The 70,369-nt window shown below is 43.6% G+C and overlaps 3 protein-coding genes and 1 pseudogene across 7 annotated transcripts in view; 1 reads left to right on the top strand and 3 right to left on the bottom strand.

Annotated features, from left to right (window-relative positions):
* Window positions 1–1,718: 1,718 nt before the first annotated feature.
* On the bottom strand, window positions 1,719–2,159 carry LOC101562945 (annotated as a pseudogene).
* Window positions 2,160–17,435: 15,276 nt separating this feature from the next.
* Window positions 17,436–40,337, bottom strand: LOC101583337 (tetratricopeptide repeat protein 39B). Of its 2 annotated transcripts, none has more exons than XM_004627724.2 (2): window positions 39,975–40,337; window positions 17,436–19,611 (listed from the first exon to the last, which is right to left on the bottom strand). In XM_004627724.2, exon 2 carries the CDS (start codon window positions 19,430–19,432, stop codon window positions 17,621–17,623), a length of 1,812 nt encoding a protein of 603 aa, XP_004627781.1. In that variant the 5' UTR covers window positions 19,433–19,611; window positions 39,975–40,337; the 3' UTR covers window positions 17,436–17,620. The 2 variants fall into 2 exon arrangements, with proteins under 2 accessions (XP_004627781.1, XP_023567010.1); XM_023711242.1 differs by lacking the exon at window positions 39,975–40,337 and adding an exon at window positions 31,146–31,163.
* Window positions 40,338–40,427: 90 nt separating this feature from the next.
* Srsf7 (serine and arginine rich splicing factor 7) lies at window positions 40,428–47,804 on the top strand. 4 transcript variants are annotated; one of them, XM_004627627.2, is made up of 8 exons: window positions 40,428–40,575; window positions 41,735–41,915; window positions 42,151–42,327; window positions 43,205–43,279; window positions 43,352–43,462; window positions 44,995–45,048; window positions 45,554–45,589; window positions 46,149–46,441. In XM_004627627.2, the coding sequence occupies exons 1-8, from the start codon at window positions 40,548–40,550 to the stop codon at window positions 46,201–46,203; spliced, it is 717 nt and encodes a 238-aa protein (XP_004627684.1). In that variant the 5' UTR covers window positions 40,428–40,547; the 3' UTR covers window positions 46,204–46,441. The 4 variants fall into 4 exon arrangements, with proteins under 4 accessions (XP_004627684.1, XP_004627685.1, XP_004627687.1 ...); XM_004627628.3 differs by having other exon boundaries at window positions 40,445–40,575; window positions 43,352–43,453; window positions 46,149–47,804; XM_004627630.2 differs by lacking the exon at window positions 45,554–45,589 and having other exon boundaries at window positions 40,445–40,575; window positions 43,352–43,453; window positions 46,149–47,804.
* A 17,008-nt stretch (window positions 47,805–64,812) lies between these two features.
* Galm (galactose mutarotase) overlaps window positions 64,813–70,369 on the bottom strand; it is a 76,211-nt gene continuing 70,654 nt past the window's right edge. Inside the window, exons 5-7 of the mRNA XM_004627626.2 lie at window positions 68,703–68,844; window positions 66,295–66,469; window positions 64,813–65,689 (exon numbers count right to left, since the gene is read on the bottom strand). Coding sequence (XP_004627683.1) covers window positions 65,612–65,689; window positions 66,295–66,469; window positions 68,703–68,844 — 395 coding nt within the window. The 3' untranslated portion in view covers window positions 64,813–65,611. The remainder of the gene's footprint in view (window positions 65,690–66,294; window positions 66,470–68,702; window positions 68,845–70,369) is intronic.

Below are 70,369 nucleotides of genomic sequence, written 5' to 3'. Positions count from 1 at the left end.
CCCCCCAGCTTGCTAGGGTAGTGCTTATTCTACTGAGTCATCTCCCCAGCCCTTGTATTTTGTCTTTTAAGAAAGGGTCTCCCTATGCAGCTCAGGCTGGACTTGAGCTGGCTTTGTACTCGCAACGATCCTCCTGCCTCAGCCTCCTGAGTGCTGGGATCACAGGCTTGTGCCACAATGCCTGGTGTCATTCACCTTTTGGATTTCAGTGTCCTCATCTATAAATGAAACTAGACACACCTTGATATTTAATATGAACTTGGGTAGTGGTGCACACCTGTAATCCCAGCACTCAGGAGGCTGAGGCAGGAGGATTGCTGTGAGCTCAAGGCCAGTCTGGGCTACAGAGCAAGCCCCAGTCTCGATCCTACACTGGCCAAAACAGTTCTTTTTAGTAAGTCTTATATCCCTTATAATCAGGGTAAAAGTTTGTTTTGTTAAATGCTGATTCTCTACCTCGTCACATTGCCTGGCATACAGTAGGTGCTCAGTTTGAATTTGTTTTTACACTTCTAGAGATTAGACCCATGGCCTTCCACATTGACCTACATTCTGAGCCTTTTAATTTTTTTTAAAATTTTATGAACTAGCCCTAGTGGCACATGCCTGTAATCCCGGCACGCAGGAGGCTGAGGCAGGAGGACTGCTGTATGTTTAAGGCCAGCCTGGGCTACACAGTATGTTAAAGGATAGCGTGATCTACATAGTGAGTGTCTAAGTTATTTTCTTGGAGCTGAGACAACATACCCAACACCCACAAATTAAGGGAGGAAGGTTTACTTAGCTCAGTTTCTAGAGACTTCATTCTATAATCAGCTGGCTCCAAGGCAGGGTGGCATGACAGAGGAGGAACAGTTCATGGTAGCACAAGGTAGCAAAGTGGCCTTAGCCGGGCTACTTAGGGTGGGTGACACTTGTGCTTTCAATCCTAATCGTAGTGTTCTTTTTGCTTTTTAGAATAACAAAAAATACTTTATTAAAACATAAGATGTATAGAAGTTTCCAGACAAGCCATACAAAATGGTCACAAACTTTTTTTTTGAACCAGGGATTGAACTCAGGCCCTTGCGCTTGCCAGGAAAGCACTTATTCCACCGAGCCATTTCCCCAGCCCCGGTCACAAACTTTGTTTGAAGGGGAAATCTACACTTGACTACAAAATCACAATATTATCAATGAGGGCTGTGATGTTTGTTAATGCTCCCATTTTGGTTCAAACAATCAGCTTGTCCATCTATAGCATCTAAATAAAGTTAGACTTGGCTAGAGTGTATCTTAAAGAACTGGCTAGCTGCTTTATAACCAATGCAATTAGATCACCATAAAGAGGGGGCACAAAATTTTGAAACTACCTTACCACTCAAAAAATAAAATAAAATAAAGAACACCCATACCTGTGCAGCTAACCCTGACAACTACCTTCATTCACAGTGCTTTATACTTACACCATGATGGGGGAAATGAATAAAAACAGAGGGGCCGCTGCCTTTAGGCTTTGCACAACAATCCAGATGAAACTTCAACCTCTGCTCATGCTTTGCAACAGTGAATCGGGACTGGACGTAGATTTGCTAATGTGCATTCAGTCACCAAAGGACTGAAAATGTCTGGGCTTTTATTCTGTAATGTTCTAAGACTGTGTCCATTAAATGCAAACGAAAAAGGAAGAAGTCTTGGCAGAACAGGAGAAGGGACACAAACTCCATGATCGGACCGACTTAAATAGCATTCATGGCGTGTAGCCTAGCCATGCTCTAGCTGTTTCTATGGCCTGGGCTTCGTTGGGCTTCCACTGCTCCGCCACATCATCTGCTAATGGGTCATCTGGATTAGGAGCATTTGACAAAGCCTGGATCGACAGCAGAACTGTGCGGATCTGCAGTGCTGGTGACCACTTATCTTTCAAAATAGCTAAACATATTCTTCCCAACTTGTCTCTAGTAGGATGATAAATTTTGGCCATGAAATGTACTTTAGGTGCTGCCCTTGGGTATTCTGGCAGAAATAGTTCAAGTTTAAAAGTCCCTCCTTCAAAGGAGGAATCCCGGGGGGCCAGCAATGACCAAGTGAAAATAACGGGCGTTGCTCTCGTCTGGTTCGGCTTTAATCCCAGGAACCGGCTCGGCCAGCAAACGCTGGGTTTTCGGCAGCCCAATCATCTTGTCGCGAGTTCGGTCTCTGGTCGCGTCTCAATCCTATAGATTCTAACGCTGCACCACGAATCAACCCGCGCATCACACACTCTAGACCCAGCCACCTCTCAAAAATTCCCACTTATAACTGCATGAGGCTTTAGAGGGACGTCTAGACGCAACATCGAGACTCGGTCTAAAAGAAAAACACGAAGCGAGTTCTTACAATAGTACCTAGCACAAGTTCTAAAAGTCTTTCCAGCCAGCTAGGCAGTGATCCTGCTGCCTCAGAGTCCCGGGTGCTGAGATTACCGCGCCTGGCCAAGGCAGGGCCTCAATATGTGTCTCAGGCTGGTCACAGTCTCCTGGGCTTAAGCCATCTTCCTGCAGCAGCCTCCTGAGAGCTGACACTACGGCCAGGCACAGGGCACCGCATCCAGCTGAACTCCTTTTATGAGTAAATACGCCACAGAGCGCAGGAAAATTTTGAGTTGTGGAGTGATGTGATTAAAACAGCGTATCAGAACGCGGAGGGGCCGGAGGAGCTCCGGTGGCGGGAACTTGCTTAGCGTTCATTCAAGAGGCCCTGGGTTCCATCCTCAGCACCAGGAGGGGAGGGCAGTGCAGAGAAAGGTTTATTTAGCTCATAGCTGCTGGAGGTTTCAGTCCATACTCAGCTAGCTCCAAGGCAGAGTGGCACACGGCAGAGGGCAGCCCTTCGTGGTGGTAGCAGGCAGCAAAACAGTAAGAGCAAAAGGGAGGAGTAACAGCAACAACAGTCTGTCTCCCTTACGGCGCATTCAGGCTGTCTGCCCCACGCTGTGTATAGTGCTCACACCCGTAATCCCAGCAGCACTCACACCCATAATCCCAGCGGATTATGAGTTAATCACAAACTCTAAAAGTCAGCCCCACGACTGCATGAGACTTTGGGGGGACACCTATACACAAACCATAACACTGCCCACTGTAGATGTTTTATTATCTCCGAGAGCCAGGATTTGTTCCTGAGAAGACAGAGAAGGCTTGTTTCCCTAAGCTGAAACTTTGTGAAATCAAACGTACTAAACACATGAGAAAAGGAAAATTTTTAAAAATTACTGTTCAACTGGTATGGTGGCACATGCCTGTAATCCTAGCACTCAGGAGGCTGAGGCAGGAGGACCACTGCAAGCTAAAGGCCAGCTTGGGCTGCATAATGAGTTCTAAACCATCCTGAACTACATAGTGAGACCCTGTCTAAAAAAAAAAAAAAAAAAAAAAAAGAATTAAAAACTATGCTGTTGTTTCTCAAATAGGCCCAGACTAACATTATTATGGCTAGGGAAGTACCTCAGCATTAGAGAGCTTGCCTAGCATGTTCAAGAACCTGTACTGGATCCTCAGCACTGTAAAATATCTTTATAGACAAACTGATATGCTAAAAACATGCATCTTGTCATTTTATCACAGATTTAATTTTTTATTAAAAATTTGTTAGACTGACCTTTTTCTCCAGTGAGTTATTGTCCAGGTAGGAAGCAAAGTGTGTGACAAGGGAAACAAAAGATATTTCAGGGGAGGAAGCAACAGGATTTATGGTTTGATTGGATTAGGGAAAGGGCATATTAAGAATTTAAGGACTCCTGGCCTCTGTGTGTGTGTGTGTGTGTGTGTGTGTGTGTGTGTGTGTGTTTGAGACAGGCTCTTGCTATGCAGTTCAAGCTGGCCATGAGCCCACTTTGAGGCCCAGGCTGGTCTTGAACTCCCAACGATCCTCCTGCCTCAGCCTCCCTAGTACTAGGATTATGGGAGTATACCGCCACGCCCAGACTCCTGGCCTTTAACAGAAACTCTTTGTTCCTTTCTTCTTTTCCTCCTCATATTTTCAGGCTCTCAGGTCTTTTAAAATAGTTATATTCTTTAAATTAAATAGGAAAAGCACTGGGTGTGATGGTGTACACATGTAATCCCAGCACTCAGGAGGATTAGGCAGGAGGACCACAAATTTGAGGCCAGCATGGGCCACGCAATGAACTCAAGCCCAATGTGGACTATGCAGAGAGAGCCCGTGTTGGTTGGCCAGCATTTGGGCTGTTTTCAAGACTCAGCTATTATAAACTGTGCTTCTATAAACATGGCTGCGTGTGTATCATTGTGGTGGAATGCTTTTAATTCTTTGGGAGGATAACAAGAAAGGGAATATGTGTGTCAAATTGGACCTCTCATCCTAGTTTTTTGAGGAATCTTCACACAGATTTCCACAGCGGTTGCACCAGTCTACACTCCCGCCTACAGTGAGGGAGGGCTCCTTTTTCCCCACAGCCCCACCAGCATTTGTTAACCATTGATTGCCTGAGAATAGCTATTCTGTCTGGACTGAGATGCAGTGTCAGTGTTGTTTTAATTTGAGTCTCTCAAATGACCAGAGATGTTGAACATTTTTTCATACATTGATTTGCAGTTTCTACTTCTTGATCTGAGAAGCGTCTATTCATTTCAGATGCCTATTTTTGAATAAGATCTTTAAATTTGGGGGGTCTGACTTCTTATTAGTTCTTGGTCTTTTTTTATTTTATTGCATTTCTTTGGTAGGATTGGTTTTTTAGGAGAGGTTTTTGGGTGTTTTTTTTTTTTTTTTTTTTTTTTTTTGTCAAAAACAGAGAGAGGAAGGGCCTAGGGCTCCAGTTTCCTCATGGAGACACAGGCTACTGAGAAGAGATATGGCTAAGTCAAATGAACTTGCTTTTCTTTTCTTTCTTTCTTTTTTCTTTTTTTTTTTTTTTTTTTATGCTCAGGACCGAACACAGGACTTCCAGCTTGTTAGGCAATCATTGTACCACTGAGCCAAATTCCCAGCCCTTCTTAGTAGTTCTTTGTATATTCTTGATATTAGTCCTCTGAGGAACAGCTGGCAAACACTTTTTCCCACTTTGTGGGTTGTCTCTTTACTCTGATAGTGGTTTTTCTTGTTGTGCAAAAGCTTTCTTATAAGAAGAGATCTCAGTTGTAGATTGTGATAGTTCTTGTGAGATCAGGGTATTGTTCATAAAGTCTTTGTCTGCACCTATGTCTCCCAGAGTTCTACCAATTCTATCTCCCAGCAGATTTAGTGTTTCTGTTTTAGTATTTATATATTTGATCCACTTTTATTTTGGTTTAGTGCATGGTGGAACATGCAGATCTAGTTTTAATCTTTGGCTTATAGAAAAGTAGGTTTTCCAGCACCACTTACTAAGGACGCTGTCTTTCTTCCAGTGAAGGCATTTGGCTCCTTTGTCAAAGAAAAGGTGGTCAAGTGTGTTTGGAGTTGTTTCTGCATCTTCTAATCTGTTTCATTGATCATTGTTTTGGCAGTATCATGCTGTTTTTTTCACATTAGCTTTTTAACACAGTTTTAAAAAATTATTTTATTTGGTACAGGGTCTTGCTACATAGGTTGGACTCATAGTGATCCTCCTGTCTCAGTCTCCCCAGCACTGAGATTACAGGCATGTACCACCATGCCTGATTTCAGGGCCAGCACTGCATGCCAGGAGTTCTGATACTGGCATGGCATATGGTACTGGGGATCAAACCCAGGTTCTTGTGTTTTCTAGGCAGGCACTTAGACCACCATGCTATCTCCCCAGCCCACAGTAGCTTTTTAATATAATTTTAAGTCAGGGATTGTACCTTGCCTTTGTTGCCCCAAATTGCTTCTGCTATTCTAGGTCTTTTCTGTTTCCAAATGAATTTTAGGATTGTTTTCTCTGTTTCTGTAAGATAAGCTATTTTTTTTTTTTTTTGAACCCCCAGCCCCTGTGCCTGCTTGCAGGCACTTTAATCTGCTGAGCTATTTGGCTGGCCCTCCCCTCTTCTTATAAACTCTTCAATTTTGTCAGAGTACTGTAGTTTTCAATATAAAAGTGTTTTACTTCCTTTATTAGATTGAGTCCTACTTTTTTTTTTTTTTTTTGGATGCTATTGTGAAAGGTTTCCCTTTTGTGAAGTTTCCCTAAGTTTTCTCCATTAGTTTTTTACTTGTGTATGGGAATGCTGTTGATTTTTGTGTGTTAACATTGTATCCTGCTATGCTTCTGAATTTGTTTATTGAATATAGAAGTCTTTTGGTGGAGTTTTTGGGTCTTCTATGTAGAGCATCATGTCATCTGCAGATAATGATGATTTTAACTTCTTTCTTATCTTTATTTCTCTCTCTTATCTAATTGCTCTGGTTAAAGTTTCCAGGACTATATTGAATAAGAGTGGTGACAGTAGACACCCTTGTCTTGTTCCTGATTTTAGAGCAAAAGCTATCAATATTTGTCCATTTAATATGGTGTTGGCTGTTGATTTGTCATAGAGGGCTTTTAACCACTAAGAAGATAACAATGTACAATGTATTGATTATCAAAACTGTCCTATTAATCAGCTTTGAAACTGTCTCACTCATATTTATTTCTCAATTTTAAAAAAACATAAAGGGCTTTTATGAGATTGAGTTAAAGGCATTCCATTACAATTTTCCGTAGAGTTTTTTTTTTTTTTTTTTGGCGGTACTGGGAATTGAACTCATGACCTTGAACTTGCCAGGCAAGCCCTTATTCTACTGAGCTATTTCCCCAGCCCATCCGTAGAGTTTTTAACTCATAAGTTGGTACTGGGACCAGGAATATAGCTCAGTGGCACAAGTGCCTGCCTGGCAAGCACAAGGTTCTGAGTTTGATTCCTGGTACCTAAATAGATAAATAAATAAATAAGTAGGTACTGGACTTTGTCAAAGGCTTTTCCTGCATCTATTGAGGTGATTATGTGGTTTTTGTTGTTGCCTCTGTTAATATGGTGTATTACATTTATTGATTTGTATATGTTGAACCATCCCTGCATCCCTGAGATGAATCCTACTTGGTCATGGGGTACAATCTCCTTGATGATTTTTTTTTTTTTTTTTTCCGGAACCAGGGATTGAACTCAGGCCCTTGCGCTTGCCAGGGAAGCGCTTATTTCACTGAACCATCTCTCCAGCAAAGTTATTTGTTTTTGTTTTTTTTTCTGGAACCAGGGATTGAACTCAGGCCCTTTCGCTTGCCAGGGAAGTGCTTATTCCACTGAGCCATCTCCCCGGCCTCCTTGATGATTTGCTGCATGCTGTTTGCCAGTATCTCATTAAGGATTTTTGCATCTATGTTCATTAGGGAGATTGAGCAATAGCTCTGTTTTGGGGTTGGATCTTTCTGTGGTTTTGGTATCAGGACGATGCTTGTTTCCAGGAATGAATCCAGGAATGCCGCTTCCCTTCCTTAAGGAGTTTAAGTATGGGTCTATGTCTTTTCTAAAATTTTGTAGAATTCAGCTGTGAATCTGTTCAGGGATTGGGCTTTTCTTTGTTGATAGGTTTTTAATTACATCTTCATTAATTGATGTTGGTTTGTTTAGAATTTTTGTATCTTCTTGGTTCAGTTTTGGCAATTCATATGTATTTAGGAATCTATCCATTTTCCTTTTTTTTTTTTTTGTATTTTAGGGAAGGGTCTACAGGGCGTTCAGGGTCTCACTACTAGATCAGACTCACAGTGATCCACCTGTTTACAGCCTCCCAAGAGCTGGGATTACAGGCACGCGCCACCACACCCAGTCTCAGTTGCCATCTCAGTGCGCCCCGGGGGTGGGGCCAGCACTGCAGGCCTGGGATTGAACCCCTGGCCCTGCACCTGCTTGCAGGCACTTGAATCTACTGAGCTATTTGGCCGGCCCCTGTCCATTTTTATGTGTTTTCCGTTTTATTATAATACAGATTCTTAAAGTAGGTACTCATGATATTCTGTATTTCCTCAGGATCTGTTGTGATTTCACCCTTTTAATTCTTATTTGATAAGGTTGGCTAAAGGTTTTTTTTTTCCGGAACCGGGGATTGAACTCAGGCCCTTGCACTTGCCAGGGAAGCGCATATTCCACTAAGCCATCTCCCCGGCCCCCTTGGCTAAAGGTTTTAATCTTTCAAAGAACCAACTTTTCAATTCATTTGTTTTATGTATTATTTTCTTAATCTTCATTGCATTAATTTCTGCTCGATCTTTATAATTTCCTCCTTTGTATGAGCTTTGAGTTCCACTTGTTCTTCTTATTCTCAAAGCTTGAGATTCAACTATAGGCTGTTTATTTGAGCTCACTCTGTTTTCCGATGTGGATATTCACCACTATACGCTTCCCTTATAGGACTGCTTTCATTTCATCTTATACATTCTTATATATTATATTGGCATTATTATTTTTTTTAATGTATTTAGTACAGGATCTACAGGGTCTCACTATGTAGACTGGACTTGTAGTGATTCTCCTGTTTCCTGCCTCCCAGGCACTGGGATTACAGGCCCGCGCCACCACGCCAAGTCTCAATTGCTGTCTCAGCGCGCCCCAGGGGTGGAGCCAGCCCTGCACGCTGGATTGAACACCAGCTGCTGCACTCTGCATTGATACCAGCTGCTGTGCTCAATGTTAGAGTGTTAAGCTGTTAGAGAAAATAAATAAATCACCTATAAGGGGGAACCCATTAAAATCACAGCAGACTGTCAATGTGGTATGACTTTTCTCTAACAGCTCTAACATTCCTAACCAGGTGCTTTCGCCTGCTGAGCTATCTGGCCGGCCCTGTACTGGCATTATTATTATTTTTATTTATTTAGTTATTTTTTTGCAGAACCGGGGATTGAACTCAGGTCCTTGCACTTGCCAGGGAAGCACTTATTCTACTGAGCCATCTCCCCAGCCCCTGGCATTATTGTTTAATTATAGAAACTGTATGGTTTCTTCTTTAATTTAATTTAATTAATTATTTTTTTTGCAGAACCGGGGATTGAACTCAGGCCCTTGCGCTTACTAGGAAAGTGCTTATTCTACTGAGCCATCTCCCTGGCCCTCTTCTTCAATTTTATTTGTAACCCATTGATTGTTCAGGAGGATGTTATTTAATTTTCACATATTTAGGAAGTTATTGTGGTTTCTTTTGTCATTCATTCCCAATTTCGTTGCATTGTGGTCTAATAGTATGAATGGGATAATTTTAATTTGTATTTACTTAAGCATGTTCTATAGACTCGTGTGATCTAATTTGGAGAAACTCCTGTATGCAGTTGAGAAGAACATGTACTCTGATGTGTGAGGTGCGACACTCTGTAGACATCTACTAAGTCCATGTGTTCAAATTTTGGTCTAGTTCTAATATTTATTGTGGGTGTTTTTTGTCTAGTTGATTTTTGTGACAGAGGGGTGTTGAGGTCCCCTGTTACAATTGTATTAATGCTTATTTGATTGTTCATGTGTGTTTTATATAGTTGGATATACTAATATTTGATCTATAGTAGTTATGATTATTATCTTTCCTCTTGGATTGTTCACTTTAAAAGGACATAATGACCTCCTTTATCTCTTTTTATCAGTCTTGGCTTGAAATCCATTTTGTCTGAAATGGATAATTATTCCTGCTTTTGGAGGGGGGGTTCTGGTCACATGGAATATTTTCCATTTTTGACTTTCAGTCTATGAATTTCTTTTTCAATTAAATCTTGTTTTTTTTGTATGCAGCACATTGTAGGATCTTGCTTCTTGATCCATTCTGCCAGTCTGTTTTGATTGGAAAATTGAGACAATTAATATTGATGATTGTAACTAATATGTATTGATTTGTCCTTGTTATGTTATTTTCCTGTTGTTGGCTCCCATTTTCTCTCTCTGTTTAGTTGCTTTCCTTGTCTGACAAATTCATTCCTTTGAGGTTCATGGAGTTGCAATCCCTGTTATCTCCGAGTATCACTTAGAACATTTTAGAATGCTGGTTTGGTGTTCATGAATTTCCTCAGGCACTCTTTGTCATTGAAGTATCTTATTTCTCCATCAAATTTGAAAGATGGGTTTGCTGGGTACATCAATCTGGGTTGGAGTTTTTCTTTTAGGTCTTGAATTATTCCACTTCAAGTTCTCCTTGACTTGAGGTTTCTGTTGAGAAGTCTGCTGTGATTTTAACGGGTTCCCCCTTATAGGTGATTTGTTTATTTTCTCTAACAGCTTTTAATATTCTGTTCTTGAGTTGAATTTCTGGAATCTTGGCTATTATATATATATCCCTTGGTATAGATTTTTTTTCAGTACCAGGGATTGAACCCTGCACTTGCAGACAAGCACTTATTCTACTGAGCTATCTCCCTGACCCCCATGTATAGACTTTTATTTATTTATTTATTTGTTTGGGGGCCAGGAAGATGGCTCAGTAAAATAAGCACTTCCCTGGCAACTGCAAGGGCCTGAGTTTAATTCCTGGTTCCACCAAACATAAATAAATAAATAGCATTTGGCACAGGGTCTCACTACACAGCTTGGACTCATAGGGATCCTCCTGTTTTCAGCCTCCGCAGTGCTGGGATTACAGGTGTGCCCCACCATGCCTGGTCTCCGCTGCCGGCTCAGCATGCCCCCAGGATGGGGCTGTACATTTTTTTACATCATGGTTAACTGAAGTTCCATATACCTCACTTATGTGTATGGCAGATTCTTTTTCTGTGCTTGGGAAGTTTTCTGCCATGACTTCTATGAACAGGTTTTTTTTATATCATTTGTGCTATCTCCTGCTTTCCACTGACTCCAATCCATTTTATGTTATTCTTTGCATCTTCCGGCAGTTGCTGGATTGAGTTCTCATGGTCCCTTGTATTTTTTAAAATGTATTTAGTACAGGGCCTCACTACACAGCTCAGACTCATAGTGATCGTCCTGTTTTCAGCCTCCCCAGAGCTGGGATTATAGGCGTGTGCCACCATGAATGGTTTTGGTGGCCGGCTCAACACGCCTGGGGGCAGGGCTGGTGCGGCATGTAGTGCCGGGCATCGAACCCAGTCCCTGTGCGTGCACAAGCAGGTCCTTGATCCACTGAGCTATCTCACCATCCCTCCCATGCTATTTTCAAGATCTTTCTTTTCATGATCACTAACCACAGTTCCGTCATCTAGAGCCGAGCTTCTGCCTCACATTGCCTCATTCAGCTGTGTATACTTTCAGTGGAATTTTTTATTCTCTTGGATATCTGTCTGAATATGTGTCATGAATTCCACTTCTGTTCTATGTTGGGCATTCATGATTTCCATCATTTTCTTGACCTCTTTAAAAAAAAAATCTATATCCGCTCTCGAGTCACTACTAAGCATATCTTTCACTGTGGTCACCATCTTTGTGGTTATCTAAGAAATGATTTCTGATTTTTTTTCTAGAGCCTCATTCATGTGCTTTCTTCCTTCTGCTGTCACCCCCTAAGAAGCAGCTGGGTGGCTTTCAGCTTGTGCCACCTCATTGTCCCTGGGTTCTCTGTTGGTGAGGTGGATGTTTGGAGTTGTGTCTTGTCTTCTTTTTTGTTTGTTTGTTTATTTTATGAGTTGATGCTTATAAATTGTTTATGGTAAGTAGCTTAATATATATCACCTTAGGAGATGCATGCTTTTCAGAGGTATCTTCCAGGTATAGCTGGCTTTTGGGTTTTGAGTCTGTTGCAAGACCCTACCTCTTTGACTTACTGGGGATGGGAACTTGATACCTACTTCATCCAGCCCCTTTGGTACTGGCCTATATTATCTTTTAATGACCATTTGGAAATCTCAGTCTTTGTATAGCAGGAAGAAGAACTGCATAGAACAGTTATGTCACTTGGCTAGAGTGGAACAATCAACAGTAACAGTAACATCAAACACTGCTTAGAAAATGATTAAGTGTGAAAAAAAAAGAAAATGATTAAGTGTGATTATTAATTTGCCAACTTTAGCAGCATGAACTAGATTTGCATTTTTTAAAAATTAAAATGAGACAGAGAATTGCATGCAGTAAGCCCTCAATGTGGCGATTTTACCCTCAGGGGAGAAAAATTTAAAAGGTGATAGGGAGGAAAAATAGAAAAATAAAAGAAGAGAAAGGCTTAAGAAGCAAGGCTGGGGTCAGAGAGAGATCACGCAAGCTTAGGGTAACTGGTGGAGACAGAAGGAAAAAGAGAAGAAAGAAGTCACAAGAACAGAACAGAATGACAACAAAACTAGAAACCATGTTTACACTCATATAAAAACCAGAACAGATAGTCAAGAAAAACAAAACAACAGCAAGAGAGAAAAAAGAGGAAAATAAGAACAAAATGACCACTTCAAGGTGTGTCTCTGCTGTCACTGGTAGACAAAGCAGGCAGGCAGAGTCAGATCTGAGTTAATCCCAGCAAGTTAGCCATATAGTTACAGTGTGGTAGTGGATAATCCCAGCAAGCCTGCAGCCTTAGTTTCAGCTGGTTTCTGGCTGTGAGGCTGGAATCCAATTTATTCATTCTGCAACACTCCATGTGCCTCCTGAGGGTTTGAACTTGGGTCCCTGTTCGTTTGAACTTGGCTGCTTGTCCTCCTTCAGACTTGAACTCACAACCTGACCCACAGCCGTTCTGAGTTTGGAGCTCAGTTGGCCCATCTCCAAAATGGCGACTGGCGACTTGCCCTCTCCTGGGGATGTCTCAACCCAAATAACTCACCCGCCACTAGATACCACCATGGCACTGCTCCCTTACACTGGCGTGTCTTTCCAGGTAGGCTTCTGGGGTTTGCAGACGTCACTGTGCACCTGTAGGCTAGAGCTGACCCTCCAGCTCTCAGTGAGTCTGGGCTCAGGGAGCTCCTGCCACCTCCTCCTGCTCCAGTGACATCTCTCTTTTTGCTCTCCTCATGGACTTCAATTCTCACTTCAGATTCTTCCGATCTTCTCTTCTTCACATTGCTGTATTTCAATGTCTAGACACCAAGTTTCAGAGAGGCTCTTTCTGTGCCATCTTCCCAGAAGTCTGTGTAACTGGCTTCTGGATTTTGAATCTGTTGCAAGATCCTACCTCTTCAATTTATTGGGAATGCAAAGTTGTTACCTATTTGGTCCAACCCCTGGTTCTTTGGCACTGGCCTATATTATTTTTGTGACCCCTAAGCAATCTCAGTCTTGGTATACCAGGAAGAACAATTGATTGGAACAATTATACCACCTTGGGTAAAGTACTACAATGAACAATAACAATAGCATCAAACACAATCTATAAAATGACAAACTGTGGTTACTATTAATTTGCCACCTCTAATTGTATGAACTAGATTTGTGGTTATCTAATAAAATCTAAAGCAAACAAGAAAATTGCATACACTAAATATGGCTTCTGCATGGCAATTTTACCCTCAGGGGAGAAAATTTAAAAGGAGCTAATGGGAAAAATCCAGAAGTAGAAGAGGAAGAGATTATAAGCACAGTTGAAGGACAAAGAAAGATTATAAAAACTTTGGAAAACTAGTGAAGAAAGAAAGTAAAGAAAGAATACAGAAATAAAAACAGGACCATACCAAAACAACAACAAAAAGAACTAGAAACAATGTTTAGGTGGGCCTAGGTCTTGCACACAGTGACTGGACCATGGCCTGCCCTGTTGAAATCCGTGCTCCCGGGGAGCATGCTGGGTCTGGTTGTGCCGGTCCTTGTGTGCATGCCTGCAGCCCAGGCCTTTGGTCCAACTTCACCCAACTGTGGCTTTGGCTTTGGAAGAGTTGCAGAAGGATCTAGAAGAGGTTAAGGCAATTCTGGAAAAGGCCACCAGGAAGAAAGTACATGAAGCTCTGGCAGCTGAAAAATCCAAGACTGAAACAGAAATAAAGAATAAGATGCTGGCTGGCCAAATAGCTCAGCTGACTAAAATGCCTGCTTGGATAGGCGCAAGGACCAGGGTTTGATCCTCGGCGTGCTGTGCTGGGCCTGCCCCTGGGGTGCACTGATAGGGTAACTGAGACTGGGTAGTGGCGTGCGCCTGTGTGCACCTGTAATTCCAGCGCTTGGGAGGCTGAAAACAGGAGAATCACTATGAGTCTGATCTGTGTAGTGAGACCCTGAACACCCTGTAGACTCCTCTTTAAAATACAAAAATAAATAAATAAAGCTGAGGATATAGCTCCTAGTTTCAGTATCACTAAAGAAAAAAAAAAGTAGGCTAGATTTAGTATAACCTGCACTATGTTAATGAAAATAACTTCTAAACTAAAAAAAATTTTTTTGTTTTTTTGAGACCAAAGTATTTTGGTATTTTATTGATATTTATTTTTATATTAATATTTAATCTTTTGTTTCCATAAAAATTTTTCTAATTTATCTTCTTAATAAAGCCCAAAGAGAGATTATACTTTACATCCTCAGTATTATACTCACTCCTCCATATAGTAGGCATTCAATATATATTTCTTTACTCAATACATTTACTATTCTTTGGAAGAAGCAGGGATATTTTTATAAGATGTAAACTGTCATTAGGGTAGAGAGTGACCAGGAGAAACTGAAAACAGAAAAGGCAAATTAACAGGTCAAATTTTAGATTGGAAAAGCAGAAAACAAAAGGACTTTTGCTTTTTCCAAGAAGGTTCTCTGCCCTGAAGAACACGGAATTAATATTAGTAGTAATTGTAATAATGATAGTCGTATGTTCACTCTGTCTTAATACAGGAAAACCGAAAGATTGGGACTGTTATTTATCCCAATCTTACCGCTAAGGAAACTGAGGCAAAAAGGCCCATCGCCATTCAGCTAATCAGTAACAGCTAGAATAAAAATCAGGCCAAGAACCTGCCCTCTTAACCATGGTTCCATACTAAGTAAATAGCAGGGATGAATCAAACACATTTTTTCACTTAAAAATCTGTTTAACTTTGAAGAGAGTTTAGTAAAAGCATTACTACTAAATCTGAACTATTGGCTCCATATCATACTCCAAATAGTTATACAGACACCAAAAGCATTTAGTTAGGGCTGACAAGACAGCTCAGTGGACTAAAGCACCTGCTTAGGCAAGCTCAGGCAAGCTCAGAGACCATGGTTCATCCCCACACCACGTCCCTTGCCAGCCCCGCTCCCAGGGTCGGCTGAGCTGGCTAAAGCCCAGGTGTGGTGGCACATACCTGTAATCCCAGCACTGGAGAGGCTCAAAGCAGGAGGATCACCCTGAGTCCCAGCTGTGCAGTGAGACCCTGAAACACTCAAATACATGAAAACAAAACAAAACAAAAAAGCATTTAGTTAAGTTTCTTTTTCCTTTCTTTCTTTCTCTTTCTTTTTATTGCAGTAGTGGGGATTGAACTCAGGATCTTGTGCTTACCAGGCAGGCGCTTATGCTGCTGAGCTGTATCCCCAGCCCGTTTGTTTTCTTGAGACAGGGTCTTGCTATGCAGTTCAGGCTGGCCCTGAACTCATTGTATATATGCCCGGGCTGCCCTGAACTTGCAGCAATCCTCCTGCCTCAGCCTCCAGAGTGCTGCGGTTATGGGCATGCACCACCGCACCTACCACCAAAAGCATTTAGGTAATGGGGTGGCTAACATATTTTAGCAAGCCAAACTTTCCCAGCAACTTGTCTCAAAATGTGACTAAAAGACAGGAGGATGCTGAAGGTGCTGTAACACCAGCACATGGAGAAGACTAAGGCAGAAGGCTCACAAGTTCAAGGCCAGCTTGGGTTATACAGAGAGCTTAAAAACAGCCTGGAAGGGCCGGGAGATAGCTCAGTAGCACAAGTGCTTGACTGGCAAGTGCAAGGTCCTGATTTTGATCCCAAAACAAACGAACAAAAACAACCTAGACTCTGTATCAAGATCCCTATTTCAAACAAACAAACAAACAAACGAGGGGGGATATATTCAGCCAGAATGACTGGTCCAGGTAGTAGGAACTGATTTTTATCCTTCAGGTGGTTAAAATAATAAGCCCTATGCCTAAAGCTGCATTTATCCTCATTTTAGCCCAACAACAGCAGATACATGCAAATGTTGGAAAGCCAGTCTTAATAAAAATTATTCCTTAGGAGGATACTGAAAGGGACTTACCTGGTAACAAAATGCTTTCGCCAACAGCCTAGGTCCCATCTATCCTCTCTTGGCCTCCCAAAGTCATCTTTGGAGGATTTGCTGCTGCGGCTGCTTGGATGCGACCCAGGGCCTTGGCACTGAGCTACGTCCTCAGCTCTTTTTGTTTATTTATTTCATTTTGGGACAGAGTCTCACTAAGTTGCTCAGTTTCTAGGCTTCCTGCTTCACTCCTCCAGAGTGCTGGGATCGCAAGTGTATGCCACCAGGTCCAACTTTTAAAAGGTGTGTGTGTGTGTGTGTGTGTGTGTGTGTGTGTATGGGGCAGATGTCTTTCTTCTCTATTTCTCTATCCTGGGACAAGTCACAAACCCAAGTTTGAGTTGCCTCATGAAAAAATCCCAGCACTGGGGAGGGGGAGGCAGCAGGATTGTTGCAAGTTTGAGACCAGCAAGAGCTACAAAGTGAGCTTACGGCCACCCTGAGCTGCATAGTGAGACCCTGTCTCAAAAAAAGGTAAAAAATAGAATTCTTGATATACAAGGGGGGGTCATCTCTGATACAAGAAACCAATAAAAATGCAGCTGGGCATGGTAGTGCACACCTATAATCCCACCAGAGATCCTTGGGAGGACTGCTGTGAGTTTCAGGCCAGCCTGGGTTACACAGTGAAATAACTACCTGCCTGGCCTGAGTTCAATCTCCAGTACCACACACACACAAAACCAAACCAACCTTGGGGGCTGGGGAAGATAGCTCACTGGCATATACTCCTGCCTGAAATAATACTATGACCTTGAAATCATTTTCCTAAAATTAAAAAAAATATATTTATAGGGCACCATGATCCTTAGTGTAGCTATTTTTATTTTATTTGTGAGTTGTATATATTATCTAGTAAGGTATTAAAAATTATCTTAAGAGGGTTTTTGGTTTTATTTGTTCTTATAAATTTTTTTTAAAGGTAGTTTGTGGTTGTCACAGGGTCTCGCTACACAGTTCAGACTCATAGTGCTCTTCCTGTCTCCGCCTCCCCAGTGCTGGGATTACAAAGCGGGCACGGCATGCCCAGGGTTCTGGGGCTAGCATGGCATGCGGTACTGGGGATTGAATTCCTGTGCTTGCGCTTGCCCAGCATATGCTCAGGCTGCTGAGCTAGCTCTCCAGTTCTATTTATTTGTTCTTAAAACAGGGCCTAGATGTATAGTTCAGGCGAGCCTTGAATTCCAGGCTGGCTTCAAACTACCAGTGACCCTCCTGCCTCAGCCTCCAAAGTGCTGGGATTACAGGCTTGCACCACTATGCCCAAGGTTTTCTTTTCTCTTTTTTAGGTTTTGTAAAACATACTAAACTCACCCCTTCTTCACAAGAGAGAACATGTTATAACGTACATGATTTGCCTTTTCTTTTTAAAAAAACACATCACTCCATTTACCAGTCTAAGTCATGTGTTTTATAGGCAAGGAAAAGGAAAGAGGGGAAGAAAATGGCCAGTTCCTTTCTACTTCATGCTGATCAGATTCTTAGCAGCCACCTCGTGGATTCTTTTATCCACAAAGGAATGATGTTTCTACCTGCTCATCACCTTGCTGATTGAAGTCATTTCACTCGTACTAAACGCGAGTACACTTTGCATTTATATCACTTTTCTTTGGCTATCTGCTCCAGGGCTATGTAAGCCCGGAACTGCAGTCGGGCCTCCATGGGGTAGTCCTTGTAGTTCTTAATGTTCTCTAGGTTCTGCGCTGCCCTGGCACGATCTCCTCTCAGGTAGTACAGAATTCCCAGTTCATAGTAGGTGTACGGGACCAAGTAGTGGTCGTACTTTAACAGTTTCTCCTTCTGAATAACGCGGTTGAAGTAGTGCTCGGCCTTCAAATACTTGCCCAAGTGCTTCAGGCACAGGCCCTTCATCAAGTTTAACGAACTTAAGTCGTCTGTGCCGTACTCCTCATTTGGGTTTTCTTTCAGAAGGTCTTGCCCTTTCTCAATGATTGATAGCCATTTTGAAATAAGCTCTAGCCTTTTGCTCATGATTCGGAATCCACTCCAGGCGTAAATGAATTCCAGCAGGGGCTGCGCTGTAAACCAGCCTGCAGTGGTAGCGTAGCGCTGACCTTTCTCAGCAATGAACAGTTCTATTGGCACCGATGTGCCTAAAATTTTGATTCTTAGGCTATCCACGCTTAAGAAGAGAGAGTTAACATCTTCCTTTACTGATTTCACAAACTCAGAAGGCATCAAAGCCAGTATTACAGCTTCGCTGTACGCGTAGGTGGCCTTGGACCACCTGCTGTGCAGGTACAGGAGGTGGGCGCAGTGGTAGGCCTGCCTCCAGTTCTGCAGAAAGATGTGGCACCACATGAGCTCCCAGTAACAGAGGTGATGGATCTGCCTCCATTCATTCTGAATAAAGATGCAGTGCTGTAATTGCAGCAGCGCCCTTTCAAAATGTCCTCTCAACATACTGAGGCGCGCGTGAAAAAAATTAAGTATAACACATTTTGGGAACTTTCTGAGGTAGGTGAAGAGGAGATGCTCGGTAGCAGAATTGGAAACACTCTCAACACCAAAAGCTACGTAAATGTAATTATGATAAAAGAGTAGAGTCAAAGCACTTAAGATATTGTTTATATGGGGCTCAGATGTGCTTTCACGAAGCAGAGCCAAGCCCACCTCTCTGTCACCAGAATATCCAACAATATTGAGAAGCTTAAGTGTCCTTGGTGGGACAAGGGATAACATCAGGTTGAAAACTCCAAGGCCAAATTTGATCCCTCCCACCAGGTGTCTGTGGGCTTTGCTTCGAATGTTAGACATATATGGTAGCACCTGTTGGCAATCTTTGTATATCTGGTAGCTTAACCCAATATTTACCCCGCTTTTAAGAAAACCAACCAAACTGTCGTCCTGTATAAACGTTATGACGGCTTTCAAGAGCAAACACTCGGCATAGCAGACCTCAGCGTGCAGTTCCTCTTCTGTGACAGCACTCATCCCCTGTCTGCTCACTATGTGAGACAAAGACATTATCCTTGGCTTTTTCCGGAAGTTGTTACAGGTTTTCAAAGCTTCCTTTGCAGTGTCCATTCCAATCTGTATATCTTGTGGGTCGAAAGTCAGGACGGCCTTGACAACCATAAGCATGCTGTAGATGAGGGCATGGTATATACTGTTTCTAGACCACGGGTGGATGAGGTCTATTGCCTCTGCGAACCTATTATTTAGAAATAAATACAATCCAGTTGTACATTCTTCCAAGGAAGACTCCAGATTCATTGTGGCTGCCACAGGAATACTTTCATAGGCATCTTCAAACTTGTCATCCTGCACATTTTCCCTTTTAGGGGGCGATTTTCTTAACTTGCCCTCATTGCCAGTTTCCCTTTCATTGAGAGTAAATGACAATTTGTCTTCTTGCTCCTTTTCTCTTTTTCTTAGAGCAAGAGGCATATCTGCTCCCCTGCTTGGCAATGTGGCTATCTGAAGCAGAGTGCCGCGGCTGCAGGAAGGGTAGCTCTGCTGTCCCCAGCAGGGTCTCTTCTTTCACACACAGCTCAGTCTGAAGTGTTGCTTCAAAACGGAGGTAAACGAATGACTAGTGGAGGGATGCAGCATTCGGATATTTGCATCTGTTGGACAAGGGGGACAAGAGAATTTTATTTAACCAAAAGATGCATTCCAGAAAAGTTCTAAGAACTTGGAATATATATATATATATATATATATATATATATTTATGGAACCAAAAGATGCATTCCAGAAAAGTTCTAAGAACTTGGAATATATATATATATATATATATATATATATATATAGTATATAGTATATATGTATATATATTTTTAATGTTATTTAGTATAGGGTCTACAGGGTCTCACTACACAGACTGGACTCGTGGTGATCCTCTTTGTTTTCAGCCTCCCCAGTGCTGGGATTACAGGCGCGCACCACCACACCTGGTCTCAGTCACTGTCTCAGCAGGCCCCAGGGGGGTGGAGGGGGGACTGGTATGGCATGCCGGAGATCAAACCACTGGCCCCTGGGTCTGCCTGAGCAGGTGCTTCAGTCCACTGAGCTATCTGGCCAGCCTTAGAATTTGGAATATATATAAAGAAAACATGCTCTGCTAAAACATTCCAAAGCAAATCCTTTGTAAAGAAGAGTTCATCTGAAACTTTTCCTTCAATACATCAATTTCATAAGATGATTTCTTATATTTCTTTCTTTTTTTTTTTTTTATGGTACCGGGGATTGAACTCAGGACCCTACGCTTGCTTGCCAGGCAAGCACTTATTCTACTGAGCTATCTCCCCAGCCCTCTTTTATATTTTATTGTAGAATGGTACTGCAATAGCTATAAAATCTCTATAAGAAGGTCTGGGGGCCTGGCCCTAGCTCAGGCCTTTAAGTGGCTGCTTATACAAAGCTGTCAGCCTCAGGTTGCTGGAGTTCGAACCTCACAACTCTCCCGCTGGCCAAAAGTGCCCTGAAGGCGTTCGAGGAACAAAAAAAAAAAAAATCCTAAGAAGGTCTTTGGGGACAAAGATCTCAGGGGACAGGCTAATGTATTTACATAGTTCTGTAGTTGAAAGAAAGGAACAGGGGGCCGGGGAGATGGCTCAGTGGAATAAGCGCTTTCCTGGCAAGCGCAAGGGCCTGAGTTCAATCCCCAGTTCCACAAAAAAAAAAGAAAGAAAGAAAGAAAGAAAGGAATGGGTGAATTGTCTAAACTGACAAATCTCTCCCATACTATACTTAGTATGTTATTCTTAGTTTGCTATTTTTTAGGATCATCACTGTACTTCATATATATGTCTTACTGAAATTAAATATTATTGTCAGTTGCATAGGATTTTAGATATGGACAGAGGTATAAAGTAGGAAGATTTCCTAGAAGTTAAAAAAAAATAAATTCAGCTGAGTGTGGTGGTACACACCTATAATCCTAGCACTTGGGAGGCTGAGACAGGAGGATCACTTAGTTTCCGTTCAAGGCCAGCCTTGACTACATAGTGAGTTCAAGGCTAGACTGAACTTCATAGCAAGACCCTGTCTCAACAAAACAATAAATAGATAAATAAAATTTAGATTGTGCTTAAATTGTATATTTTGAGACTGGGTATGATAGTGCACCTGTAGTTCCAGCACTCAAGAGACTGAGGCAGGAGGATCACTTCAAGCTTAAGGCCAGTATGGGCTACACAGTAAGTTCAAAGCTGGCCTAAGCTACACAACAAGAGCCTGTTTCAAATACAAAACAAAACAAAACAAAACAAAACAATAAAAACCTGTATGTTTTGATAAGTAAAATAGAAAGCCACAGTATGGAAGATAATCAATGGAGAAAAAAAGAGAAAAGCAGAGGATGGGTATTTTTTTTACAGAAGAAAAAGAAAAAGGAGAATATGTTATATTTGAGGGGGAAATGATGCGGAGTGATATTGTTTGAGATACATGCTCATTTTTATGCCTTAGGGTTCAGTTCACTCTGGGTTTTAACAAATACCATCATTGCTTAGTCTGCTGAACTATCTCGCTGGCCTTTCATCATTGCTCTTGACAAGAAGAGTTCATAACAGTTAGCTGACTCAGTTCCAAGTTGGAAAAGTTGTGTGTTCTTTAGGAGGGAAATTAATCTTGAGGCATCAGTGGTAGCTACGGCGGGGGACATTGCATGGTTTTGCCTAGCGCGCCATACCCAGAACACAAGAAAAAATAAGCACTTTGGCCGAACCAAAACGCTTTCAAATTATATTTCATAGAATTGCTATTTGCTCTTCAAGACAGTTCACACTTTTGAAATCTTACCAAAGTCTATCAGTATAATTACTCTTGTGAGTAATGAGACATTCTGTGTATATTTTTGTTAGTGTTTCTTTTGCCACCTTATAATTATTCATACATCTGCCTTTACCTCTAACTTCGGAGCTCCAAGGCATGATTTGTGTTTTTTATTCAGCATTATAGCTCAATTCTAGCACCCTCTCAAGATCAAAGTTGGCATGAATAAATGTTTAGTAGGTGGCATCTAGGATTTTTCCTAATTTTTTTGTTTTGTTTGTAGTTTCTGTGTTTGTTTTTAGTACTGGGAATTGAACTGGGGCCTCTCAGCGCTGTCACTGAGCTACACACAGCCCCATCTGCTCTAAGAGTTTCTTTTTTTTTTTTTTAATTTTTTTTTTTATTTATCTGTGTGTGTGTGTGTGTGTGTGTGTGTGTGTGGCCAGCTCAGCCCACCAGGGGGCGGGGCTGGCTGGCATGTGGTGCTGGGGGATTGAACCGCGGTCCCTGTGCTTTGTTTAGCTTGTTCTAAGTAGGTGCTTTAGACCACTGAGCCATCTCACCAGCCCTTTAAGAGTTTCTTGAAAGCAAGTCTGAACTCATCTTTCTGCCACATAATTGCTAGACCCAAACAACGCGTTTAAAAAATATGTTTTTGGTCCCTGGTTCTGCAGGCCGCACTGGCCCCACCCCTGGCACATTTAGGAGGCCACACAGTCTGGGCTTGGTGGCATACACCTGTAATCTCAGTGCTGGGGAGGCTCAGATAGGAGGATCACTGTGAGTCCGAGCTGTGTAGTGAGACCCTGTACAAGATACATAAATAAAGAATAAAATAAAATATAAAATAAATAAAAAATATATTTTGGGGATTGGATTCTACTCCTTCCCTACTTCAAGGATTAATATTTATATAGTCAATAGTATAAACATTCAGAGATGTTGGAAGAGGCAGTATTTGTTCCCTATTCTTAAAACTCCCATATGGGAAATTTCTGCTTGATGAACTTCTGACAGGTGGGCTAACTTCCAGCCAAGAGTCAGCAGAAGAATCTGTTGCACCTTCTGGATTTTTTTTTTAGTTAGCCTATCCAAAATATATATACTTTTTTTACTATATTTGGTACAGGGTCTCACTATGCAGCTTGGATTCACAATGATCCTCCTGTTTTTAGCCTCCTCAGCACTGGGACTACAGGTGTGCGCCACAAGCCCTTTCGTGGTGGCCAGCTCAGAGCGCGTAGGGGCAGGGCTGGCATGGTGTGTGGTGCCAGGGATCAAACCCCAGTCCTTGCGCTTGCCTAAGCAGGTGCTCAGTCTGCTGGGCTATCTCGCCAGCCCTAGCCTTTCTGAATTTTAACATCAAAACCCAGAAGAGTTTGTTTTTTGACTATAGCTGCAGCTGGAACCTGCTGAATAAATCTTGTTAATTGAGTAAAACATTACTCAGTTTACTTGGCTGGAAAAATGTTGCCATGGCTACTATAAGCTTACTCAAACAGTTTTTTTTTTGTTGTTGTTGTTGTTTTTTTTTTTTGGTGGTGCAGGGTGTCAAACCCAGGGCTTTGTGCAGATGAGGCACGATCTCTACCCCTGAGCCATGTTCCAACCACAAAAAGTTCTTATGAAAGGATGCAGAAAGAACTCCAGGCCCATTTTGACATCTGATCTTTAATGAAGGGACCAAAAGCATATGCCTCAGAAAAGGGGGCCTTTTCAAAACAGTGCTGCAAAAATTGGCTACCCACATGCAAAAGAACACGAGTTGGAGAGGAAATAGCAGAAAGAATCAACGAATGGAACTACACAAATTAAAAAGCCTCTGCACAGCAAAAGAACCGCCAATATAGTAAAGAGATAGTCTACAGAATAGAAAATAAATTTTACCAGCTACTCCTTGGACAGAGGATTAGTATCTAGGATATATAAAGACCACGCAAAATAAAAGACCCAATCAAAAAATGGGCAATTGTAATGAACAGACCCTTCTTGGAAGAATAAGTGACTGAAAAATACATGAAGAAGCATTCAACATACTTGGCCATGTGAGAAGTGCAAATTAAAACAAAACTGAGATTCCCTAACCCTAGAAAGAAAGGTTTAACATCACCAACTCAAGAAACAACAAGGCTGAAAACAGGAGGATCACTATGAGTCCGATCTGGGTAGTGAGACCCTGTAGACTCTACTAAATAAATTTTTTAAAAATGCGGGCAAGGCTGTAGGGAGGAAAGACATTTCTACATTGTTGGTAGGACTGTAAGCTAGTATAGCCATATGAAAATCAGTAAAGAGATTCCTCAAAAAACCTAAAGTTAGAAATTCCATTCAACTAAGCCATTCCTCTTCTAGGTTATTTTTCATATTACAGTAATATGTCCATTCCTATGTTTACAGCAGCATAACTCATAATGGGTAAATCTGAGTTGGAACTGGCCTGTATGCCCATCAACAGATAAATGAATAAAAAAAAATGTGGTTTATCCATACACCATAGAATACTACTCAGACACGAAGCAGGATATCTTTGAGTCATTTGTAAGGAAACGGATACCAGTTGGGACCGTAATGCTTAATGAAATAAATCAGACACAGAAGCTTAAATATCACCTAATTTTTCCTATATGAGAAACCTAAAGTATAAAGAGCAAAATAAAAGATAAAGGGGCCGGGGAGATGGCTCAGTAAATGCTTCCCTGGCACCCTGGCAAGCGCAAGGATCTGAGTTCAATCACTGGTTCTGCAAAAAAAAAAAAAAAAAACAAAAGGACAAAAAAAAAAAAATAAAAGATAAAGAGGAAAGAGGGAGATAAACCTTTTGTGGAAGGGAAGAGGATCTAGAGTTGGAGGGAAGGAGGGAGGGAGGGAGAGGAAAGGGAAGTAAAAAGGGTTAAGGTGTGGACGTCCATGCACCCACTTCCCAAAAAATGTATTCATTATGTACTGTAAACAGGAACTAATAAAAGCAGCTTAAGGGGCTAGGGACATAATAAGCGCTTCCTGGCAAGTGCAAAGGTCTGAGTTCAATCCCTGGTTCCACCAAAAAAAAAAAAAAAAAAAAACCACAGCTTAAAGGTCGTACTTTGGTCCCCTTCCACCTGACCCTTGCATACATCCCATCCACTCTGAACTTGGGGGAGGAAAAAGATAGTTCGTTATTGGCCCCCAAGAACATGCCCTCGTCTTCCTCCTGTGCCCGATCTGGAGGCTGGTTCCATCTATCCCTTGGGCTGGGGTCCCTTTCTTCTCCCCTACTGTCCCACCGTGAGCAACATCTGTTGGCTCACTGCTCTGAGCGAGACTTCCTGTCCTATGAGCCGGGGTGTACTCCAGCAGGGCTTGTCACTAAGCACTGGCCTTAGCAAGAACAGCCAGGACTGCGACGCTAACGCCACCACTTTCTTGACCTTACTGTGTGCCTTGTTTCCTTGTCTGGAACAGAGAACAGAACCTCTGCCAGACAACAGCTTGGGACATCAGGGGAACAAACCCATATAGTGCAGCCAGCACAGCATCCGATATATGCACTACATAATTTTGTTGCTCTGTGCCCGTAGCCTGCACACACGTTCATGCCTGGCACTCAGAAGGGGTTTAGAGAGAACTGTTTCAGCTGAGGTTTGGCATGCGGGCTGCTTGTATGGAGTCCCCAAGCTTTCAGTAACACAGGCAAAACTCTAGTTGCTCTCCTTTGACTTCTAACATGCTCTGTGTCTGCAGTGCCTCCTGCCTCTGTCCGCGCTGCCAAAGTTTCTTCATTTGGAAATTGCAGTCTAGTGAGAAGGGAGGGGAAAGGGGCTCATACTGAGCCAGCGAAATCAGGAGTAGCAGCGAGGCTAAGAGGGAGAGGCTGAAGGTGTAGAAAGGAAAGACGGAACATGAAAGATGCGGCGACGGGGTGGCACAGTGGTACAGCACTTGCCCACCAAGCCTGAGGCCCTGAGTTCAGTCCCCAGCACTTCAGTAAATACTAAAGACAGGATAAAAAAGGAAGTCAGCTGTGGTGGTGCACGCCTACTATCCCAGCACTCGGGAGGCTGGGCAGGAGGATTGTTGCGAGTTCAACACCAGCCTGCGCTACAAAGGGAGTTGAAGCCCACCCTGATCTGCAGTGAGACCCTGTCTCAAAAAGACAGGGGTGGGGTATGCACAGGTGAAGAAAGAAATAAACTTGCACAAGGCAAGGAAAACCTCTCCCTCAACACAGAAGAGCCTTCCTTTCTGTTTTGTGTGCAATACTTATTTTGTTGAGCTCCTTCGACATGCTGAATAAAACAACAAACTGCTTCTATGGAACTGATGACCCGAAGGGAGGGATACTTGGGAGACACAAAGAATAAATTCGTGAACAAGGAAGATTTCAGCTGGTGCTCTATGCTTGAAGAATGCAATCAGTTCAGGGGACTAGGGACCCTAGACAGGGGTGTAGACTAGCCACCGAGCAGGAGAGCAGTGACAGAAGGCCAACGACAGGCTGACGGGGGCTGCCATTTCTGATCTCAAGTTCAAGGCTGGTTGTTTTCTGACTAGGTCTTATTTTTAGAGAAAAGGGAGTATGTATCTCAGGCTGGTCTTGAACTGATGGCGAGCCTCCTGCCTCAGCCTCTCAAGTACGTACTGGGATTACAGGTGTGTGCCACCACACCTGGTCTGAATGTATATTTTTGTAAATGTCTTCTGAAGGTGTCTTTTGTATCTGGCTTCATTCATGCGTAGAATGACTGGCTTAGACACTAAATTAAATGAACATTTATGAGAAGATTATGAAGCTGGATAGTCCTAGCACTCAAGAGGCTGAGGGAAGAGGGTTGCCACCAATTCAAGGCAAGTCTGGGTTATGCAGTGAGTCTAAGGACAGCCTGACCTATCTAGCAAGATCCTGTCTCAAAGAAAAGCTTAAAAATATTTCATTTTAAAAAATATATTTGGTTCAGGGTCTCACTACACAGCTTGGACTCACAGTGATCCTCCTATTTCAGCCTCCCCAGTGCTGGGATTACAGGAGTAATCTTCATTAGCTCAGTGCGGCTGGGAGCAGGTCCTGTGTGGCATGGGGTACCTGTGATGGAACTCTGGTCCCTGAGCTGGCTAAAGCAGGTGCTTAGTCCACCGAGCTATCTTGCTGGACCCAAGAGCTTAAAAATAAATTAATTAATCAAAACATCAATAAATTACGGAATTTAAAAAAAAAAAGCTATACGGGGTATGGTGGCACACACCTATAATCCCAGCATTCTGGCAGGCTGAGGCAGGAGGATCACTTTGAGTCAGATGCCAGGCTTTTTACAAGTGGTCAGTAGCAAGGGAAAGTATTTTAACAAAACCTTCCTGGAACATTCATTGTGAGAAGGTACTTTCTACACCAGCCTGTCTCTATCTTTTGCAAATACTTCAAAACACAAATGGCTGGAGACTATTTTTCCATAGAAAAGGTCATGCTGGCTACAGCATTCAGTAATACATCAAAACTATACACTAGGCAGAAGTATTTCATCTGAAGTTGGCCACAGTGGTATATACCTGTAATTCTAGAACTCCAGAGGTTGAGACAGAAGGATCACTAGTGGGGCCGGGGATGGCTCAGTGGAATAAGCACTTCCCTGGCAAGCGCAAGGGCCTGAGTTCAATCCCTGGTTCCGCCAAAACAAAAACAAAAACAAAAACAAAAAAAAAAAAAAAGAAGGATCACTAGGACCTTGAGGCCAGCCTGGTTTATGCAACAAAGCACTCTTTAAAAAAAAAAAAAAAAAAAGTCAGCCAGACGTGGCTGTGCGTCACTGGAACCCCACTGCTTGTGAGCTTGGGGTCACATAGTAAACGCAAGGCTGGGACCAGCAGATAGCTCAGTGGACTAAGTGCCTACTTTGGCAAGTGCAGGGACTAGGGTTCAATCCCCAGTGCGACGTGCCATGAATGGAGTCTGGGCGTGGTGGCACATGCCTGTAATCCCAGCACTGGGGAGGCTGAAAACAGGAGGATCACTACGAATCCAAGCTATGTAGTAAGACCCTGTACCAAATACATAAATGAAAAAATAAATAAACAAATTCAAGGCCGGCCTGGATTACATAGTAAGACCTTGTCTCAAAATCGAAAAAAGCAACCAGCAAAAACAGTAACAAAGATTCAAATCAAAACAAACAAAACACCAGCAACAAATAGATGTGAATTCATGAAAAGTTGAAGGTTATTTTTGAAAAATGAAATTTTATTAATTCTAAATTATACAACAGGGGCTGGCGAGATGGCTCAGTGGTCTAAAGCGCCTACTTAGAGCAAGCTTAGCAAAGTACAGGGACCGCGGTTCAATCCCCCACACCACATGGCAGCCAGCCCCGTCCCCTGGTGGGCTGAGCTGGCCACACATACACACACACACACAAATAAATAAACAAAAAATTAAATAAATTACACAACAGCCACATATGCAGGCTATACACATGCTGCTATAAAGAAAAAAAATCAAGTTGCCAGGCATGCTGTTGATTACGATTATAGGTATAATCACAGCACTTGGGAGGCTGAGGCAGGAGGATCACCTCGGGCTCAAGGGCAGCCCTGGCTACATAGCAGAGCCCTGTCTCAAAAACAACAACAACAACAAACCACATTTTTTATTCAGCCGGGTGCAGCACCACATGCCTGTGATCCCATCTACTCCAGATGCCTCAGCAGGAGGATCACGCGTCTGCAGGTGACAGCATAGCAAGGTCCCATTTCCCAGTCCTCGTCATCACAGCATCAGCATATTCACGATACAAACACTAAACACTACATTTTTGGGACATCTAAGATCTATATAACAGTAGAGGAGGAGGCCCTCACCAAAATAGTTAATTTATTTATTGCGTGTGTGGTACTGGGGATCACAGTGCAGAGCTTGAGCTTGCCAGGCAGGTGCTTATACTGCTGAGCTATATCCCTGGCCTTTTTTAAAAAATAAAGTTTTTATCACTTTTATTTAAGTACCAGGCATCAAACTTAGGACCTTGTGTTTGCCAGGCAGGCACTTATGCCACTGAGCTATCTTCCCAGCCCTAAAAAAAGTTAACTTTTGAAAGACTAGAAGGATAGCTGGGCTTTGAGATAAAACCAGGAGCCACCAAATTCTAGGAAACCTGTAAGATTTTCCCAGATCGTCTTCCCGCTGACGGTGGCGGCGGAGGGCGCAAACTCGCTGACAAACATGGAGGTGGATGTGCCCCAAGACCACCAAGCAGACGACAGATGGGCCAGGCCCACACAGGCCGACTTCCTCTTACACACAAAGGAACCAAAAGCCAGCAACCTAGAGCCACCATGCACTGACAAATACACTACCAGAAGTAGGCGTGGGAACTGCGCGGCACCAGGGCGGGGAACAGAAAAGCGGGGAGCGGCTGGAGAGGAACGGAGCAAAGCTCTGGACAAGAGCTAACAGCGAACGATGGAAATTAAAGAAGTGCGAGAATTACTATCAAATCTGAAAAGAAGAACCCAAATTTCTATTTATTTAGTGTGTATGTGTGTTTACATTCTCCTAGGCTTCAGATTGAGGGTGAGATCCATACATTTATTATGTTTTGATCCTAGTTTTTAAGCACACCAGCTTACGTGTACTTTGTTTTGGTGCCAGGAATTGAACTCGGGACCTTGCGCTTGCCAGGCAGGCACCGTGCCTCTAAGCTATATCCCTGGCCTCACATTTACTGTATTAAGTACAAGTTATAAGCTTTCGAAGAGAAGGTAAAGTGGAGTACACACATCTTCACTAGGGTTCTAGATTAGGCAGAGTGAAGACAGCGTAAAGTGACTTATCCTGCCCTCCACGTAAAGATAAATATTTAAATCTTCTTTTTATTGGAGACTTGTACAGCAAACAACACCCGGACCACATTAGCACCTCATTCTGAACACTTGACTACAGCGACGGCCTCCCTGGGCTGTGATGTGATAGAAAATGAAGGTTCCTTCTAGTGTGCCAGAATGTGGGCAATACGCACGATCCAAGAAAATGTGGTTCTCTACACTTTGGAAAATCGCCCAAGAATTCTAACCCGTAATTAAAATTATCTGTATGAGAAACACTGTATAACTTTGCTATGGTTTGTGTCTAGGTGTTCCCCCAAAGCCTCGGGCAGTCACACAGTGGCTTCTAGGGTTTGTGATTACTTCGCAATCCAGTGCTGGATTATGGGGCGAGTGCTGCACCGCCCTGGGCAGTCTAAGGAAAGGAGAGAGGCTTTGCTCTCTGCCGCTGCTCAGGCCTTTTTGCTCTTGCTGTTTTATTTTGTTCTTGTTTTTTGTCTCTTTGAAACACGGCCTCGCTATGCAGTTCAGGCTGGCCTTGAGCTCACTTTGGAGCCCAGGCTGGTCTCAAACTTACATTGCTCCTCCTGCCTCAGCATCCCGAGTGCTGGGATTACAGGTGTGCGCCACCATGCCCAGCTTTGCTCTTGCTGTTTTGCTGTCTTCTGTCACCATGAACTGTTGCCCTCTGCCTTGTGCCGCCATACCATGGAGCCAGCTGAGAATGGACTGAAACCTCCACAAACTGAGCTAAATAAACTTTTCCTTCCTCCATGTTGGGCGTCACGTATTTTGTTCCAGCAACAAAAGAACTGAGAGATCCTTGAGAAATTATCGACCTGAAAAACTCGGCTACCTTGTGACAGCGGGGAGTGCAGGGAACTATGTGCATAAAATGGCACAAACAACTCCCGATGGTAGGCAACCAGACAGAACAACTCCAGGACAAAGTGAGGTGTTGTCGGCGTTATTTTTAACATACCAACAACGACCCACTGGAAAATGTCAGTATACTGGCAGGTTCATAGGCAAATTTTGGAACATAAAACAGGTATTTCACTACAATTCTCAAAAGGATATCTGGGTATGGTAGCACACACTTGCAATTCCAGTACTGGGGAGGCGGAACCATCACTGCGTGTCCGAGGCTGGCCCGGGATGCACAATGAAGTCAAGGTCAGCCTGAACTACACAGAGATTCTGTCGAGAAAGAAAGAAAGAAAGAAAGAAAGAAAGAAAGAAAGGAAGGAAGGAAGGAAGGAAGGAAGGAAGGAAGGAAGGAAGGAAGGAAGGGCAAGCAAGCCAGCCTGCCCACCAGCCCAGGGAATTGATAAAAAGCCAAAACAAATCCCCTGCAGGGAGGCAGCGGGCTGGGAGTGTCTTCTCAGCCGTCCTACTGAGCGAGCGCTTGCTCAGCCTACCCAAGGTGCTAGCTCTCCCCACCTGAGTCTCTGAACTGGCAGAATCAGAGGCTCAGAAGTTGGACAGGAAGCCGTCCAATCTTGCGAAAACAATCCATTCACAAAAGTGAACTGCGCAACAACCATGTGAAGACCTGAAATAGCTTTTAGTAAAGTTCATTAACAAATCTTACCGAGAACCTAATGCAGACCAGCTACCCTCCCAAGCAGTGGGGATGCGAAGGGTACAAATCAAAGGCCCTGTGATCTCACCCTGTACTGGGAAAGGACTCTCATGCAATGAATAAATAGGCGAGGAGTGAGAAGAGGTATGAGGAAATACTAAGCTGTGTAAAAGGCATACACAGCTGTGAGGAAATGGCATGCTACAATGTTTAAAAATTATTACAAAAGTAATATATTTGTTTAAAAGGCATGAACCAGAAGCTTCATAATTAAATTAATAATTAAAATTAAAAATTAATAATAGAAGGCTATAGAGTTAAAAATGAAAGCTCCTTCCATGTAACCTCACTTTCAAGGGCCAATGAAAGTTAAGAGTTTGGGAGTATTAGTGCCGGCCAGGTAGCTCAGCAGATTAAAGTGCCTGCTTAGGCAGACGCAGGGGCTGGGGGCTTGGTCCCCCAGCGTGGAGAGCTAGCCCGCCCCCAGGCTGCACTGAGCCAGCAAATGAGAATGGGTGTGGTGGCACCCATCTGTAATCCCACCACTTGGGTGGCTGAAAACAGAGGAGGATTACAAGTCAGATCAGTGTAATGAGACCCTACAGACCCTCTACTAAATACATAGAAAAAAATAAGAGTTTGGGAGTATTATTTATGCTGGAGTCTCCCTTCACTGTTCTGACTATGTCACTTAATTCTTCCATTACTACTTCCCTTTTCAAAATAAGGACCTGGCACGGTGGCACACACCCATATCCCAGCACTCAGGAAGCTGAGGCAGAAGGATTGCTATCAACGCAAGCGTAGCCTGGACTACGAAGTGAATTCGGAGCCAGCCTAGAGTATGTAACAAGCCCTTGTCTCAGACAAACATGTATGGACTTTCTCAAAACAAGATTACATTTAATTGTTCATATATATATATATATATATATATATATATATATTTATGGAACCAGGGATTGAACTCAGGCCCTTGCACTTGCCAGGGAAGCGCTTATTCCACTGAGCCATCTCCCTGGCCCCTGGAGGCAGTATTTTTTTTTCTTTTATTTTTATTTATTTATTTATTTTTGTGGAGAAATAAATATGAATGAGACAGTTTTACAGCTGAGTAATAGGATAGTTTTGATAATCAATACACTGTACATTGTTATCTTCTTAGTGGTTATTCATAGTACAAGAGGCAGACAGGATGTTCTATCCAAACACTGTTAGTACACCTCTTTCTTCTCATTGAATTAAGCGAAAGTAACTGTAAATTTATCCTATTTTGTATATATATAAATACAAAATGATCTTTCCTTTGTATCCTTTTTTTTTTGTCCTGTCAGAGGTGAATATTCTATTAGCATCTAAATACTGTAGGTGTTTGAATTCAACTAAACAATCTAACACTGCCTAGCAGTCTATAATATTAGTGGGTTATCCTCAGAAGTTGTAGACTTGAGCCTTTTACAGCTCATCGTATTAATATGGATTTACTTTATATACCTCATTTTTATACTTTTCTGCAGGATGGTTAAGACCAAGATAGAGCAAGACCTACATAACAAGAAATGTAACTTTTGTATCTGATAAGGTCAGCCAAATACTCTCAGGATTTATCCTGTAGCGCTGTACCGCCCTTTGTACATCCTTTTGTCAGTGTCTGACATGAGGGTGAGTCACGGCCATTGCTTGACCAATTTGCTCTCTGTGAATGTTCTTATTTTTTTTTTATTTTTTTTAAATTTTTTTTTTATTTATTAGAGAGAGAGAGAGAGAGAGAGAGAGAGAGAGAGAGAGAGAGAGGTGTGTGTGGCCAGCTCAGCCCACCAGGGGGCGGGGCTGGCTGGCATGTGGTGCTGGGGGATTGAACCGCGGTCCCTGATGCTTTGCTAAGCTTGTTCTAACTAGGTGCTTTAGACCACTGAGCCATCTCACCAGCCCCTGAATGTTCTTATTATAAGCAATGCAAATCATAATAGAAAATTTATCAGTATATAAGCAAAACACATGTAAACTAGACTCTTATGGTAGGGGGCTGGGTATGATGGCACACACCTGTAATCCCAGCACTCAGGAGGCTGAGGTGGGAGGATTACTTTGAGTTTGAGAACAGCCTGAGCCACATAGTGAGCTCAAGGCCAGCCTAAACTCCACATTGAGACCCTGCATAAAAAAAAAAAAAAAAAAAAGAAAAAGAATCACACTTTGTAAGGAGAGAGCCCACCACTGCAAGTGGGGACAGAGAGCCTTGCTTTTCCTTACTAGTGAGGGTAGATACTTTATTTTCTGCGGTGATTTTTTTCAGATTTTGCCTATTTGTTTTTAATAGAATAACCCTGTGCTTTGTTCACTACTTAAGATTCTAGGTGCTTGGATTTGGGAAACTAAATAGATCAGATTGAAAAGAACAAAAATATTGGTGGGGCAGGGATCAAACTTTTAAAATAAAAATACGTGAGCCAGGGTTAGCAAGATAGCTCAGTGGTCTAAAGTGCCTGCTTAAGCAAGCTTAGGCAAGCACAGGGACTGAGGTTCAATCCCTGGTACCACCAACAAAACAAAACAAAACCAAACCCCAAGAGCCAGGTGTAATGGCCCATACCTTTAATCCCTACTACTCTGGAGCTTGAGGCAGGAGGATCACAAGTTGAAGCGATTTAGTGAGATTCTGCCTCAAAATAAAAAGGGCTGGGGCTGTGCCTTAGTTTGAAGGCCTTGGGTTCAATCCTGTGCAATGGACAGTGGGTGGAGAATCAAAGGGAAGACAATGGTTTTAACATTTCTCTTTCTGAGGGCTGGCCAAAGAGCTCAGCGGATTAATGCACCTGCAAGGAGGCGCAGGGGCCAGGGCTTTGATCCCCTGGCCTGTTGTGCTGGCCCCTCCCCTGGAGCACAGACAGGGCAATTGAGACTGGGTGTGGTGGTGCGCGCCTGTAATCCCAGCTCTTGGGAGGCTGTAAATAGGATAATCACTAGGAGTCCAATCTAGTAGTGAGACCCCGAACACCCTGTAGATCCTTCCCTAAAAAAAAAAAAAAAAAAAAATTTCTCTTTGTTTTCTCTGCTGTTGGGTCAAACCCACAGCCTGGGGTACACTGAGCATGCGCTGCCTCACTGAACTTCGTGTGTGTACAAAAGTCTTCCTAGGGATAGTCACAGCCTAGAGCTGGTTAATAAATCAGGCATCTAAGGGATCCACTTTGAAATCTTCATGTTGCCAGCACCTCAAGCAAGTCTATGCATGTTGCCAGGCATGGGGCACACACCTGTAATCCCAGTACTCCAGAAGCTGAGGCAGGAGGATCCCTGTGAGTTCCAGATGAGCATGGGATAAGTTTAAGGTCAGCCTGAACTGCATAATGAAACCCTGTCTCAAAAAGATTAAAAAAAAAAAAAGTCTGTGCAAGCCCGGCATGGTGGCGCATGCCTGTAATCCCAACACTTGCCTGTAATCCCAGCATGTGGGAGGCTAAAACAGGAGGATGGTTGTGACTTTGAGACTAGTCTGGGCTACAAAATAAGCTCAAGGCCAGCCTGAATTGCATAGCAAGATCATGTCTCAAAAAGACACAGAAAAAAAAAAAGTCTATGCATGAAATTCTCATCTATTATTATTATTATTATTATTATTATTATGTTTTGAGACAGACTGTCAGCATATAGTTCAGGCTGGCCTCAAATTTGCAATGATCCTCTTTTTTCAGCCTTTACTATTGGGATTATACCACGCCCAGCACACCTGGCTTAGTTTGATACTTTTTTTTTATTTTTTTTTTTAATTTTTTCCATAATTTTATTGAGAAACAAATAACAATGAGACAGTTATAAATCAAATTGGTAGGACAGTTTCAAAAATTAACACATTGCATACATACTTCCTAGAGGTTAATTGCTGTATAAGACACGGACATGATATCCTATTTACAAAAAAACCATTAGAACAAATCCATCAATTCATTAAGAGAAAGTAATTTTTAATTTTTTTTAAGTTTATTTAGTGTGTGTGTGTGTGTGTGTGTGTGTGTGTGTGTGTCCAGCTCAGCCCACCAGGGGGCAGGGCTGGCTGGCATGTGGTGCTGGGGGATTGAACAGGGGTCCCTGCACTTTGCTAAGCTTGTTCTAAGTAGGTGCTTTAGACCACTGAGCCATCTCACCAGGCCAGTACTTTTTAACATAATCAAAACAGTCCTCAGAAAAATCTCACGATTCCCTAGATTGACTTACAGTCCCATGCCATGCATGTAAACATTTTTATCAGTGGGGCACTCCTACATCATCATTTTCCTCTTCCTAGTTTCACTCTCTATTTTCTTTCTTTTGTTGGTTTTTTTGAGACAGGTTTTCTCTAGGTAGTTCAGGCTGGCCTTGAGCTCATGATAATCCTCCTGCCTCAGCCTCCTGTTGCTGGGATTATAGGCATGCCCCACATGCCCCCAGCTTCACTCTAACAGGTGGTCAAAGATCACAGACTTCTTTTAAAAAAAAAAATTGTGGGGGCTGGTGAGATGGCTCAGTGGTCTAAAGCACCTACTTAGAACAAACTTAGCAAAGCCCAGGGCCCGCGGTTCAATCCCCCGGCACCACATGCCAGCCAGCCCGCCCACTGGTGGGCTGAGCTGGCCACACACACACACACACACACACACACATAAATAAATAAAAATAAAAAAATAAAACAAACCAGAAAACTAAGTCCTCAGCTTACCAATTAAAAAAAAAAAAATTGTGTATTTCGTACAGGGTCTCATTATGCAGACTGAACTGGTAGTGATCCTCCTGTTTTCAGCCTCCGCAGGGGTGCACCACCATGCCAGGACATAGTCACTGGCTCACTGTGCCCCAGGGGTGGGGCCAGCATGGCATGCGGGACTGAGGATCGAACCCTGGTCCCCTGAGCTTGTCAAAGCAGGTGCTTTGTCCCGTAAGCTATCTCACTGGCCCAAAGAGTTCTTTATTGTTTGTTGTTCTCTCGCTCCTTCTTCAGCCTTGATTGTAATCTAATACCTGGCTGATGGAAGTTAGCTTTTTATACAGTATGAAAGGTTTATGAACAGGCCTCTAACTGTGTGCTGAATGGGTCCCAGGATCACGCTAAAAAAGAAAGCAAGGGCCTGAGTTCAATCCCCGGCCCTGAAAAAAAAAAAAAAAAGAAAAAAGCAAGCTGTAGCTGAATATGGTTGCTTGGATGGACCTACAGTACATACATACATACATGTCACATAAATGTATACATATAAAAGTGCATATTACAAAATGGATCATAATTTCTCTGTAATGAAAAGATACTTATGCAAAAGAATTACTTTTCTTATTTTAAGATTTTCATCTCTAACCTAAAATGGTAACTGTAATTTAAAAAAGAACTAAAATGGTAGAGGCAATTACATGAAAAAGTAGAGCTTCTAGGGCCAGTGAGCTAGCTCAGTGGTCTAAAGCCACTGCTTAAGCAAGCTCAGGCAAGTGCAGGGATGGTGGTCCAATCCCCTGCAACACGTGCTCCCTCGCCAGCCCTGCCCCCAGGTGGGCTGAGCTGGTTGCAAAAAAAAAAAAAAAAAGTGAACTTCTATAATGCTTCTCCCAAAATACTGAAGCTAGGAAATGCAGATAAATCTTAAAAATTAAAATAAAAACTGTTAATCCCCCTCCTTTTATAAACTAATAGCACTGCCAAGATTTAACAACCACAACATGTTCAAAATTACTCCACATTTCATGTTAGGAAATTTCAGAGTGTTTGCAGAACTCGACAGCTGTCTCATTCAAACTGAATTTGGGAACGATCTCACCACCTTTTAGAGGTAGACTAGTTAAACCGACAAAGCCCATTTTAAAGAGAAGCAGCAGGAATAAAAGCACTCTGCAGAGTACTATTTCCCTGATTGGGATTGACATTTAGCGGACAATCGTGTGTGTCCTTGAGAAGGCCCATCCAGAGCAGTAACACATGGAACTAGAGTACGGTACTAGTATTTTCCATGAGTCAGCAAAGCCCAGCCAAGAATGAGGCCTGCCCTAAAAAGGATAATACAGAGTTAGGGGGCTGGAGAGATAGCTCTGTAGCATAAGCACCTGCCTGGCAAGCGCAAGGTACCGAGTTCAATCTCTGGTACACGCATGTTGTGCAGGCCCCACAACCGGCACAGTGGCACACACCTATAATCCCAGCACTGGGGAGGCTGAGGCAGGAGGATCACTGTGAGTCTAAACTGCGTAGCGAGAGCCTGTATCAAACAAAATTTTTAAAAAAGAAAAAATAAATACACAGCGTATCAAATGCTTGTCTCCAAGACAGGCCTGTACACCAGTCAAGCTAACTCCTTTCTGTTTATTTTATAGTACCACTGTGCATCCCGGATAGTCAAGTTCATACGGAGCTATGCCCTCTGTGACCGCCTCTTTGAAAACAGTTTCTCTACTATTATTTGCTTATAAATTCTCTTTACTACACTAGACTTTGTATTCAGAATCCAAAAAATTTGAGGCTTATTAGGAGCTATGTGTTTTGTTTTGTTTTTTAAAAAAAAAGATTTTTAAAAATTGTTTTGAGACAAGGTTGCCCTCTGTAATTCAATCTGCTCTTACATTTTTTTTTTGTCTTTTTAAAAAGATTTTATTTATTTATGTGTGTGTGTGTGTGTGTGTGTGTGGCCAGCTCAGCCCACCAGGGGGCGGGGCTGGCTGGCATGTGGTGCTGGGGGATTGAACCTGGTCCCTGTGCTTTGCTAAGCTTGTTCTAAGTAGGTGCTTTAGACCACTGAGCCATCTCACCAGCCCCTTTTTTGTCTTTTTGAGACAGGGTCTCTGCTATATAGTTCAGGCTGGCCTTGAGCTCTTTGTAGCCCAGGCTAGTCTTGAACTCACAATGATCCTCCAGCCTCAGCCTTCCAAATGTTGGGATTATAGGTGGGAGCCACCACGCCCAGCTTAAACTCCTACACTCACTATGTATCCCAGGCTGGCCTCAAACTCACAGCAATCCTCCTGCCTCAGCCTCCCAAGTGTTGGGCTTATGGGTATATGCCACCACCGCACCTTGCCAAAAAATGGTAACTTTCAGTAAGTTATCTATGCTGGTCTACCAGCAATTTTCATAAATCCCTAACATCTTAATATAGGAGAATGATGCCTGTGTATGGCGGTCCCCACCTGTAACCCCAGCACTCTAGAAGAGACAGGAAGATCAATGGCAGTTTGAGGCCGGCCTGGACTACACAGAAAGACCCTGTTGCGAAAAACAAAACAAAATCTGTTAAGGGCTGGGGAGTTGGCTCAGTAGAATAAGCACTTGCCTGGCAAGCACAAGGGCCTGAGTTCAATCCCCAGTTCCACCAAAAAAAACCCCCAAAATACCAAAAACCCGTTAAGGGTTAAGAGGAATACAACATACTCTATAGAAATTCCACTTTTCTGGCTAGATATTTTGAGGCAGATATATATTTATAGCATTAATAACCTGAAGAAAATCCATATTTATTCACCAATTACACTCCCTCCCCCGTATTCTGCATCCCACATCTATCCCACACACCAATCCAGGCTACAGTAAGTAAAAAGCTAATACAAATAACCAATGTTAATTTCCTATTCTTGTTTTGAAATTCGGTACTATTTTTATTGCTTTATGTTGCTTTGTTTTTGTCTTTGTTGTTATTTGTTTTTTTTTTTTTCTTTAACATAAAATTTTTTAAACATGAAACAAATACCTATGGACTTCGTTTTTTGTGTAAATTTTTCACCTCTTGTATATTCCCGGTATTTACGATATGATGTCTGCTTTGTTGTAGGTGAAAAAAGTACTTTAAGCTGTATTGGTAGAGTCGGTGTCTGGTCAATATTGCATACAATCAAAACTAGATTGTAGGGGCCAGGGAGATAGCTCAGTAGAATAAGTGCTTGCCTGGCAAGCTCTGGGTCCTGAGTTCAATCCCCACTACCACCAAAAACAAACAAACAAACAAAAAACCAAAAACTGGATTGTAAGCAATACTTAAAAAAAGTATTTTGAGACAGGGTCTCCCTGTGTCATTCAGGCTGGCCTCGGACTCACAATTCTCCTGCCTCAGCCTCCCAAGTGCTGGGATGGCAGCGTGCACCACCAGGCCTGGCCACTGTAGCTGTAATGTAGAGAAGATTCTATCTGTTGAGTGGCTGAGCAGCAAGGGTGCTATCTGCAGTAAGGGTAGACATTCTATGGTGCGCTGAAGATCCCGGCCCTCAGATCTGAACCGCAGCCGGTGTGATGTTACTGTAATACAAAAAAGCAGAAAGCACTAGATGGGAAAAACAAAAATACTTGAGCTTCTTTTGGGTAATTTTTTTTCCCCAGAAACCGGGGACTGAACTCAGGCCCTAGCTCTTGCCAGGCAAGCTTTTATCCTGCTGAGCCATCTCCCCAGCTCTATACTTGTGCTTCCGATGCAAACAATTTCAGAACTGCCACTGGCCAGACTGCTTTTTTTTTTTTTGTATTTTAGGGAAGGATCTACAGGGTGTTCAGGTTTTGTTGTTGCTGTTGTTGTTTGTTTGTTTGTTTTGGGGGAGCTGGCTCCGAATGCCTTCAGGGCAGGTTGGAGTCTTGGGGATAGAACCCAAAAACATTCAGTTTTATGACGAGTTGAACATAGCCAGGAAAAAAACAACCCACACCTCTCTCCCTTTGTCCCTCAGATTCCAAGAACTCAGGATAACCCTGTTGGTAATAAACCGGCGACCGGTTCAGAAGGGGCTGGAGTGTGGGGTATCACTCAGAGTCCCGGGGTGCCACCCCTTTTTGAGGCCTAGAATGGAAAGACCACTTCTGAGAACGGCGGGCTCGCGGGGTTGCGTCCTGGTCACGCTCCCGATTACCTCTGCACAGCCCCACACAGCGGAGTAGCCGATCAAGCCAGGTCCCGCAACAGAAAAGCGGCGGCCGCTGCAACATCCGCGGTTCAAGTCCACAGCCTCTCATAAGCGGGTCTAATGCACCTGTACCAGTATTACCAGAGCTGCGGGTGCCAAGATTAGGGAAAACTTGGGGCAGGGGCGAAGAGGTCAGGGGAACGGAAGGAACACCAGGAGGACCCACAAAAAGGGTGAGGGAGAGGGTGGGGGGACAGGACGTGGCGGGGAAAGCCACGGGTCGGAGCGCGAGCCGCGGAGTTCCCATGGTAACGTATCCCTCCGCCCGCGACCGGGGTCCGGAACTGTGAGATTCCCTCCGCGCCGCTTCTCGTTTGTTTCCGCCCAGCTCCTTTGTGCCGCGCAAAACGTTGCGATGACGCATGCGCAAAGATGCCCGCGCTGCCTATATAAGCGCGACCCCGGGCTCTTCCTCGTAGTGCCGCTGGGACCGTTGGCAGGAGCGGGTGTCAGTAGCTGCTGAGCCTCGGGAGCTCTGAGCCCTCCGGTTCGAAGAGCAGAGCGCGCGGACTGGTCAGCATGTCGCGTTACGGGCGGTACGGAGGAGGTGAGTGTGCCGGGCCCACGGAGGGACGCTGCCGTGTGGGCGGTGGTTACTGTGAGGCCGTAGGGCTGGCGCGGCGCTTGGGAGACGGTTATTCCGCGTGCGTAATGGCGGCTTCGGCGCACGCCTGACGAAGTGGGGCAGCGGGGGCGGGGTGTGGGAGGCCGCCGGGGGTTGGCGGGCGGGCGTGCGCGAGGCTCGGGGTTCGTGGCCTTTCCGTCGCCCGCTGGTCCCGCGGCGGTCCGGGAGCGGGCTCTCCCGTTGTCCTCACGGCTCTGCCCGCCGGCCCCATCCCCCTCCGCGCGGCGGCCGCGGCGGCGGCTGCCATTTTGCGCGCACTGGCGAGCGCGGTGGCGCATTTCCTCGGCGCTTTCCCGCCACTGGCGCGGGCGCCGCTGGTCGCGGCCGTGAAACCGGGCTAGGGTTGGCGACGGAACGAGACTGGCAGCTGTGGGCTGAGCGTCTCGACAGTTGGTTCGGATTGCAGAATGAGGATTGCGCTGGCGGCTGACTTTTCTCTCGTTTGCTCCTCCGCGCGCCGTGTGCGCGCTGGGGCGGGGAGCTGGCGGCCGCGCCCGGGGCCGGGGCCGGTCGCCGGGGAGGACGAGGCCCGGCGCGGCCCAGGTTCGCCGGGGGCCCGCGCGCGCCTCGGGGGCGGGGCCGAGCCGGGGTCCGCCCGGCCCCGGGAGCAGCCCGCCGCGCGCCTGTACGGGGTCGCCGGGGATTCCACCCGCGGCGGGCCGGGAGCTCGGTCCTGAAGAAGGCTCGCCCGCGGGCTTCACTGCTTTAAGACTAAATCTCCTTGCGAGTGGGTAGCATTAAATATGGCGGCGCGTGGTGACACGTGCCTGTCGCCCCAGGAGGTGCTTAGACTGGAGCCCAAGAGTTCGGAAGCAGCCTGGACGACCTAGCCAGACCCTGTCTGAAAAGGAGTGACTACACACACACACACACACACACACACACACACACACACACCACAGTCTTATTTTGGAAGGCACCCCTCATTTTTTTGTCTTTTCCCTGGTATTGGAAACAACCTAGGAACTCACTTGGCTAGTCTCTACCCCTTAGCTATTCCCTGCGGAAGGATGGCCCGTGTGAAGTTAGGGTTCAAATTGAAGCCAGACTTTAATTTCATCTCTTCTGTTTGCGTTAACAGAAACGAAGGTGTATGTTGGTAACCTGGGAACGGGTGCCGGCAAAGGAGAGTTAGAAAGGGCTTTCAGCTATTATGGTCCTTTAAGAACTGTATGGATTGCAAGAAATCCCCCAGGATTTGCTTTTGTGGAATTTGAAGATCCTAGAGATGCCGAAGATGCAGTACGAGGACTGGATGGAAAGTAAGTGAGATGTTTTATGAGACTTAGGTTTGCCCTATAGTACTAAGCTTGGGTTCTACATTTTGGAAACTTGAAATACGTGATCGCAGTGTTACTAAGACCTGAGACCCAAAGGTTTAAGAGGGTAGAGAGGGTGGAATTGGAAGGGCTGAGTAGAACCAGTGCTACTTAGAAGTAAAGACTTCTTAATGTAGAAGTCGTGATTTTAACTCCATAATTTTTATTATTTTTATAGAGTGATTTGTGGTTCCCGAGTGAGGGTTGAATTATCAACGGGTATGCCTCGGAGATCACGCTTTGATAGACCACCTGCCCGTCGTCCCTTTGATCCCAATGATAGATGCTATGAGTGTGGCGAAAAGGGACATTATGCTTATGATTGTCATCGCTATAGCAGAAGAAGAAGAAGCAGGTATTTAGTTAATAAAGGAATGGTTGGTATTCTAGTTAATCAGTAATTCTTTTATTAGCAAGGCAGAAACTAGTGTTTTCTATAAACTTGACTGTTAATTGTACAGGTGTATTTTACAATTTTTGTTTAATTAAAAAAATGTTAATATATTAATAATCAACCTGGTCAAAACCTTTCAGGTTTCTTCGTTTGAGTCAGTCGCCTTGATTCAGAATGTCACGAGCCTTATGATATCATGCTGAGGCGCCTTGCAAATCCGACAATTAAGATCCTCCTAGACCTTGAGGTGATCAGCATAAGAGGCCAGATCCCCTCGAGTCATCTACACCTAGCTTCACCTTATTCTTTAAAGGGCAGAAAATTTGAGACGGTGATCGCCGTAACAGTAAAATTGGCTTACAATTGGGGCCCCCTCCGCTTTAGAAAGAGGAACACCAGATTGACCACATTCCCAACTAGAAAAATCTTCTTGCGTCAATCAAGCCTCATCTGGCTCTTTTGGCTGTCAGTTTGATCGTCGTTAGATTGAAGAAAACATCTAGATGCAGCGATCGGCTATAGATACTTCTAGATCGTCTAGATCTACTAGACCTACTAGACCATGGGCCAAAGAGGGTCGACTGCAAACTTGCAAGGTTTATTTTAAATACACATTACAGTGTTTTATATTATGTAATTCTAAGTTGTAATTCAGCTTTTAACAAATCTTTTTTTAGGTAGTTAAAAAAAAAAAACTCAACAACTAATAGGCCCAGAATTTATTTCCAAATGAGACACTAAATTTAAATAGTTCTGAGATTTGATTTCAGCAGAGGCACATAAACTTTTAAAATGGGCTATGATCTAACATTTTATATTTTTCTAAATTGAAAATTAGGTCACGGTCTAGATCACATTCTCGATCCAGAGGAAGGCGCTATTCTCGCTCCCGCAGCAGGAGCAGAGGGCGGAGGTAAGAGATCTTGATTATTGTAAAATTTTAATAAGTGAGAAAACTTTGGGGATGAACTTATTCAATTTTTAGGTCAAGATCGGCATCTCCTCGACGATCAAGGTCTGTGTCTCTTCGTCGATCAAGATCGGCCTCGCTCAGAAGATCTAGATCTGGTTCGATAAAAGGATCGAGGTATTTCCAGTATGTAACACTCTCTTTCTCGTTTTTAGTTAGATTGTCAACTTTTTAATGACAGACAGCACTGTGGGATGCTTACAAACATTCAAACAAATTGCTTCAGAGAATATTTGAGAAGGTTGACTTATATATTATTTGAAATGATACTAACTTGGTTGTACAGTTGAAGATAAGCACAACCAAGGATTTAAGGTTTGTAAAGAGCAGTTATGATGATGGTCATGCCTATAATCCCAACATGAGTCAAAGGAAGGACTGCAAATTGGAGGTCAACCTGGACTGTAGCAAGACCCTGTCTCAGGGAGAAAAGAAAAGGCCGTAGTGATGGAGATGGGTTAAAAGCAACAATTATTTTAGAGAACACAGTAGGCATGCTGAGATAAGCTTCTGTCCCATAGGTCAGTGATGCTGCCTTTGAAAGTTATTGGTCTAATTGCTGACAAGGCCCACTAGAACTGAGAAGAGACTTAAAAACAAGTTGAACATTCAATATTTTTTTTTGAATGGAATGAATTTTGTTTTGAGATAGGATGACCTTTCTAAATAAACTACCTGTGCTTTTCCCATCTCAGGTTACTGAGGAGGTGGGATTATAAGCATATGTCATCTCTTGGTGTTAAATATGATTGCCTATGCAGATCATTTTTTTAAAAAAATATTTGAAAAATTGTGGTGGTGTATACCTATAGTTTCAGCACTTAGGAGGCTAAAGTAGGGTTGCAATGAGTTCAAGGCCACTCCGTAAACTATATAGCAAAATACTGACTGAAAAATACCCCCCCAAAATATATGTGTGTGTGTGTGATCCTTGAAATTGAGCACAAGACTTGGTGTGTTCCACCACTGAGCTATATCCTTTGGCTGTACATTCGGCTTCAACATAAATTTAAGGAGAACTCCACCATTATTTCCTTGTAGAAGCCTTTAAAAAGATGATAGAATGAGTACAACTACAAAATAAGAACAATCAGTGCAGACAATGGAGGAAGCAGTGGTACAGAATGGCACTTGGGAATTAATTAGCACAGAGCCTTAAAATGAAGGTCCTGTATTCTGAATCTTAGATTCTACATGAGGAGGTATGGACCAGTCTTAAGGCTAGTTTGATATCTGCTCCCACACACAGCTAATCAGGGGGATTTTTTTCCCCCTAAGACCATAGGTCTTATTGCCTGGGCTGAGAGCAAACTTGGGATCGTCCTGCCTCAGCCTCCATCAAAAGTGTTAGGATTACAGGAAGGTGCCATTGGTTGCTTTAAAATGAACTACTGCCCTTGATGTTGAGTGTTTTGAGCATATTGTTCTGTGTATAAGGACTATGACTGTTGAGCTTGGTAGAAACAAGTAGTTGAAATGATTCCTTATATTTGAAGTTAGTGCTTGTTTGAAAGTAATACTTTTCTTGCCTTAGGGTATAAGTTGAGTCAGCCTTTTAGTTTAGCTTCTCTATTCTTAACCTGTCTTATATAAGATGGTCAGTATTAAAGCCTATAGACTTAATTGATAAAATTTATTTTATTTTATTTTAAACCAAGATCCCGGTCCAGGTCAAGATCAAGATCTAGGTCTCTTTCACGACCAAGAAGCAGGTAGGATAAAAATTTTGTTAGCTCCGCTTAATAGTTATATGGCACCAATATCCAAAGAGTTCAAAGTATTTTGAATTGTTGAAATTTTGAGAGGAAATACAGTACCTTGTTAGGCCAAACGAGATCTTAATTTATATATGACTTGCTGCTTACTTCCTGGAGGAGGGAATGTGAAATATGGATGTTTTAGCCCTTTGGAGGCCGTTAACATTAAGAGGCCCTAGTTAGAGTTGATTGGTTCACGGATAAGAAGCATCCCAAGGTAGATGTGCTTAAATCAGAATTAAAAGATGAGTTGTGATGGTGTAGCAGGTCACTTGTTTCATAAGAAAGTTTTGAAAGATTGGCTCTTTAAAGTGATAACTATGGTAGCCTCTACAGTTACAAAACTGCAGTCTGACAGTGTAAGCTTAGAACAGTTAGGTATCTGTTTCATGGTGTCACAACTTCAAGGAAAGGCATTGGATAGTACTTCTTCTTACTAGAATTTTTCATGTTTTGACAGCCGGTCAAAGTCCAGATCTCCATCTCCAAAAAGAAGGTAAGCTTACATATTTTGTTGCCACATCTTAACCTGCCAAGTGTGGCCTCTGCAGAATGCTTGCTTACTACTTGGTCGTCTTTGAGCTCTTTGGAGAATTGGTGCTGTATATGATCTAAGTACTGTTTCTGAAATGGTTGTTTGTTCTTTTTAAACACCACCTTATGCTTTTCTTTTGAAATATTTTATCAAAATGTTAAAGATATCAGGATGTGTCTAATATCAAAGTATCAGTTAAATGTCTACATGGAGAAAAATGAATCTTGGAGATAGTTGATTTTTATACTTTAACAGTTGATTTTTATACTTTAATGTCCAAAAACAAAAGGAAAAAAAACCCCAAAATTTAATAGCTTAAATTGTTTGATTTAATTTTTCTTGGAATTTCGTCAGGGTACTATATACCTCAGAATTGTTGGCGAAAAATGAATGTGTTAATGGCATGTGATCTTGAGGTCTTCACTGCAGGAACTTAGTAGCTTAGTTCCCGATGTGTACATGAGAAGAGCGCATTTCGGTGGACACTAACTGGTTCCCACCCCAATGTTTTTCTTTTTAGTCGCTCCCCATCAGGAAGTCCACGCAGAAGTGCAAGTCCTGAGAGAATGGACTGAAGTTCTCAAGTTCATCCTTTAGGGAAAAGTTATTTTGTTTACATTATTATAAGGGATTTGTGATGTCTGTAAAGTGTAACTTAGAAAGGATATTTCAACCATCTAATCAAAATGGATCTGGATTATTACTGTGTAAATTCATGGCAGTAAAATAATATAAATTTTTGTTGAATGTATTAACATCTTATGGTCTAAAATGTGGGGTTTTATTTGGCACATTTAAATAAAAAGTTTCTAATAGACTTTTGATTTGTGGTCAATATTAACACTTCTTGAGTTGGTAAACGTGAGGAGACAGACTTAAGTTGTCACTAGCCACATTCATGCAGACCCACATTCAGAGTTTAATGACATTGGTTAAATCTTGAACATAAACTGTTCCTTACACACACACTAGGCTGGGATCTTAAGGGATGTCAGAAATTCCATTTTACCCTTGTAGCATTGAGTAAGATGATTTTGAGTCCCGTATAATAGCATGGTTATGACAGATCCCTAAATTTATTTGAAGTCAGTGTTACTGGATACTGTCACCTAATCAGTCTAGGGGGACCACTGATTTGCCTATAAATAAGTACGACAAGAACAAAGCAAAACTTAACTAAATGTGATATAAAGTGAGAAACTGATTTGTGGAGGCTTTAGTAGCTAATGTTTTCAGGCTTTTGGGTGGGGTGGTTTCTACTGTTCTTTTGTTTCTTTGTTCTCAGATATTTTAATACCAAAACAAATGCATGTGTGAGGAATTGTCTGAATTTGGAACAAAATACTGTAAACCAGCTTTGCAAAATTTTCTAGCCCAGATATACTCAATCCCTTTAAGTGGATTGCCTTTTTCTGTTGAAAGGCCTGTTCTATCCAGGCTAAAATGTTTTGTTTTGTCTTTTTTGAGTCAGACCCTGTCTGTGTAGTTCAGGCTGGCCTTGAAGTCACTAGGTAGCCCCTGCTTACCTTGAACTCTCAGGCAGTCCTCCCTCAGCTTCCTGGGCGGGATTATAGGTGTGCACCACCACACCCAGCTCCAAACTTAAGTTTTACAGTTCCCAACAACCATTCTGTTTTGCCAAGCTGGTACAAAGAAAAGTAATTGAAGATGTTAACCAGAAATGTTAATGAGACTTAGCAGTTTTGTAAATCTCACATATTTAGCAATATTTCATGTAGCTAATTTTTTTTAGTAGTATCTCTTAGATCGTAGAGTGTTAATAGCCAGTAGGTTCTTAGTCAATTTAAATATTAAGTATAATAGGGCAGTAAAACAGTCGTGAGGATTTCTGGAAATGCTTTCATCAGTATTACTCAGCTCAGAATGCTGGTGACCCAAGAATCTGCCCTTGTCTATTTTGTAGGCTTTTAACAGTCATTAGATAGTATTGGAATTTGGGAATCCTGGTCTGCCTCATTTATTTGATGGTCTTGAGTGACCACTAGTATGTTGGGAATTACTTGGATTCTTTACCTTTGGAATTTTGACAACTGGTTAAATTAACAAAGTTGGTATAAAGCTATGTGTGATTGGCAGGCTTATCTGTTGCGCTTGGTTAGCTTTGTTATGTATTCTATAAAGTTAAATTTATTCAACAATAAATCTGCAGAGATTGAACAAATAATCCTGATACTCAGTTTTTGGAAGTGTGAGCTCTAAGCCAAAAGTAGGAATAACTGAAGTTTTTAGGAGGGGTAATTAGTGACATACTAGATATTAGTAAAAGGGAATGGGTACAAAGGGGTGTGGTAGGGTCACAGGTGTAAACAGTTGTCCTCTTGGAGAGGCCGTACTAGCAAGTCTAGGCAAACAGGTTTTGTACTTCAGCATGGACATTCTGTTTAATATGTCAGAATTAGGCAGTTACATGCTGTGCACCATCTTTTGCCCTGTTTAACATTAGCTAGTTAAATTTTAGGCCTAGAAATCATTTTTTATTTGGTAGAATAGTATGTAGATAGTTCATTTCACAGTGGTAGTTCTCTTGGGTTTTGAACCTATTGTATCAGATTAAATCTTGCTTTCTTGAGGACAGAATACTAATGAGATCTTGAAATTTACCAACTTGAAGTTTGGTTACATGCACACAATAGGGTAAGGTTTTGGTTTTCATGTTTAACCCTATTTTAAGAGTGTTAAGAAATACGACTTTCCAAGATGCTTACAAGCAAGTAAAAATTGCAAGGTATGAAACTGGTAAGTTGGCAAAAAGCTGTCAAAATGTAGTAGCAAAGTTAACAGCTGAGCTGGCCCTGGTGTAGGCCTTCCCAGTGCTAAGAGGAGGATTGCTGCAAGTTTGAGGCCAGCCTGGGCTACATAGTAATTCCTGTCTTTTTTTTCCTCTATATTTATTTATTTTGGCGGAAGCAGGGATTGAGTTCAGGCCCTTGCACTTGCCAGGGAAGCGCTTTATTCCACTGAGCCATCTCCCTGGCCCAATAATTCTAGTCTTTTAAAAAAAAAAAAAAAAAAACTCGAAAGTACAAGCAGAGAAAGTCTAGCCCTGCTTGATTTTGGACCTTTTAGAGGGTGGTTAGAAATAGACTGGGGAGGTAGCTCAGCAGCTTATTAAGCTACCTTACTGGCAAGGGCGAGGTCCTGAATTCAATTTCTGGTACCAAAGGGAAAGAAGAGGTGCGCTAAAGGCATAAGATAAGTAATTAGGTTTATGGTATTTTACTGTTAAAGCTGTTACATCAAGAACAAGTGAAAATACAGGTAGTTTGAAGGCGTGGGAAAAGTACCTTGTCTGCAGGGGAATAGTGAGGTATGTGCTGGCATAAATTTTTCACACAGATTACCTTTTTGAGTAAACTGTCAAATTGTCACTTATTCCTTACAACAGTTGTGCTTTTTCTCTTCCTGTCTGAAGAAGGAAGAGCAGATTAGTAATTTGGACAGGTTTGTTTCCCTGGTGGGAAGTGAGACAAGTGAATCCTACCTGTGGTTTCAAACATTCCCTCTTATTTGGGGGGGGGGGGGGCAGAGTCTCATTGAGTATGTAGTTCAGGCTAGCCTTGACTTTTTATTATTTGACCCAGGATGGCCTTGAACTCACAGCGAGCCTCCTACCTCAAACTCTCCAGAGTTCTGGTATTTATGATGTGCCACCACATCCGGCCTAAAAATACCTATTCTCATGGAGCTTAAGTTTTAGAGGGATGAATAGATACTGGGTAGGTGTGGTTAAGTGATAAAGGGGACAAAATGAGAGAGAAATTGATCCTTTTGTGGAGGGTAAGCCTAGGATCTTGACATTTGAGCATCATAGCCTTCCAGGGAAAGGGTTCTGTGTAGAAGCATAGTAGGTGCAAAGGCCCGTGAAGTGCTTTGGGTTGTTGGCGGATGAGGGTGTCAACAGAAGGAACAGGTTGACTGGAGACTTTTTATAATTAATTTTTTAAAGAATGCTTGTGTAGCAGGTTTAGGTTAGTAGCAAAATTGTGAGGATTGTACATTTCCCACATGTTCTCTCAACACATACATGGCCTAGGTTTTCCCCAGTATCAACATCCATTGCCAGATGGTACATTGGTTAATTAATAAATGAATTTACACTGACATTGTGACCTAATGTCCATAGGTTACATTAGGGCTCATTCTTGGTGGTATACCTCATATGGGTTTGGACAAAAGTATTAGCCTCTTCTGTTACCACATGGTAATCCAGGAATCCCAAAAAAACACTTATTTTTTTAATTGTTCATTGCTTTTCATTTTCTGGTGTCATATACTAGTTGAAGTCATATACTATGAGATTTCAGGTTGGCCAGTTTCACTTTGTAATTGCCATTTTTAAAAGTTCTTTTCCTTTTTTCTGTTTTTGTTTTTTTTTTTAATACAGGGTCTTACCATGTGATTCAAGTTGGCTGTTCCACAGTTACTATTTTAACCTACTGAAGGACATCTTTGTTGCTTCCAAATTTAGGTCATTATGAATAAAGCTTCCATGTGAAGAGTGTAAACAAATCTAACTCCTTTGGATAAATACCGAGTAATGTGATTGCTGGGTTACATGCTAAGAATATGTTTAGCTTTATAAGGAACTGTTAAATTGTCTTCTGCATAGGCTCCGTGGTCTTATGTTTCCAGCAGGGAATGAGAGTTTCCATTGCTCTGCATCTTCAGGAGCTCTTGATATTTGCAGTGTTTCAGAGTTTGGTTTGGCTGTGATAGTCACTTAGTGATATCCTAGCATCTTGCATTTCCCTCATCAGCCTCTGATGTAGAGCATGTTTTTGCTTTTCTGATTTTTGAAACAGGGTCTCAGTCTAGAGTCTAGACTGGCCTTGAAATCACTATGTAGACCAGGTTAATCTTGAACTTGCAGCAATTCTGCCTCAGCCTCCAGAGTGCTGGAATTACAGAGTATATCCCCACACCCAGTTGTAGAGCATCTTTTCATGTGTTTTATTTTCTATTTTCTTAGAGCAAAGGATCTGTTAGTTATTGGCCCAGCTTTGGTCTTTCTTTGTATGGTTTTTGAGCATAGTAACAGGAATTTAAACAGCTCATATGGGTGGCGGTGAGGGTTGTTTCAGGTTACTGGTACTGTGTTACAGAGTACTTCATTGCACAGATCAACATGTAGGGAGCACTGAAGCTGAAAATTGGTCACACGTGGGGGTGAGGCAGGGCCTCCCAAGAACAAAGAGCTCCTGAGGCAAGCCAAAGGATGTCATGTGACTTCAAACTACCCAATGTGTAAATGAATGCCCCAAGGTGGTTGAGCAGTTCCTTTCCTCCCATCTGGAGAGAGGGTTTCACCAAACCCCAGCTTTCTATCTGTATTTCTCAATGCTATAAGCCCCTCCCCCAACTTCAAGAGCTGCACTAGAGGAGGCAATGCGTATCTAGGGTAACCCCCAGAAATTGTTTTGCTGGGTGAAAGAGTTTTTACATTTACATGGTTGGTATTAGTTTGCCCTGGTGTCATTGTTAGCTGGCTTTGGCTGCTGGAGTGTCTTTCTAGGGGTTTCTAGGTTCTTTCTGTTCTGAACAAAGATTTAGTGAAGACAAGTGCAAAAGGCAGCTAAGTTTTACATTCTATTAAAGGTATAGAGAGAAACAAAACATGCTTTGCAGAGCAAGTGCAGGCCAACTAAAAGTAGTAAATATGGCCTACAAATGGGCATAGTGGTGTACTCCTGTAATCCCAGCACTCAGGAAAGTTGCTATAAGGTGTCTTTGTTTTTTTAAGTATATTTAGTACAAGGTCTCACTACAGAGATTGGGCTCGTAGTGATCCTCCTGTTTTCAGCCTCCCAAGCCTTGGGATTAAAGGTGTGTCATCATGCCCAGTCTCAATCAGGTCCCAGGGGTGGGCCTGGCACGGCACGGCACGGCATGGTACGGTATGCCAGGAATCAAACCCAGTAAGGTTGATGTGAGTTCTGAGGCTAGCTTGGGTTACATGATGAAAGCCTGTTTCAAAAACAACAAAGCAAAGATACAAATACAAAGTGCAGGGTGGGTCACTGAAAAAGCAGTGCTGTCTCCCTAATAGTGGCCATCTTTTGTATCCTCTGCTCCAGGCTGACCTCAGGTCTAGGCTGTCCTATCACAAGCCTTCTTGAGTTCTTGGAAGAGGAACGTAAAACTCTTTGATTGGTTCCAGGTGCAAGGCTTTGGACTCTTTCTGTGCCTGAGGCCTGGACTCTGTGATTGACAAGTCATGGTCTCTTTCCCAGCCAGTTTGCCACACTCTTAAGCTGACTAGCAGGGTATATGTGCAAATGTCTTTCCCTATGCTGTTGTCTATGTGGTGGGCTCTGTAACCTGATGTTTATGACTCTTATGTAAAAATAGTGCCTCAGAGCTGGGCATGTGCCACATACCTGTAATCTCAGCCCTGGGATGCTGAGGCAAGAGGATTCTTTGAATTGTAGGCCACTCTGCTGTACATACTGAGTTCAAGGCCAGTCTAGAATACATAGTCTCAAAAAAAGTCTCAGCTTTACTGTTTTCTCTGTGTGTGTGTGTATTTTTGGTTTTAGTTGTAAAATACATGTTTTCCCTTTCTAGAGAATTTTCATGTGTTCAGGTGTAGTTTTACTTTGCTTGCTTGCAGCATACTCGAAGTTCTACAGTGGGACTTTATAATTTGATTGCCTGTTTAGTATATATATTATATATATCCATATGTGTGTGTATATATATTAGGAAGCAGGTGTTCTCTTAGTTAACTAGAATTTAAGACTAAATTATTTGAGTGAAAAATGTTAAATGAATTAATACATTTTTTTCCTGAGGTACTGAGGATTGAACATGGGGTCACTCCCACCCCCTCCGTGTAGGGTCACTTTTACCACTGAGCTATACCCCCAGCCCTTTTTACTTAATGCTTTTATTCTGAGACAGTTTCTAGGCTGGCCTCACACTGATTTGTCAGCCTCCCAGCTAGCTGGTGTTACATATGTACATCATACAGTCTTGAGTGGACCATCTACTAAACTAAGCATATAAAAACTGAACTTTTTTTTTTTTTTTTCCGGAACCAGGGATTGAACACAGGCCCTCATGCTTGCCAGGGAAGCACTTACTCCACTGAGCCATCTCCCCAGCCCCTAGAAACTGAACTTCTTTTGAGGCCTTTTAATCACCATTTGAAATAAAAGCCCACATTTTCTTTTTAGGTATGCGTGGGCTGACCACTCAGAATCTGGCCTATGGTGGATTTAGATCCTGAGGGCCAGGTGTGCACTGTGTCCAGCTCCCCTTCAAGGTTTTCCTCTCCTTATCTAGGCTAACTCTTGAGTTCTCCTCTTGAGAACTTTGCTGGGAAAAGGCGTGGCAGAGTGTTCTCTACAGAAAGCACAGGCTTACTTGTCCCCTAGAGCTGGAGAGCCAGGTAGGTGAGTCACTCTGGCCTAAGGTCAAGGTGTAGGATCGCAGGTTTCTGTTGCATGACTCAGCGGCCTAAGGCTCTATCTTTCCCACCTGTAGGTGTTCTTGGGTATGTTGCTACTGTGTTCCTGAGTCCTGTGCTTGAGAGAGGGAGTCCAGTTTTATAACAGGCTGGCCTAGAACTTGTGGTATAGCCTATGCTGGCCTTAAGTTTGGCATCCTTTTGCTTCAGCCTCCAAACGTTGGGATTATATGCGGCTACAGTGATTTATTTATTTAGAGACAAGGTCTAGCTTTGTAACCCAGGCTATCCTTGAACTCACTGTGTACTCCAGACTGACTGAGTTCTTGCTGATCCTCCAATCTCAGCACCACATCCAGCTGACTTGTGCTGCTTAATGACCAAGGTGGTGGCTGAACAGACTTTACACAAAGATGCTAATCTGTTAGTTTTTACTTTGAGTTGTACCATGTCTTTTAAAAATGACTAATTTGGCTGGAAAGATGTGCACAGTAGACATAGTTGGATATGGTAATACATGCCTGTAGGGATAGGGGTCCACAGGTAGGGAAGGAACAGAATAAGGGACCTGTTATTAGGCATTATTGCTATTTTTGTGATGCTGGGGATCAAATCCAGAGCCTTGTGCATACAAGGCAAGAATACTACCACTGGGCCGGTGAGTTAGCTCAGTGGGAATAACAAGGTCCTGAGTTTGATCCCCAGTACCAAAACAATAAAAAAAAAAAAAAAAACCCTTAGGGTCAGGGATACAACTCAGCAGCACAGCACCTGCCTGTCAAGTGCCAAGTTATGAGTTCAATTGATGGTGCCAAAAAACACCCAAAACTCTACCATTGAGTCACCTTCCCAGTTCAAGCAGCTTTCACCTCTGCAATTAGATAGAAGCCCATTAAAGGGACAAGGGAGGGAAAACAGACCTAAAAAGACACCAGGTGTTGCAGTTAACGTAAGAATTCACCAGGGAACAGTAAGCATGAAAAAGCAGAAACCAGAAGTATAACTGGCCCTTTTGCCCTAACTACAATAAAATACAAAAGTAACAAGGGGCAGCCACCTCTTACTAGTATGTGAAAATACATAGATGTATGCATTTATGTACATAGATGTATTTCTCACTGTAGAGTCACTGTATTGCCACACCGGATACACATCCCTTAATTACTAAGTTTAAACTGTCTTTCTTTTTGGGGTGGACGGGGGTGTTGAGATGAGGTCTTGCTGTGTAGCCCGGGCTGGCCTCCCCAGCGATCCTGCCCTGTGCAGGGTTACAGCACCTGGCCAAACTGCCTTTTTCTAACCCCTCCCCCAACTTATGCATCACAAAAGGGCAGGAGAGACTTGGTCAGAGCCCACCTGAAGGGCCCATATCAGGGCCCAAGACAGCCAGATTGTGACCAGTTCCAGGTGCCTACTTGAAGGAAAGGGTCACTTGTTCTAGAAAAGAAGCCAGAGACGCGGGCTTGGGGGTATCCATTTTTCTGTAGCCTGCCTCATCTTTGGGGCAGTTCCCTGTCTTCTGCTTTTTTTTTTTTTTTTTTTTTTTTTTAGCAGAACTGGGGATTGAACTCAGGCCCTTGCACTTGCCAGGCAAGCGCTTATTCCACTGAGCTATCTCTCCAGCCCCTGTCTTCTGCTTTTTCCTCCTTACAAAAGTCATCTTCCTTTTCTAAATTCTTACTGGTGCTGAGTTTTTAACCTCTGCTAGCTGCTTACTCCAGTGCAACTTCTGTAATCCCAGCCCTCTGGGGCTGAGCCAGGGGGATCTGAAAGTCAGACCCCACCGGCACGATTTAGATCTTGTCTCAGGAGGGGCTGTGTAGCTCAGTGGTAGAGCATATGCTGTGCGTGTATGAGGCACCGAACATGCCTGTAGCCCCAGCATTCAGAGGCTGAGGTAGAAGGATCACTGTGAGTTGGAGGTCAGCCTGAATGTGATACCTAGACCCTGTCTCAAAAACAAAAAAGGAAAAAAGAGGATGGGATGTAGCTCAGTGTGAGAGTCTTGGGGTAGCAGGAGAAAAGGTCATCCCAGGCTGTGTCATAAGGGCTATCACCAGAGTTCCTTTGCACCCATATCAAGAATACACCCTTTGCCTGGTAAGGTGCATATGCTGTACTTTAATGTGGTTTTTGTTGTTTGGTTGGTAGTTCAGATTGAACTCCTCATGCAGCCCAGGCTGGCTTCTAGCGAAACAGTGATCCTCCTGCTTCAGCCTCCAAGTGCTGGCATTACACGTGTGCTCCACCATGCCTGGCTAATGTTAATATCCTTTCTTTTGTGTTTAGTGTGATTATTGTTAGATAACTAACATATTTATTTAGTGTTTTACTTCCTGGAAGATCTTAAAGACCTTCCAAAATGCTCAGAATTTTTTTGTACTGGGAATCTAACTTGGAACCTTACACTTGGTAGGCAAGTGCTGCCTTGCTCAGCTCCATCCCCAGCTCTAACCCTGAGAAGTTATAGGATGGTGAAAGTGGGGTTTTTGGTATGCTAGTAAGATGGACAGATTGGTGTTGGAGCCCCTAGAGTTAGAAAGACCAAGGAAGGCACTGTTAGAAACTTGGGACTTTGAACCCCACGTCCATCCTCAGGGCGGACGCAGGTTACAGCTGACCACCAGTGGCCAGTGATTTAATCATGTCTATGCCATGAAACCTGCGTAAAACCCCACAGAGCCGTGGCTAGCTGGGTAGTTGGAGAATGGTAAGCCTAGAGACAGTATGGAAGCTCCGTGGACCTTCCTTCGTGTCTGGTCCAGTGTGGCTCACTATTCTCTGTCCGCCTCCCTCTATCTCCATCTGCAGCTCTGCCTCTGTGTGTCTCTTTCTCATCCCTATCTGTCTCTCCTGTCTTTTTTGCAGTACTGGGATTTAATCCAGGTCCTTTGTACTGAGCCCTATCTCTGGCCTTTTATATTGAGACAGTCCTCAATTGCTCAGGTTGGGCTCCAATTTGAGATTATTCTTCCTCAGCCTCCCACAGTGCTGGAATCTGGCATCTTGTATTTTTATTGTAAACAGGTAATAAGTGTTTCCTTGAATTTTGTGTGCATTTTAGCACATTAAACCCACGGAGGTATCTGCTGCAGAATTGCTTGCTTGGTGTATGGGGAAAAACACCTGATGTCAGAAGTGTTGGGTAGTGTAGGTCAGAGAAAAAAAGATAGTGGTTTTCTTTTTCCCTCATAACTAAGGATAAGCACATTGTGTCCTACAGGTCAGATTTGGCCTGTTGCTGTTTTCTTATGGCTGATGAGCTAAGATGGGTTTTACATTTTTGCATGATTAAAAAATTAGAACATTTCATGACATGAAAGTTACATGAAATTAAACTTGTGGAATCCTTAAGATTTTATTGGAACATGGCCATTGTCATTTGTTTACCTATTATCCATGATTTTTTTTTTTTTTTTTTTTTTTTTTTTTTTTTTTTTTTGTGTTATAGTAGCAGAATCAGTAATTGAGACCAATTCAAGGGCTGGACTGGGAATTGAACTCAGGACCTTGCACTTGCCAGGTAGACACTGTGTCGCAGAGCTATCTCCCCAGCCCTTGTGACAAATGCTTAAGTCCCACAAAGCCTAAAATATTTACTCTCATTTTCACTTTGTAGAAAGCATTTGTAGACTCTTGGTTTAGATACATGATACTTTTCTTCAGCTTTTTCTGTTCTTCATTTTTATTTTTTTATTTAGCTGTACTGGGGATTGAACCCAAGAGTGTTACCCTGTGCTACATCACCAATTGCCCAGGCTGGATTTGAACTTACACTCTTTCTGTTTCAGTCTCCCAGAGTGCTGGGATTACAAACATACATCACTATTCCTAGCCACCTCCAAGTTTGAAATCCCCAGAATAAGATCAAGGCAGGAGGGCCGCCATGAGTTCAAGGCCAGAGTGAGCTCCCTAGTGATTTCAAGGCCAGCCTGGGCTACATACTGAGACCTAGTCTCAAAACAACAAAAAACTCAACAATAATTATCTCTGATCTTGGATGCCAAGACTTATTGGTGCTTCTGGTTTGGTAAGACTTTTCTCCATGACTCATTCCTTGACAAAGTGCTTTGTAAATGAAGGAAGTACATTCTGGATAAACTCATTAATTTCTTACCATAATATCGGTGAGTGCAGTGAGATACGCTCTTACTGTATGGCAGTGGTTCTCGTCCCTACTCTTTTTGCATGAGGATCCTCTTGGGACCTTAAAAAAATTCTAATGAAATTAAAAGCAGTAAGGGTGAAGCCAAGGCAGTAACAGTGTAGTAACCTCCCCTGGAATTATGCAACCAGGACAGAAAACCTCCACTCTCAGCTCCCAGTTCACTGTTCGGAACTGTCTGTCTGGGTGTAGATTAGCCTGATTTATTGCTGTTGTGATAAGGAAGTTAGCAAGATGCACGTGATTCAAGGGAGTTCTGTGTGTTCTTATCTAGGTTTCTCTAACCCTCTAACCAAACAACCCTAAGTTTTCATAAAACAGAAACCGTGTTTTAATTTATATTAGTACCAGTAGAGGTCACTGTGCTCAAAGGAACACTTAAAAAAATTACATTCTAGTATTCAGGAAATTCGAGTATTCAGGAAATTCGAAGGAGTGTTTAACAGATTAAGTTATGCCCTACACTAAAGAAATCCTAGGGACAACCTCTGGCCATAGTTAGTGCTTCAGGGCCTTTGAGGCTCTTAGGAGGTACATTCCTAAGTTTGTAATTGTTGTATTTTGCCGATATTGTTCCTTTTTTCATGAAGTATCCCCGTCTCTAGTAATGCTTATCTTAAAGTATTTTATTTTGTATTTAGGTAGCTGCTCTAGCTGTCTACCTTTGGTTGGCTTTTTCCAGCCATTTGCTTTCAATCTGTTAAAGTCTTGGAGTCCAGGGTCAGTCTCTGGACTCTTGTTCCAAGTGAGACGTCATCAGTTGCATTGGTGGCTTCGTATGGTAGCAGGTCTGATTTCTCATGCTGCTTTCAATATTTTTCTTTGCCTTTGGCATCCGGCAGTTTAAATATGATATATTTAGGTGGGGATCTCTTCATTTTTCTTGAATTTTGTTGAATTTCTTGGCTGCTTCAGTGAGTTTTCTTTAAAGCAAATTTGAGTTTTCTGCCATTATTTTCTCTTTCTTTTTTTTCTAATTTTAGGGAAGGGTCTACAGGGTGTTCAGGGTCTTACTACTAGGTCAGACTAGTAGTGATCTGCCTGTTTACAGCCTCCCAAGAGCTGGGATTACAGGCGTGCGCCACCATGCCCGATCTCAGTTACCATCTCAGCGCATCCTGGCAGCAGGGCCAGCACAGCAGGCCGGGGATTGACCCCCAGCCCCTGCGCCTGCTTGCAGGTGCTTTAGTCCTCTGAGCTATTTGGCCAGCCCTGTCTGCCATTATTTTCTCAAAATAGTTTTCCTTCTGGCACTTACGTTTGATGTCCTGCAGGTCTCTGGTTCTGTTCGGTTCAGTCTTTTTGTTTCCCTGACTGCCTAATTTGTATTAATCTGTCTTCAGGTTTACTTTATTCTGCCATGTCAGATCTACATTTGAACCTCTCAGTAACTCTTCATGTATTACTGTACTTTTTTCAACATCAGACTTTTTGAGGTACCAGGGATCGAACTTGAGACTTTGCACTTGCCAGGCAGGCACTTATGCCACTGAACTATCTCCTTGGCTCACTTGCTTGGTTCTTTTTCTTTTTTTTTTTTATAATCTATATTTTACTTAGTTTTAAACTTTTTTTTCCCCCTCATACTGGGGACTGAACCCAGGTCTTTGCACTGACCTACATTGTAGTGGATTTCTAACAGGTGATCAATTTCTTGCACCCAGATGAATTAAATCAGTGTGGTGCTGGGTGCAGGAGGCCCACCTGAGGATTGTTGCCTGCAGCATAAAGGCAGAACAGGAGAAGCTGCCAACAAAAGCTGTTAGGATGCTGTTTGGAGAAGCTGTTGGAGCTGTTGGAAGCTGCTAGTTCTTTTGGGCTGCTCTGCTGGAGGACCTTGTCATGCTGGCTTTCCCGATGAACTTTGGAGGAGCTCTGGTCCTTGTCTTGAGCGTTGCTTCCTGGCTCCGGAGGGGAAGATGGTGCGCTGCTCAGCCTCCTGGAGAAGCTTGTCACCTTCGCTTTCCTATGGGAACTCAGCTTTCCTCATCGCTGGAGGAGCTTGGGACCCCACTGTTGCCGAGGACAGCTGTGGTACTTTTGGGGGAGCTCCAGTGCTTACCTTGAGCGTTGCTTCCTGGCTCCAGTGCAGATCCCTCAGCCTGCTGGCACAGAGCCTTCATCCCGCTGGCATAGACTTCCCAGCTTCCACCACTGACCTTGGGGCCTTTCCCACACACATCTGTGAAGTGGACCTGCATGAGACTTTCTTGTGGGCTCAAGGTCCCCAGTTGGACTTGGGGGAGGCATTGATACGAGCTCTAAGTTTTCAGCTGGACTCATGCAGGGTATCAGGATCTAGGCTATCAGTGGGAGTTTTTAGTGTTTGTGTGGACAGATTTCCTGTACTTCTCATATATGATTCTTGGGTGATTCATTGTAAAATGTGTCCTGTGTTACATTGTTTGCCTTGCAAGAACCCCAAACCACGATAAACATCCCCTGCCTTTTTTTTTTCCTCTTGTTGTTACAGGATCCCACCATACAGCGTGGAGTCATAGTGATCCTCCTGTTTTTCAGCCTTCTCAGTGCTGGCATTACAGGCGTATGCTTCTGCACCCAGTCTCTGTGGCCGGCTCAGCCCACCCTGGCGCAGCATGTGGTACTGGGGATCGAACTGCGGTCCCTGTGCTTGCCTAAGTAGGCACTTTAGTCCACTGAGCTATCTTTCCCTCCTCCCCCACCTTTTTTAATTTTTTGAAACAAAGTCTTACTAAGTTGCCCAGGCAAGACTGGAATTTGTGATCCTCCTGCCTCACCTTCTGCAGTTCTGGGATTCCAGGCTGTGTGCCACCCCCATCCACTCTTCAGGTGCCACCCTGTGCCTGAGGAGGGTGGTGGTCTGCCAGTCACTGCAGAGAGGTTGTGCTCAACTGCCTCCAGCAGTCCCATGTCTGTGCTCTGAGGATCTCTGTCTAGGTGACTCTTTGCCCATGTTCTAGGTCGACTTCAGGTCTGTCCTGACTTCTGCTTTTGCTGAGCACGGCCCCCCACCCCTTGTTTTTTTGTTGGTGCTGGCATTGAATCAGGTCCTTGCACGCGTTAGGCATGTGCCCTGCCTCTGAGCCACACACCGAGCCTCCCTGAGCCTTACTTCATTGCTCCCACATGTGCACGCAGCCTGGGCCTTGGCTAAGAGTAGTCTGCAGCACAGACCCTCTCTGATTGCTCGTATACATCGCCAGCCTCTGTGTTACTTGTCTGGCTGTGACCTCCAGTTCTGGAGCCCCAGGCCCGCCCCGCTGACACAGCACCAAGATCATTACTTCAGCTGGCTACTGCTGCAGATGGAGTGGGCCTCCCTCTAGCGCAGGAGCTCGCAGGCCTCTCTTCCATTTGTCCCTGCAGAGCCCTGGCAGCAGTAGGCAGGCGTGAGAAGGGGAGCAGTCCCAGGCAGAGAGACCGTGGATTCTCACTGCTCCTACCACAGTTCAAGAGGTTTTTTTAAAATTAAAAACAAAATCTTTATTTGTTTAATTGGTACAGGATCTTGCTATGTAGCTCAGAACTCGAAGTAATCCTCCTGTCTCAGCTTCCCCAGCACTGGGATTGCAGGCATGTGCCACTGTGCCGAGTTTCAGGTTCAGTGGCCGGCATGGTGTACCCGGGGTTCCTGGCATGTGCCAGCCCTGCCCCCAAAGCGTGCTGAGATGGTGATTTAGACTGGGCCTGGTGGCATGTTTCTGTAATCCCAGCTCTTTGGGAGGCTGAAGACAGGTGATGACTATGAATGAGTCCAAGCTACATAGTGAGACCCTAAGATCCTGTAGACCCTTATTTTAAAACAATGCTTTGAAACAAATGTTTTAGTTTTGCATGTCCTGCTGTTTGGAAACTATTCATTAGGCACATGCTCCTGAGGTACCTGCCCCTGCCTTGCTGGCCAGTATTTATGGACATTGAACTTCTGAGGATTGGAGTATTCTGGGTCACCTAATGACTCCTGCACGCTATGGCATGTGCTATTATTGTACTATTCTATCTTGTCATGTTTTATTTCTTGCTGAAGGCTTCAGTGAGTTCATCATAAAGAACAGAAAATGCTATGATCCACTGGCTTGCCGTCACCCTACCATCTCAACTATGTGAAGGTCTTTTTTTTGTTCTTTTAGAAGGTGTTTCTCAGAGTTTTTGGTTGTATTTCACAAAAAAGGATAGACTGGCTACTTCCACACATACAAAAAAATTCTCTAAATTTTTGCTTCATCAGATTTATGGTTTAACAACTGAGCCTTTTTTCTTTCTTTCATGGACAACTGAAATACTAGTTCTGTCTTTCAGTGCCCTGCAGGTGACTATCCTTACTTGGACTACTGAGACCTGGCCTAGTATTAAAAACAATTGTTTTTGAAGATAGAGGCAAAAAAGTATTTTGGCTGATAAATGTGTTCCCAATGTTAGAGACCATTAAATTTTGTTATGTTTTCTTGTAAGAAAATGTTTTTTCTTTCCTGTTTCATAAAACGATTATGGCTCCTAAAATATTATAACCCTACATTGATATATTAATTTAATGGAACTAGTACATAGATTCCAGTCAACTTACTAGTTTACCCTGTAATGGCTTGTGTCTAGACGGCTCTCCTAAGCCTCATGTGTCATATGTGGGGCTTTTTCAGAGGTAGCTGGGTCTACAGTGTGTGGCGCTGGGATTGATTCATGTTGCAACGCCAGGCTCTAGGGCACTAGGACTACGGGTGTGCGTGCTGCCTGCCTTAAGCAGCTTGGAAAGACCTAGAGGTCAGAGAGAGCTGTGGTCATCCTTTGATGCTCTGTACTTTTCTGCCTGCCATGACTGCCTGCCTGCCTGCCTGCCTGCCTGCCTTCCCTGCCCCAATGCCCTGGAGCCAACTGGTATGGACAGAAATCTCTCCAAAGCATGAGCTAAGTAAACCTTTCCTCCCTTCACTTGTGGGTGTTTGGTATTTTATCTCAGCAACAGAAATAACTGCGACGACCCTTGAGATCTCTTGGTTAACGCACACCTGGCTAATTCTAGAGTGCAGAGAACTGCAGCTGGCGCCTGTCGGAGAGAAGAGATCGGCCCTTCCTGGTGAGCAGAGGATGAGCATGTGCGCCGCCCAGCGGCTGCAGTGTGCACAGCGGCTCCGCGGTGCTTCTGGACACGATGATGGAAATCAGGATGCTCACTCCCCTCCGTCCCCATTTTAGGGACTTAAATTTTTTCAAATTGCAAAAGGAGCATGTTTGACAATTCATATTGCACCAATAAAGTAAAACTCGGAGGTTCTTCCTTCCCTCAGCTTCTTCTCAGAGGTCACTTTTTTTTTTTTTCAGAACCGGGGATTGAACTCAGGCCCTTGCACTTGCCAGGGAAGTACTTATTCCACTGAGCCATCTCCCTGGTCCCCTGGGTCACTTGTTGATAGTATCCCAGACTTTACGGATACATACATAAGTTTTTGTTTTGTGTTACAAAAACAGGACAGGTCTGGCATGGTGGCACATGCCTGTAATCCAAGCATGCAGGAGGCTGACCCAGGAGAATCGCCATGAATTTGAGGCCAGTGTGGACTACATAGTGAAGTCAAGGTCAGACTGAACTATATACAACAAGACCCTGTTTAAAAAAAAAAAAAGTTTTTATCAAAAGAACAGTGGGCCGGGGATGTAGCTCAGTGGAACCATGTCTACCTGGCAAGCACAAGGTCCTGAGTTTGATTCCCCATACAAAAAAAAAAAGGACTATGTATTAGTTGATGCCCCCTAGCACCTGCAGTGTAAGGCATTGAACCAGGGCCCACTGAGCCGCATCTCTGGCACTCTCTATTTTGAGCTGAGGTCTTACCATGTTGCCCAGGCCTGGCTGGACCTTAAACTGCTAGGATTACAGGTGAGGCACCCTGCCCCACTTTACCTAATCCTTTTTAATGATCACATAGTATACCCCATTGTGTGAATTCTCATGAATCTGTTTCCATCACAATGGCATTAGGTAGCTTAAAAAGTTTTTCACTATTATCAGTGAGGTTTCAGTGAACACATTTGTCTGAATGTTTGTCTTCATACATTTTTTTTTTTTTTTTTTTTGGAACCGGGGATTGAACTCAGGCCCTTCCGTTTGCCAGGGAAGCGCTTATTCCACTGAGCCATCTCCCTCACCCCGTCTTCATACATTTTTGCTAGCATTTCTATACAATCTCGGTGAGGAATTATTAGGTGATGAGTTTTGCAAGTTTGTCATATTTACATTCTTCCTAATTTCCCTCCAGAAAAGTATTGTATCTACCAATGGCGATTGAATAAAAATGCTTTATCAGCACTGGATATATAAATCTTCACATTAGGTGACTGAGTAAATACGCTTCGTTTCTCAGCACTGGATATATAAATCCTCACATTATTTAGTATGGTGCCAATAGGACATACACTGGGCTTCTTATCAAAGGCTACCGACATGTGCTCCAGATCTGCCACTTTTCTAGCAGTGTGACTTTCTCCAGCCTGGGACCTCTTCTTCACAAGGACTTCATCTGTTGCAGGTTGTATAGGTCAGACAAAACCTCTCTAGGCTCTCACAATTACTACAATGAAGCGTGGAGAAACAATTTTCCTAATGGAGGAGATGGTAACCATAAGAATTTAATTGTCCAGGGGCTCCTAGAAGAAAGTGTGACAGAAGTACAAATTGTTGGGAACGCTATAAACAGTGATCCAGAGCTGAGGAGATAGCTCAGCGGTCTAAGCGCCTGCCTGGCAAGTGCAAGGACCCGGGCTTGATCCCTGGTACCACATGCCATGCCAGCCCCGGGATCCCAGGTGTGCTGTGCCAGACCCAAAGCTGGGTGTGGTGGTGCACACCTGGAATCCCAGTGCTGGGGAGGCTGAGGCAGGAAGATCGCTGTGAGTCCGAGCTGCATAGTGAGACCCTGTACCAAATAAAGATGAAAAAACAATGATCTGGTTAGGCCTACAGGTCTTCTCATACCCAGCAAGGAGGAGAGACAGGGTTGAAGCTCCAGGCTCCCAGCATTCATTGCTGAATGCTCCAGCCAGCTCAAACAAGTATTGTCATCTTCTCAGGTGCTTCATCCTAACCATAAGGGGACGGTGTGGGCTTGAGGAACAAGAACTTGAATAAGGGCCTCACTTTGGGCCCCGTCCAGCAGGGTGTATTCATGTTCTCAGCAACTGCAGCTCCTTTCATCTCACAGGTAAGAAACCAAAGGGCCAAGTAAGGCCGACAGAACCAGTTAGTGCTCGGGGCTGCCAGTTCTGGATCTGACTGTTATTAGTGTCACCTTCCTCAGTGCTATTCCTGGGAAGACAGAATACTTCTCATTACATTGTGAGGCCCCTGAAGGCCGAGTGAAGGACCATACTGTGTAAGTGCTCGGGAAATCCATGCTGAGATGAATTTAGAAAGTGCCTTTTGTTTGCTGTTGGTTTCAAAGAAAGTGGAGGTATGGTAAGCCCAGTAGGTCACCAGTTGGTGGCCTTCCTCCGGGAAAATGTTGGGGCTTCTGTCAGAGAGCCCAGAATCTGGAACACACCACACACTTGATCCACTTCCCAAAACCCGTGTTGACGCTTCATGACAAGAGAACTGCAGTCTTCTGAAGGTGTAGTTTTGATTTTATTTCAAGTGTTTGTAGTAGATAGTATATAAAATACATTTCTGTGAAAGTCACCGGCCCAAGCCTATCACTGCTGAGTGGACTGTCTAGCATAAGAGGCGCCTCCAGCCTCCTCTCTGAAACTCAGCCTCTGCTCTCCTCATGCTCGGCTCCTGCCCCTTCTTGCAGGTCTTGGCTGGCCTGGGCTTTCTCAGTGAATAGCAAAGGCAAGGAAGCTAAGAGACATTTCAGCCTAGTGCGGATTACAAAAGGGAATGTGAGACTGACTGGCTCCCTAACATAGCCCAGCAGCCAGATCTCTCCATACCCTTCCATGACCCTGGCAATGTGTCAACAATCAAAGGTAGAAGCAAAGAAGAGGACCTGAACTGGCATGACCTGAAGCCCTGGTTGTCATCTGTTAGCAAAGAAAGGAAGGGAAAAAAGTAGACAAGAACAAGGCAGTGGAGATGGCGCCTAACAGCAAGAGGGTCCCAAGGAACCACTGTTGGGCTTGGGTGGGCACACTGGTGGCTGAGTTCACTCGCCCTCTGAGCTGCACAGAAAATAGAGCTTGTCTTTGGACACAGCCTACTGGTCACTTGAAGAACTAATCAATATTCAGGCTATTATTATGACACAGCCTACTGCTGGTCACTCAAAGAAGAGATCAATATTTCGACTTATCCTGATGCTACCATTCGTAAGATTTGATGCACAGAATTACTTGTCAAGCTTTGGTCTTCACCTTGTCTCTGGACAGGAGACCGGCAGCCCAGGGCCCTGGCCCGGGCAGCGATCTTCACCCTTCTTCAAGCCACAGAAAACTTGAACCAGGTGGTGTGGTTGTACTCCTCGCCAGGCCGCAGCACCGCAGGAGGGAAGTGGGGCTGCCGAGGGGAAAGCACCAGGTTACACCTTGCCGGCCGGTCCCACCGCCGACCGCTCAGGGCGTGCTTCTGGACGGGTCTCTAGACCTGTGCGCCGGGGCCGGGGCCAGCACGGGACACTGGATCATGGTTTTGCAATGGGATGAAGAGCTTGGGCTGGGAGGAAGGCCCTTATCAGCAAGCACACTTGGACAAAGCAAGACTTTCGGGCTGGAGGAAGCAACAGGTTCATTTGTGTTCTAGGGCAAGGTGGGAGTGTCATCGGGGCGGGCACTCTGAGGAGCACCGCTGTAAGGGACAGCTGAAAGAGAAAGTCATGGGGGCACAAACAAAACGGAAGGGCTCTGCTTAAAGGGGGGCTGCACGAAATGACTGGGGATTAATGTGGAGAAACATTACACCAAACAAAGGTTTGGAAGGTACAAAATCGAGTTTTCTAAGGACCAGGAAATGCCACGTCAGGAACCTGGTGACAGGATGTGTGTATTCTGCATGGCTTGGAGGACAAAAATGGACTTCTGAGTCCCCAAGTCTCACTTGAGTGTTGTGGCCCTTGTGCCAGATAGTGGGACTGTGGTCTCTTGACAAGCCAGCCCACAGCTTACCCGATTGACTGCGTCAGGCCAGTTCTGGGTCTCGAGGCAGAAGCCGGAGTGCCTGGGATAGACGGCTCCACTCTTGCCCTTCAGGGTGCCATCCAGGAAGTTGCCCGTGTAAAACTGGACACCGGGCTGGGTGGTGTACACTTCCAGGGTCCGCCCGCTGCCAGCATGGTACACCCTGGGAAGACAAGCCCACCGGTGGGTCCGGGCGGCAAGAGGCAGAAGCTTGGGATGGGAATCAGACCTGGTCCCAGAGCAAGGACGAGGCACGGGGGAGACGGGCAAGAAGAGGAGCGAGGCAGTTTTGGGGTCCAGGAGGGACTGAGATTCTAAATTATTGTTTATTTTGCAGTACTGGGGATTGAACCTAGGGCCTTCACACTGAGCTACAGCCCCAGAATTTTTCTTATTTTTAAAATGGTTTTGCTTGTAAAAAAAAAAGCAGAAACAATAAATAATTTTCACTAAATGAAATGATAGGAATTCAACAATGCTTATTATAGTGCGTGTCATTATCTTCAAAGTAGTTGTTCAGATTACTAGATATAAGCATATACAATTCGCAAAAAAAAAAAATTAGTTACATTCTCTTAATGAATAGAGGGATTTGTTCTAATGGTGTTTGTAAATAGGATATCAAGTCTGCATCTTGTACAGCAATTAACCACTAAGAAGAATGTATGCAGTGTGCTAATTATCGAAACTGTCCTAGCGATTTGATTTGAAACTGTCTCATTGCTATTTGTTTATCAATAAAATTATGAAAAAAATTTTAAAAAAATGGTTTTGCTTAATTACTACATTGTTTAGGCTGGGCTCAAACTTGTGATTCTCCTGGCTCAGCCTCCCAGAGTGCTGTAGCCACAGATGCACCACCGTGCTCCTTACTCTCTGCAGTGCTGGGGAGGGAACCTAGGGCTCCATGTGTGCTGGACAAAGGTTCTACCCCTGAACTTCACGCTCAGTGCATGGGGCGAAGTTCTTTTTCACAGAATTGGAATTCTCTGCTTGGCCTGGTGAAAGAACTAGTCACATATTATGAAAGACAAGATTTTGTCTGAATTAAACTGTGCCCCTCCCAGGGGCTTGAGCAGGCTGCTTAGATCTTCCTAACAGTTCTATGTGGGTTTCCAGTGATTCACTGTGTTTTCTTTTATTCTCTTTTTCATTTATTTATTTAAGTTTTAGAGACAGGGTCTCAAAATGTAGTTCAGGCTGGCCTTAAACTGACTGTGTAGGCCACACTATCTTGAACTCCTGGTAACCCTCCTGCTTCAGCCTCCTGGGTGCATGGCCTACAGGCCTGCACCACCATACCTGGCTCGCTCTTTCTTTCTTTCTTTCTTTCTTTCTTTCTTTCTTTCTTTCTTTCTTTCTTTCTTTCTTTCTTTTTTAAATAAACTAGACCTTTACAGAGGTGAGCTCCTACTTGGATCTGTACTTGCTACGGAAGGGATATAGATTGCTAAAAATCTAGCCAATATGGTGGTGCATGCCTGTTATCCCAGTTACATCAGAGGCTGAGGTGACAGGATGGCAAGTTCAAGGCCAACCTGAGAAACTCAGCAAGTATCTCAGTGCAAGGCTGTGTTCACTCCCCAGTCACTCACTCACACACACAGAGTGGGAGGTGGGGTCTTACAGTCTCACCAGGAGGCAAAACACATACATGCAGAAGTTAAAACATCCTCCAGCCCACAGTATGTTGTCAGCAAAGTGGCTCAGCAAGCACAAGATGTTTGGGAAGCAGACGGCCAGGATCTGAATCCATGAAGCAGGAGGGACTTCCTGCTGCAAGGAGGATGCGGAAGAGGAGCAAGGGAGGGAGGAGGTTGGACAGGGAGGATACTCAGGGTGTGGTGCCTGGGCTCTGGAGAGGCAGATGCTTGTGAAGTCCTTTCTGTCTCTGTGATAGTTTGATAGTTTGGACTCTTTCTCTCTTTTCATTAATATCTTCAGATTCCTAAACAAGGACTGATGACTCACTACCCAGCAGGGCCTGAGGCACAGGGAGAGATTCCCAAAGATGAGCAGCACAGCAAGGAGCTGGGCATTCAGCACAAGGATAGGCATGCAGACCAAACTGGCCCTGGGGTGGGGACAGCTGCAAGCAGCACTGCCTGTGCCTTGCTGGGAGTGGGCAGGGCTAACTCCTGACCTAGGAAAGGCAAAGGGCTCTGGGAGCTTGGTAGGCACAGGTGGCAGCGTGGGGAGGATGGGGCAGGGGAGGGCTGCTGGGTGCAGGGATGCTGCGTTGGTGGGGAAAGGCGGGGTCCACTTCTGCAGACACAAAGGCTGTGGTATTTGGCCCCTTATCGCACAACAAATCTAGTAATACGGCCAGGAGCAAAACCTCACACACACATTCATGTTCCTTTCTCCTGAACAGTGGTAAGTGAAAAGGACCTTACCTTGCACAAAAATGCTTTTCTTTAGACCTCTTCAGACAGAAATTGTGGTCGAAACCATTAATGTGAAACTCCTGTAGGTGTGTGCCCAGCACCACTGGCCTTCGCAGGTCAAATGCAGTGCCTTGTACCGGCGCGATGTCACCTGGATGGGAAGGCAGAACAGGAGGCCCTGAGCATCCACGCAGAGCTTTTCGTCCACGTTGCAGCCCGCACTCCAACTTGTAAAGGACAATGGCAGCCGGATGCCAGGAAGATAAATGCCTTATTGGATTTCCTCAGTTAGAATGTTACTGTTTTTTGAGACAGGGTCTTGCTAGCCTTGAACTCTATATAATTTATTATAGCTCAAGCTGTCCTTAAACTCTTTTTTTTTTTGTCTTTAAACTCTTATAATCCTCTTGCCTTGGCCTCCTGAGTGCGGGATTACAGGCATGTACCACCACCCTGGCCTATTGATTGTGAAATGTAACAGCTGTAATATTTAAAATCATTCAAGAGCAAAAATGTACAAAAGAAAATAAAACCCAAAAACATAATTTCTGTCTAAGACACAATTGCCTTGCTGACATTTTTATTTTTGTACTGTGAGAGACTGAACCCAAGTTGAGGCAAGTGCTGTCACTGAGCTTCAAGCCCAGCTAACTGCTCGAGTTTTATTGCTGACCTATCCATACCAGGGCATATCGCTGAACAGTAAGTAACGTTTGTCACGACTGACTGTCAGGCACTAAAAGATCCCAAAAGTAGTGGTTCCCAAACCATTTTGGCCATACTAGTCAAAGGAACACTGGTAGCTTCGCTGCCATGTGAGGACCCTCAATTCTTTTTTCTTTCCATATTAAGAACTGAACTTAAGGAGTTGGGGAGCTAGCTCTGTGGTCTAAGTGCCTGCCTGGCAAGCTCAAGGATCTGGGTTCGATCCCCATTACTGCATGCTGTGTTGGCCGCAGAACCCCGGCTGTGCTGGACCAGCTTGATACCGGACATGGTGATGGATGCCTGTAATCCCAGCGCTGGGGAGGCTGAGACAGGAGGATCACTGAGTCTGAGCTGCATAGTGTGAGCATGTACCAAAGAAACAAGTAAATAAGAGACTTTTTAAAAAATTCAAAACAAAATTGAACCTAGGGCCTTTGCAATGAGCTACTTCCTGCCTCAGCCTCCTACAGCGCTGGGATTACAGGCTTATGACATCACCTCACTGACTCAAATTCTGAAAGGCAACACATAGAAGAGGCCTGTGCAGGACTCCCGTTCCGGTGGTCATCACACAACTACCTCCCAGGGAAGCACATTACTTCCCAGCGTTATTGAACTCAAGCGTGGCTTGACCTGCAGGGTCTCATTTCATCCAACCTATGCCTGTAACAGATGAGGACACCATGACCCATATAGCCTGGTGTCACCAACCTATGATGTTGATATAGTTCCTCAATTTAAGGCTCTTATTTTCGTATTTTTAAAAATCTCTGATATCTCCTCATGGTTTAATGGAGCATTTTCTTCATGGAGTGTAAGTTAATGGTGAGCTTTATAACTGGTGCATGTTAGAGCTGGTAAAATATGTAAATTGGTTTGTCACATCTTTCATTCTTAGGAAAACCGCTAAACAAGTAATCAAGACTTTGAGGGAGAAAGAGGAACTAGGGTGTTCTTGTGAGGAGATT

The sequence above is a fragment of the Octodon degus genome, unplaced genomic scaffold (genome assembly GCF_000260255.1).
Source record: "Octodon degus isolate 3935 unplaced genomic scaffold, OctDeg1.0 scaffold00020, whole genome shotgun sequence".
NCBI lineage: Eukaryota > Metazoa > Chordata > Mammalia > Rodentia > Octodontidae > Octodon > Octodon degus.
The sequence above is the reverse complement of the archived record's forward strand: the minus strand, read 5'-3'. Positions and strand labels throughout refer to the sequence as shown.

Coding starts and splice junctions, on each gene's coding strand:
- LOC101583337 (XM_004627724.2), bottom strand. CDS start 19,432: ATGCCTCTTGCTCTAAGAAAAAGAGAAAAGGAGCAAGAAGACAAATTG.
- Srsf7 (XM_004627627.2), top strand. CDS start 40,548: ATGTCGCGTTACGGGCGGTACGGAGGAG. Junction 43,280..43,351: donor AGCAGGAGCAGAGGGCGGAG/GTAAGAGATCTT, acceptor TTCAATTTTTAG/GTCAAGATCGGCATCTCCTC. Junction 45,049..45,553: donor CTTTCACGACCAAGAAGCAG/GTAGGATAAAAA, acceptor ATGTTTTGACAG/CCGGTCAAAGTCCAGATCTC.